Source organism: Schistocerca americana, chromosome 9 (genome assembly GCF_021461395.2).
Source record: "Schistocerca americana isolate TAMUIC-IGC-003095 chromosome 9, iqSchAmer2.1, whole genome shotgun sequence".
In the NCBI taxonomy this organism is placed as follows: domain Eukaryota; kingdom Metazoa; phylum Arthropoda; class Insecta; order Orthoptera; family Acrididae; genus Schistocerca; species Schistocerca americana.
In genome coordinates this window covers 174,849,607-174,921,695 of record NC_060127.1, presented here as the reverse complement: position 1 = coordinate 174,921,695, position 72,089 = coordinate 174,849,607, and positions in this window count along the sequence as shown.

Here is a 72,089-nt window from a genome sequence, read left to right as displayed (position 1 = left end):
GCTGAGGCACACAAGCCTCCCCACCAACGGCAAGGTCCATGGTTCATGGGGGGGACTTGGCGAGTTAAATTGACGAAAAATCTGGAGACTGATATTTTGTGCCACCCAAAATATGGTTCAATCTGGATAACTGACTTTGCATCGTATTGTCGTGATCGTGAAAATCTGGAATAGTTAAAATGCGCTAATTTGATTCGCTGGGCAGCCCGAGTTTTTAATTAAATGATACGCAGGTACTAAGCAATTACTATAATTCGTAAGAATCTCAGTGAGGTGGCCGCATCGGCGTTTAAACAGACATCGCCCCCAAGCCGATTATTCGCGTTCTTACTTTCTGACTCAGCCACATTTCATGTTGTGAGCCTGTCCGTAACGTATTAAAGAGATTATAGGTAATAAATAATAAGAAAGAAGTTAATGCTTGGACGAAAATGTGTAATGATTCCCAGTTATATGAGCGTACAAGGACAGGAGGAGGAAAGGTAATGAAGGAAGGGACAAAAGAATAATTTCAGATGAATGATAGAGATTACTTCATAAAGATATTGTAATTTCAATTTATTGTTCTAAATTTTAAAACGCTGCGGATTCATATTTACATATAATTCTCTTTTCTTTATCGTCAGTGGCATAATGCACAATGTAACATTATGTGATTGCCCCACCATTTTAAATGATCCACTAACCGAGCAGTCGCTCGGCAACAGCTACAGTTAGCAAATAACGTTGCGAGAATGTAAAAGACGAACGTCCTGTGACGTGACGTGTTTATTGTGCAAGCGTCGTCAGAGATGCTGTGAGATATTGACTTTGGAAGCCGCTGCGCGAAAAACAGACAGAAGAACACTTTAACACATTCTTTTGATGTACGAGATTTTGTCGATGATAAGTTACTTCTGTCTCTTGTAATTTGTGTAGGATACGCATCTCTTGCCACCGTATTATTATTGTTTAAAAATACACTCCTGGAAATGGAAAAAAGAACACATTGACACCGATGTGTCAGACCCACCATACTTGCTCCGGACACTGCGAGAGGGCTGTACAAGCAATGATCACACGCACGGCACAGCGGACACACCAGGAACCGCGGTGTTGACCGTCGAATGGCGCTAGCTGCGCAGCATTTGTGCACCGCCGCCGTCAGTGTCAGCCAGTTTGCCGTGGCATACGGAGCTCCATCGCAGTCTTTAACACTGGTAGCATGCCGCGACAGCGTGGACGTGAACCGTATGTGCAGTTGACGGACTTTGAGCGAGGGCGTATAGTGGGCATGCGGGAGGCCGGGTGGACGTACCGCCGAATTGCTCAATACGTGGGGCGTGAGGTCTCCACAGTACATCGATGTTGTCGCCAGTGGTCGGCGGAAGGTGCACGTGCCCGTCGACCTGGGACCGGACCGCAGCGACGCACGGATGCACGCCAAGACCGTAGGATCCTACGCAGTGCCGTAGGGGACCGCACCGCCACTTCCCAGCAAATTAGGGACACTGTTGCTCCTGGGGTATCGGCGAGGACCATTCGCAACCGTCTCCATGAAGCTGGGCTACGGTCCCGCACACCGTTAGGCCGTCTTCCGCTCACGCCCCAACATCGTGCAGCCCGCCTCCAGTGGTGTCGCGACAGGCGTGAATGGAGGGACGAATGGAGACGTGTCGTCTTCAGCGATGAGAGTCGCTTCTGCCTTGGTGCCAATGATGGTCGTATGCTTGTTTCGCGCCGTGCAGGTGAGCGCCACAATCAGGACTGCATACGACCGAGGCACACAGGGCCAACACCCGGCATCATGGTGTGGGGAGCGATCTCCTACACTGGCCGTACACCACTGGTGATCGTCGAGGGGACACTGAATAGTGCACGGTACATCCAAACCGTCATCGAACCCATCGTTCTACCATTCCTAGACCGGCAAGGGAACTTGCTGTTCCAACAGGACAATGCACGTCCGCATGTATCCCGTGCCACCCAACGTGCTCTAGAAGGTGTAAGTCAACTACCCTGGCCAGCAAGATCTCCGGATCTGTCCCCCATTGAGCATGTTTGGGACTGGATGAAGCGTCGTCTCACGCGGTCTGCACGCCCAGCACGAACGCTGGTCCATCTGAGGCTTGCCCGCATCTCGTGGTCGTGCGGTAGCGTTCTCGCTTCCCACGCCCGGGTTCCCGGGTTCGAGTCCCGGCGGGGCCAAGGATTTTCTCTGCCTCGTGATGTCTGGGTGTTGTGTGATGTCCTTAGGTTAGTTAGGTTTAAATAGTTCTAAGTTCTAGGGGACTGATGACCATAGATGTTAAGTCCCATAGTGCTCAGAGCCATTTGAACCATCCACCTGGGGCGCCAGGTGGAAATGGCATGGCAAGCCGTTCCACAGGACTACATCCAGCATCTCTACGATCGTCTCCATGGGAGAATAGCAGCCTGCATTGCTGCGAAAGGTGGATATACACTGTACTAGTGCCGACATTGTGCATGCTGTCTATGTGCCTGTGGTTCTGTCAGTGTGATCATGTGATGTATCTGACCCCAGGAATGTGTCAATAAAGTTTCCCCTTCCTGGGACAATGAATTCACGGTGTTCTTATTTCGATTTCCAGGAGTGTATTATTTCAGTGTTATGTGAAAGTGCCATAATGCATAGCAGTAGATTTATGTGAAAAGCTAGATTCTGCGTCGTGTATCTGGACTTTCAGAGCATCGTAAGTTCCCAGAATGAGATTTTCACTCTGCGGCGGAGTGTGCGCTGATATGAAACTTCCTGGCAGATTAAAACTGTGTGCCTGACCAAGACTCGAACTCGGGACCTTTGCCCGCGAAAGGCAGAGTGAAAATCTCATTCTGGAAACATCCCCCAGGCTGTGGCTAAGCCATGTCTCCGCAGTATCCTTTCTTTCAGGAGTGCTAGTTCTGCAAGGTTCGCAGGAGAGCTTCTGTAAAGTTTGGAAGGTAGGAGACGAGGTACTGGCAGAAGTAAGGCTGTGAGGACGGGGCGTGAGTCGTGCTTGGGTAGCTCAGTTGGTAGAGCACTTGCCCGCAAAAGGCAAATGTCCCGAGTTCGAGTCTCGCCCCGGCACACAGTTTTAATCTGCCAGGAAGATTCATTGTAAGTTCGTTGTCTATCGATTGCCACAAATTCAAAGTTAAATGGAACTTGTGCATGGACTATTTATTTAGTATAGAACCTATGTCTCACTACTTCATGACCATATGTATCTGATTTTCTTTTATGTTTCTGCAAAGTTTGATGGTTCACAATCACGAACTGTTTCGTCGAATTCGGGCGGAAGTTGCATACGGCGAAAATTTTCTCCGCACCTTATTCTACTGGTAAATGCATGATAAACTTCTGTCCCTTAGGAAATTCATGTTGAGCTATCCAAAAACAATTATATTTTCAATAGTCATTTACCCTCCTCTGCAAAGCAACTTCCGACTGATCAGACGATTCAACAAGAAACAGTCCCAAACAGCCGGCGTAAAATTCCTGACCAGTAAAGGTATTCAAAACCACTACAATAACTAATTATGTCAATTGGCCTAATATTATATATCATTATGTGTTTTTTTCTGCAAATATATTTCCACCGCCGATTGTAGCTGTATGTAAATGCACAAAAGTAAACATATTGCAATAATAAGTAGTTCATTATATGTAGAAAACAAGTACTTTTGCTAGCGCAGGGAAAACAAGAAAAAATACCGATATGTTATTATATAGACTTGTCCTAGGTTCATATCCTTTTTATGGTTTACTGCGTACTCTTAATGAGCCCAGGCACAGTAATTTATCATGCGTGTTTTAACATGTGCATAAAAACGTGTCGGAACTCTTAATAACGTCACAACGTACATTCTCCGTGTTAAGGAGAAATTCGCGACGCAAGAACCATCGCGATTAGTGGGTGCAGCGTAGAAAGCGACCGGCGTATTTTCCGGCGTCACGAGATGCCGACGCGTGCTGGAGAGGCGGTTCTGGACTCCAGCCGAGGCTGGAAGCAGCGTGGGCCGCGCCCGGAACAGCTGCTGGAGCGACAGGAGAAAACCAGCCGCGGTCGCATACCCCAAGCCGCCGCCCGACAGCTTGGTATATCACCTCCGAGCCTACCGCTATTCGTCCGGCAACGCAAGCATTTTCATTCCGAATAAACAATGAGTCAGCTCATAAGACATGGTGCTCATACCGCGGAAATCTTGCTTTGATAATGGCGGCGGGGAGCCTCCACGTGTATCATCAGGTATGCCGCTCATTGATGATCATACCCTTCAGACCTACCAAACTGATACGTTCATCCGCTATTCCCAATACAAACCAGACTTTTTTTTTTCATGAGCGAGTGATTTAGTGAGTCATTAGAGGTGCATCAGGGTGTGTGAGTGTCGAACCAGAAACGTCTACGTGCAGCCCTGTGTACATGGATACTGTCATCACAGAGAGGGCCAGTGGCCACAGCGTACTCATCATGAAGGATAAAAACTAAAATACACTCTATCGCTGGTCAACAATACACCGAGTTGACAAAAGTCATGGGGTTCCTCCTGAAATTGTGTCGGACCTCCTTTTGCTCGGCCTAGGGCAGTAACTCGACGTGTCATGGACTCAACAAGTCGTTGGAAGAGTGCTGCAGAAATACTGAGCCATACTGACTCTACAGCCGTCCATATTTGCGAAAGTGTTGCTCGTGCACGAACTAACCTCTCGCTTATGTCTCATAAATGTCCGATGGCAATCCTGTCGAGCGACCTGGATGGCCAAATCATTCGCTCGAATGGTCCAGAATGTTCTTCAAACCAACTGCGAACACTTGTGGCCCGGCTGGCCGCTGTGGCCGAGCGGTTCTAGGCGCTCCAGTCTGGAACCGCGCGACCGCTACGGTCGCAGGTTCGAATCCTTCCTCGGGCATGGATGTGTGTGATGTCCTTAACTTCGTTAGGTTTAAGTAGCTCTAAGTTCTAGGAGACTGATGACCTCAAATGTTAAGTCCCATAGTGCTCAGAGCCATTTGAACCATTTTTGAACTTGTGGCCCAGTGACACGGTGCATTGTCATGAAGTCCATGAATGGCTGCAAATGGTCCTCAAGTAGCCGAATGTATCTATTTTCAGTCATTGATGGTGCAGTTTGAGCAGGTGACCCAGTCCACTATATGTAAACACAGTACTATTATGGAACCACCACCAAATTGTCCAGTGCCTTTTTGACAAACAGAGTCTATAGCTTTGTAGGGATTGCGCCACGCTCGAATCCTACCGTCGGCTCTTACCAACTGAAACCGGGATCCGCCTGATCAGGCCAAGGTTTTTCAGTCATCTACGATCCAACCGATATGGCCACGAGGCTGGTAGAGGAGGTGCAGACGATTTCTGCCGTCAGCAAAGGCACTTGCGTCGCTCGTCTGCTGCCGTAGCACATATACGCCAATTTTCGCAGCACTGTCATATCGGATAAAAGCACTCCGTCTTCAGGCCACAAGTGGCCCATCGGGACCATCCGACCGCCGTGTCATCCTCAATGAGCATGTGGATAGGAGGGGCGCGTGGTCAGCACACCGCTCTCCCAGTCGTTATGATGGTTTTCTGTGACTGGAGTCGCTACTATTGGGTCGAGTAGCTCCTCAATTGGCATCATGAGGCTGAGTGCACCGCGAAAAATGGCAACAGCGCATGGCGGCCTGGGTGGTCACCCATCCAAGTGCCAGCCACTCCCGACAGCGCTTAACTTCGCTGATGTGACGGGAACCGGTGTATCCACTGCGGCAAGGCCGTTGCCTTCATATCGGATACAGTCGTCGAAAGTCCCACATTGATTTCCCGTTATTATTTCTCGCAGTCTTATTTGTGTCTTAACTCTGACAACTCTATGCAAACGCCGCTGCTCTCGGTCGTTAAGTGAAGGCCGTCAGCCACTGCATTATCCATTGTGTGAGGTAATGCCTGAAATTCGGTATTCTAGGCTCACTCTTGACACTGTGTCTCTCGGAATATTGAATTCCCCAACAATTTCCGAAACAGAGTGTTCTATGCGTCTAGCTCCAACTATCATTCCTTGTTCAAAGTAAGTAAATTCCCGTCGTGCAGCCACAAACACGTCCAAAGCTTTTCACGTGAGTCACTTGAGTACAAATGACAGCTCTGTGAATACACTACCCTCTTATACCCTGCGTACGTGATACTACTGCCATCTGTACATGTGCTTACCTCTGGCCATGACTTTTGTCACCTCAGAGAAATGTCTATGTTGTATTGTAGTATTGTATGTTAACTGGGGGCCTAGAAACTGGGGAGAGGCTCCGTCCTTGCCGCAGCCGCAGTGGTCCACAACCCCACGACGATTTTCGCCGTCCACTTCACCCCTCCGCCGCCCCACACCGAACCACTCTTTCAGGGTTACTGTACGTTTCGGACCGCGGTGGTCCCCCCCAGGGAACGTCTCACACCAGACGAGTGTAACCCCTATGTTTGTGTGGTAGACTAATGGTGGTGTACGTGTATGTGGAGAACTTGTTTGCGCAGCAATCACCGACATAGTGTAGCTGAGGTGGAATAAGGGGAACCAGCCCGCATTCGCCGAGGCAGATGGGAAACCGCCTAAAAACCATCCACAGACTGGCCGGCTCACCGGACCTCGACACAAGTCCGCCGGGTAGATTCGTGCCGGGGACCAGGCGCTCCTTCCCAACCCAGAAAGCCGTGCGTTAGAGGGGACGGTTAACCGGGCGGGCAATGTCTATGCTATATTTCATTGTGAACCGGCTTTCGGATTTATAATCCATCCTCAGAGAACTTAAGACTATAAATATTGTACAAGTAACATCGGCGAGAGTTAATAGTTGTACAAAGAAAATTTTTACAAAGATATGTGACCTTTCGCCAGTATAACACACACCAGCGGAAAAATGCTCCTATCGTCGCATATGGCGAATATGTTCCTGTTTAAAATACTGACTGAAAAGTGGGGTACCAGCTGCCTCAGTCTACCTTCCTCAGCACCTTTAAAAATTTCCCCAAAAATTTTTGTCATGCCGGCTTATTCACACTCTTCTTAATATGCAACTCACCTCTGACTCCCACAAACTCCCCTAACTGTAACTCGCTCACATCCATCGCAGCCGGCCGGAGTGGCCGAGCGGTTCTAGGCACTTCAGTCTGGAACCGCGCAACCGTTACGGTCGCAGGTTCGAATCCTGCTTCGGGCATGGACGTGTGTGACGTCCTTAGGTTAGTTAGGTTTAAGTAGTTCTAAGTTCTAGGGGACTGATGACCACAGATGTTAAGTTCCATAGTGCTCAGAGCCATCTCAGCCATTTTTGAACCATCCATCGCTGTTTGTCATTCATACCCATCCACCAGTCTCACTGGTTCATTCAGCCCAACTCATTGTCATTATCTCTTTGTATTTCTCTAACTGTCTCTCTTCTGCCTCACAGCCGCCGTCTTCTCCGTTCTGTCCTACTACTGCTGTCTCTTCTTCCTCTTGCTCTCTCTTACATCAACTATCTCATTCGTTTCTTCCCACTACTGCTGTCTCTTATCACTGTGACTGTCTCTCTTTTCCTCGTTGCCACTGTCATAGTCTGTCTCTCATCATCATTGTCTCTCACTCACATCCACTTTCTCCTTCTCTTTATTCCTCTCCCTCTGGCACTTTCTTCACTCTTTTACTAGTACTCTTCTGCCACTGTCAACTGTATTCCACTGCCATTCTACCACTCTCTTTCGCTCACATTACCACTATCTCCTTCGCTCATACTATGTCCTCCGATATAAGAATTTTTCTTCTTGTCCCCATCTTATCCCTGCCGCAGTGGGACACGTAACTCATATGAAAAGAACTTTATGGGTCAGTAAAATTTTGATAGTTTTGTTAAGTGAAAGTGAAATAACACAAAACTAATTTTACACCTCAGACTAAACTTCACATGAAAAAATTTGCTTTCACCTCAGTATTACAATATGGGGTTTTCAGAACCATTATGATGCTAATGGAGACACTTTATAGTATATTGATCCGTATACATCACTTTAGAAACTACGTTTTCACCTCATACCGAATTTTACATGTGTATTTCACATGGTCAAGTTCGGTAAATTTCAACCTCTGTATTACGGAAAATGAAGAAAAATACCAATTAAACTTTCTGAGCTGTTCGAAATCAGATTCCCAGGAATATACTGAAAAAATTTCAGCCATTTGTTGTGCATAGTCTACCATTAAAATTTGATCAATTTGTTGCGGTTACTTATTATTTAGATTTCGCCTCATACAGGATTTTATTTTCGTATTTTACGTGTAGCGTAACTTTGAACCTCTGAGCCTAGAAACGGATAAAAATATCAAAGAAATTTTCAAGGCTGTTCAAGAACTTAGGAATATATCGTAAAACGTCTATAATATCTATTCATCGAAAACAGTCGAAATTGTTACCATAGGTTCTTAGGAGTATGATCTCGAGGAACCAATAAACATTTTTTTCGGTATCATTTTCCATTACCGAGATCCAGAGGTTCAAAGTTACAGCACTTGTGCACTTAAATTATGGATGAAATATCAGGTCTGAGGGGTAAACGTATTTTTAACTGACGTAGTGGGCAAATGTCATGGGCTCTAAGGTCATTAGGAAGGTTCTGAGCTCACCATACTATGTTTATAGCTTGCATAGTCTACATTAACAACGAAGTTTTAGAACATTTACAGTAGCTGATGACCGCTGGATGGACTGATAAGAAATTAACAGAAAAGTAAACGTGTTGTGAAATGCATTTGTTGAACTCTTTGGGGTTTTCAAAACTATGCTTTTGGTGGGTCAGGAACAGAGATTTTACAATCAGTGTCCACTGGCAGCTTTGACTTTGGGCAGGGAGACACAGTGATTTCTTGCGAAGCCATTCATCAACTAAGTGTTGGTTGGTGAGCAACAGGGAGATGCACACTGGAAATCAATAGACAACCACAGAAAACAAGTGACTCAAGCAACAGAACGGAGAGGAAGACATATTTACCAATAGTGGGGCAGAGCGGAAGCTGGTGCACCCTGCAATACTTCCAGATCTCACCCAAGGTGAAGGTCAAGGTAGAGGTCGAGGGCACCCCTTGCCCTCCCCTTCACCTTTCCCGCTCCCCTTCGGCCACTTCCCCCCTTCTGTGCCAATCAGGAGAGGTATAAATGAAGGGAAGTATAATGGAGTGTTATCCTATTGGCTGGGGCAGCTGGTGCTGCCTGCGAGGATTCCAGGTTATCTTAATGGCTATAATTTATGAGACACCTTATCAAAATTACTACAATTTATGTTTTAAAGGTAGCTGTCAGATGCTTCTACTCTATATCCTTAGCTTAATTACCATTATATGAAATGCAGCATGCTGCTTGATTGCCCTTGAGGAATGGAAGGACTGGGCAAATGGGAATTGAACGCCATTTTTCACATAAATTTAAAATACCCTTTATTACAATGACCAAGTTCCTCAATAAATTTATGGAAGTTACAAATACAATGTAAAATGTCAACTGAAGTCAAACAAATAAGTTTCAATTGCCATACCACTGGCTAATCGAGATGCTTCACATGATACACTGGTCATGGAACTTAGACATTGAACATAGACATTCTAAAATACAGACGTACAATAATATTAAAGTCTGTGTGATAACAACCGGTCAAATTTGCACCTTAGATACTGCCATTAACCACAAGAATAAAACGTTCTCGGTTTTCAAGCTGTGTCAATTCGAATAAAATCCTCGAGCTTTCGACGACCATCTCCGCCATCGTCGTCAGGAGTTCGCTGACTGCCAGGGCTGCTACGTTTTCTCGCTTATACAGGCATGATGACATCATCAGCAGCCAATCAGATAGACCCAATGCGGCGGGCGGCCATAAGTCGACGCGGACAGCTAGCGGAGGTATTGCCCGTGGCAGCACCGGTGACGTCACGTCTTTCGCTTTCTTTCGATGTCCAACGCCCGTCCCCATGCCCTGCTGACTGTGTATCCCTGGTCACTGTTGAAATTGTTGTTGTTTAAATGAATCTCGTCCGCTTCCTTTACAACGCAGTCTCAATATGTAAATGCATAAGCCAACACTTTAGCATTTTCAAACTGTATTTTAAGTCCGTTTTCCAAAAAATGCTCCGCTATGACCGACTTGTCAAGCTCCCTATGTTTTATGTGGCGCTTGTACTCAATACAACGCTCCGCAGCCGTGCGAATTGTCTGTCCAATGTACATGCTGCCACATTCACAGGGTACACCATACACACCGGACACTCGTAGAGCAATGTCGTCCTTAACAGGGCGCAACATATCTCTTACCTTGGGGGCGGCACGGAACACTGGTCTTAGCCCATGCTTCTGCAGCAGACGTCCTCACTTGCTGCTAGTTGCTCCACAGTATGGCAGGAATACAGTCCGTTTGGCCTCTTCTACTGATTCACCAGGTGTCTTTCGTCCAGTGACATGACCTCGACGAGGAAACAGAAATTAGAGTTAATACAGAACACTAGATATGATAGTCACTACAATAAATACACCAACTTTACCTGAGTCGCATTATTTCTGACATTTGGTACACTTGGTCGACATTTGGGTGTTTGTATCTTTCCCACGCTCAGTGGGCCGACTCGCTTCAAAACCTGGACAAAATTTAAAAAATTTCGATACAAAAATCCATCAAAACTTCGTTGGTTTTTGATTTTTTGAGTCGCTGATTACCAATCCTTCGTCGGAATCACAAAATTCAAAATGGCACATCTAATTCAGCGGATCAAAAACCTATTAATTCAGCGGATTCGAGTAAAATTTAGCGTATAAAGCACAAGGTGTACATAAAGTCCGGAAACACTTTCAGTTATTTATTGCACAAGAACCAAACATTGCATAGATATCACACATCTGTCATTTTGAAGAGAAACTCTGAAAGTTTTTTTTTTTTTTCATGTATGCCGCCAGAGCGTAGTTTGGTAATTTGCCGATAGTCAGCGCTAGTCGCAAACATGGCGAGCTCAGGTGCGGAGCGAGGTTTCTGTGTGTTGTAGTTCCACAAAAACAATTGTGCTTCAGCTGTTCAACGGATGTTTAGAACCAAGTACGGTAAGAAGCCACCAACAAGGAAGGTCATTTACCATTGGCACAACAAATTCGTTGCGACGGGTTTTTGTCGAACTCCAACACACACAAAGCTCGCTCCGCACCTGAGCTCGCCATGTTTGCGAACTAGCGCTGACTATCGGCAAATTACCAAACTAAGGTCTGGCGGTATACAAAAAAAAAAAAAAAAAAAAAAAAAAAAAAAAAAAAAAAAACACTTTCAGTGTTTCTCTTCAAAATGACAGATGTGTGATATGTATGCAATGTTTGGTTCTTGAGCAATAAATAACTGAAAGTGTTTCCGGACTTCATGCACACCATGTATTTTGAGGTCGCTGAAAACGAATTACAGTTCCGAATTGCCGTACTGAAATGTTTCATCCAATATCATACATCTTTCAGTCTAAATCTTACTCACATTTCTCACTTGCGTCATCATTGCTATCAGAAGGGTCTCTGTCGGATTATCCGTTAAAGATGGTTCGAAAAGCAGGTCTTTCACCTCGGATGCCATTAATTTATCTTCTTCAACTGTCTTTCGCTACACCATTGAGATGAGTGGATTCGAAGATGCAACACCGACGGAATAAGTCAGGCACCGTTTTCTTACAGGAATATTTGTGCGTAAAATCTATAATACCGGTTATCCTTATTCTGCGTTTCCTGCGCATCTTTAGATAGCCGGCCAATCGGCATCGGAGGAATTATCTCGGAATATTGGGCATTACTGCACAATAATTGCCAACGGTGCGGTACTGCCACACAGATCAAAGGTGATCGTTCACTAAAAGCGCGCAAATAAGCGCGCGCATATATATTTGAACTCGTTAAATATGCTATGCAGGTAGTAGGTAGGAGAGACATTTACAAAAGTGGAGCAACGCATAGGAAATTTTGTAGCCAACGATGTAGAATAACATCGGCAGTTTCAAGTCGGTATAAGTCATTTCACCGGTCGAAAATGTTATAAACTTACCTTTTTCAGTGCTACCCACATTACTTTATGTTGACAACTGGGCAGCAGAACCTTGAACAACGAGATATGTCCATTATATTTTCGTAGTATGAACACACCGTGCAGAAGAGTTGGATGCCTTCCTGATACATCTCAATAGTATCAATCCAAAAATACAATTTAGTACGGAGACGGAGAATAACGGCCAGCTAAATTTCTTGGATGTGTGTTATCAATCGAGGGGACGGGACCTCGGTACATACAGTATACGGGAAAGCCACGGATACTGACCAGTACCTGCATAAAGATTCTAGCCACAACCCCACATAAAGAAAGAGGTATGGTTAAAACCTTGGTCGACAGGGCGCTCAAAAATTTGTGAACCGACTTATTTAAAAGATGAGCTTGAACATCTATGCTCAACATTACAGAAAAGTGGTCATTTAGACAAGGCGATAGATCGAGCACTTCGTCCTAAGTAGAGAATAAAGATCCATGAGGAACGACAACCGCCCAAAGGGAAAGTTTTCCTCTGCCATTAGTACGATCACAGAACGCATTGGGAAAGTGTTGAGCAATTACGGTGTGGAAATTACCTTCAGACCCAGCAGGAAGATACACTAATTTAGATCGGTGAAAGAATACGACATCCTTTGGCTACACCGGTTGAATGTAAAATTCCTTGTAGTTGTGGCTGGTTTATGTAAGTACCACAAAAAGAAGTGTTATGAGCAGTCTGGTTGAACACAAAAGGAATTGCCACATGGGATGTACGGGTAAATCGGCCATAGCGGAACATCTATAGCAGGAGGATGATCATGAAATAAAATTCACTAAGACGAGTGTCATATCGAAAACATCGCATTATTATGCCTGTATGTTTAAAGAGACCATTGAGATTTATAAATCCCGTAATAAGTTTATCAGAAAAAAGAAGAAGTTAAATTACATAAAATTTAGATGTTAACATTCCAACGTAAGAATGACGGTCGGTTACCTTCAGTCGGGAATGTTGGTACTGCCAGAGATAATTTCGTAGCCGACGTCACGTGATGGACTGTGGTGCCCTCTGCTCTGCACTGCCCATTTATTCGCCCCCCCCCCCCCTCACCTGTTCTGGTTGCAGTTCACCACATTACCTCTGGAGATATCTCCCGCAGTCGGGGAGGAAAGAGACTGGACTGAGTAACGACTGGGAATTTGTACGCGGGCTGATAACCGCGCAGTTGAGCGTCCCACGAACCAAACATCATGATCATCATCATTGGGAGGAAACGTTAAGAAGACTTCTATACATCGACCATGGCCTGTCAGCCTGGAAGTTTGAAGCGATGTCAGTACCGGCTGTGAATGCTTACATTGTATGATTGAACAGTAATTATTTCGGCATATTTCACACGTTATAAACGGCGAATTTGTGCAGTTACACCGCCATTTTGAAGATTCTGTAAAGAAACAAACTTTGTTTATCTTAATAAATTGTTTTCTGTCAACACACACTTTGGCAGCAAATCACTTGTAATGCATTATGTCACCAAATACTGGCGAGAATAGCTGGTGATGTACAGTGGAGTGTATTTTGGTTGAAGTTTCTCAGCATGTGATTCCTTTTTCTCCCTCGATGGACAGATGGTACCTACATCGAAAACATACTCTTAGCACACAGCTGCCGAGGACTACTCGAAAGTTAAAATGAAACTAACGGAATGCGAAAATCTGTACGCTTTAATTCCAACCTTTTTTTGCTGAAATGCGTATGAACACAACGCTGTCTTATAAATCAGTTTATCCACTACACGATAGCATTGTGATCATCATGCATTTCAAGAAATACGCTGTGGGAAAAAATTTGTACACCTAGAAAGACGACGTCGGTTTTGGTCCTCCAGTTGGGGGACAGCAGACATACGGAGCGGTAATAGCTGCCGCGGCGCCTTCTGTTCTACCCTTCAACCATAAATATAATACACTGGCCCTGACGTCATTTTCGTGGCTCCAACATGTCTGGGCTAAAGTCACGTGAATGTTGGCAAAACATGGTTGTTTCGTGTTGCGCTTATGGCTGTGCTCAGCGTTTTGTCGGGGGAAATGGCATTACATTTCACGTGTAAGTGTTTCTATGACAGTGCAGATGCGTTTATTGAAATCTGCTGACGTGATTCTTATATGTTTTTTACACTTGAAATAGAGTATCACGTAAATTAAAGTGTTGAAAGTGATGCCTGTAAAGTCAGTCTCATATTACATTTTGGAAAGTATCTGTGATAATTCGCTTACAGAAGTAAGTATAACTGTTTCTCGTTCCTACTCACAGGTTCCCTAAGGATGAAAACCTAAGGCAGCTTTGGATACAGGCCCTGAAACGGAAAAACTTTAAGCCATCTGCACATACGCCCCTTTTTGTAGATACGAGTGAGATTATAATAAGGTAAGAGCACCTATCGTCGACACATGAAGAGAATTTTTTCTACCTTCTAATACTATTAAATAAATGTAGGCTCCAAAATTATTTTCTGAAACTTCAAAGTCTCACCTTTCATCTAAAATATATATATTTTTTAAACTGATAGTTTAAACTTTTGTAAAAATAGTAGGAACTGAACCTTTGAAGTGCACCTAAAATTGATTAAAATGGACCTGCTCTTAAAGTCGACAATTTTGGCACCTATAGTTGACATAGTTCCCATATCCCATTTTCTTTTACAAGTGACTAGAGCTCAAAACGCGGCGAATCCAATGTTTAAAGTTTTGACACGAGCCCACTCTTATTGTTTAAAAGAATTTTAACGACATTTTACTTTAATTGATAGCTTATAGTAATTTCGTCCCGCTGCCCACACGAGGGGCGTTCGATGTATTTATTAGATTTTATAAATGGTACTGTGAGCAAATCCAGGTCAAATGTAGTTCTGACATAATTTTTCGCAAATAAAAAAAGTAACTTTTGTTGGAAGCGTTTGGCAGTCAATTGAGAAATGTGGGTAAATTACGATGAAAACATAGGATGGCAGACCGCTGATTTGAAATCCCGCCACGTTTTCCCAACAGTCACGGGGTTTATGTTGGAGCCACACCAGCCCTATAGCTTCTGCACAGCAAGGCCAGTCTACTAGTATCTTTGGTCGAAGGTTCTACCCTTTAATAGCAAACGCTCACAGCCAGAAGGCTCAGTGTGCTGCAGGTGTATGAAGCAAGCAGACATCCATGCCACAGAGATGCACTAGTGCTTCCTACAGCCAACTAAGAGAGTTTGAAAGGGGTCAGATTGTGGCCTACCGAGTAGTAAAATGGTCCTTTCGCAGATTTCCCACTCACGTTGATGTGGTACGTCAGTTCTGCTACGATGGTAGCCTCAGTGGTCAAGCGAAGATTATCACACCAATGGACGAGGTTCTGGACATCCAAGCAGCTCAGGACTGTCGTGTTGTAAGGGCAGCAGTGAAAGATAGTACAATTACCACAGCACAGATATGTGGGCTTGTGAGCCCAGATGTTCAACACGAACTGTTGCGAACTGTTTACTAACCGCGGGACTAAAGGCACGCACACTTCTAGCCCATCTTCCACTCGCGTCACAGCGTCGACGTAGAGGAAAGGTGCCTAATATGAGACACACTTTTGTAAACCCATTTGAAAGACCTAAAAGTAAATGCAATTGTATTTTTTATGATGGTAATAAGATCTTGTATTGTTTAATTTTATCATACAATTATCGTATTTGCAATAATAAACAATCTTTCAGAGTAGTTATTAAATCTTCACAAACAAGGCATTTCGTAGAAATGAGATCAAGGTTTCCTAATATGAGACAGTAATAATATTTTGCTGTAATTATTTTATTACATAATAATGACATATGAAAATAAAATTTTTACATGTTCATTCATTTATGTTATCCTTCACTCATTTCACACTAGTGAGGTTTATATTTACGGCATTCGGAGCAAACAAAATTGTCTTCTGTGACACCGCAATCTTCGTGAGCCCAGCGATAACATTTCGTGCACTGTGCCCATTTCTCCCCGTGTTCGCCTTCAGAAAAGCGCCCAGTACAGAACAGACTCTCTGCATCATCGTCATCACTGCTGTCTGAATCCCCACCGTCATCAAGATGGACATCGGATGCCGAGTCACCAGACGATTCTTCTGCTTTAGGTCTACGATTGGAAGATTTTCCACTCTTCTCCCCAAATAACTTTCTCGCTGCTTTCTTAGCTTCAGCCTCTGATTTCTTCTGTATAGATTCTTGCAATTGTTACACATAAAGAGTTTGTGGTGTCACCGCCAGACACCACACTTGCTAGGTGGTAGCTTTAAATCGGCCCCGGTCCATTAGTACATGTCGGACCCGCGTGTCGCCACTGTGTGATTGCAGACCGAGCGCCACCACAAGGCAGGTCTCGAGATACGGACTAGCACTCGCCCCAGTTGTACGGACGACTTTGCTAGCGACTACACTGACGAAGCCTCGCTCATTAGCCGAGCAGATAGTTAGAATGCATCGCTCGCTAGCCGAGCAGACAGTTAGAATAGCCTTCAGCTAAGTCCATGGCTACGACCTAGCAAGGCGCCATTAGCCTTACATAGTTTGATAGTTATCGTATGAAATGTCTCGTCAAGAACGATGTATACAACAAGGATTAAAAGTTAAGTAATAGCCGCTACGTACTTTTCTTGCTACCATTCATTACGTTTCCTGTTTCAGACCTCTATCTAGCCTACGTGAGATTACGCGTGCCTTTCGGCTACTTCAGTGTGGCGTAGCTGTCTTGTTACGCCACAACAAAGAGTTTGTGGTGTCACCGCCAGACACCACACTTGCTAGGTGGTAGCTTTAAATCGGCCGCGGTCCATTAGTACATGTCGGACCCGCGTGTCGTCACTGTCAGTGATCGCAGACCGAGCGCCACCACACGGCAGGTCTCGAGATACGGGATAGCACTCGCCCCAGTTGTACGGACGACGTAGCTAGCGATGCACACTGACGAAGCCTCGCTTATTTGCAGAGAAGATAGTTAGAATAGCCTTCAGCTAAGTCCATGGTTACGACCTAGCAAGGCGCCATAGCAATTGATAGTTATCGTATGAAGCATGTCTCATCAAGAACGATGTATACAAATGATTGATTAAAGTTAAGTATTCCAGCAGCTACGTACTTTTCTTTATAGCATTCATTACGTATCCTGTTTCAGACCTCACGCCATCCTGCGTGAGCTTATAGCGTGCATTTCGGCCTTCCCTAGCTATATAACAGAGTTGAAGTTAGTAATGCAGCAGAGCACGAACGCGATGTTTGACCTATTTGACTAACTCGAGGTGGTTTTGCGATGTGTGGGAGAGGTCTGATGTGTGCCGGCCTGACAGCCTGACCATCTCCATCAGTAGTTTCATTTTCGTTTTTGGCATCTCTTGCTTGAAGAGCGTTAGCATAGCGATGAATTGAAAATTCATGTTCCCTAAAGATGTTTCTGTTGCATGGGATGAGACCTGTTTTTCTAAAGGCATTCAGAAATGCTTCAATTGTTGCTGCTAGGTTGTAAGCTGCCCCAAATAACCTGGTTACTAATAATGGGGTGATAACACGACCTGGGTTACTTGCCAACCACGTTTCTATCCCTTGGGCATAGTAGGTTTTCAAAGACCCCATAAATCCGACGTCAAGTGGCTGCATTTTATGCGTAGAATGAGGTGGCAAACATACAATATGAACATTATTTTCACCTGCTTTATCTAGCACATCGAGATTCTTTGTGTGGGAATAATGCCCATCAAGAATCAAAATGACCGCGACATTTGAAGATGGTTTTACGTGACTCACAAAATGATCAAACCACTGAGTAAAAATGTGAGTTTGTATCCAGCCACTTGGATGACAAGCTGATATTGATCCTGCCGGTGCACCATCCATCAAGTTCCAGAAAACATTCCAATTTCTGATCATAAGACTTGTCAAAGTAATCCCTGTTTATCATAATTTAATCGAATTAAAATAAACGCAGTTGCCAAAATTTTACTACAATAAATGATGAAATATTCTTCTCTCATGATAGTATTGCGTAAATTACAGATAAAAAGTCGTGAGAGAACGAGTTCCCCCAATATGTGATACGTATCGAAATATGCGACACTGTCGCGTATTTGGATCCCCATACTATCGCATATTAGGAATTTCGCCATCTTACACAACGAACCACATACTTGCTAACAACGTTCGTTGGAAAATGAACCTAACTGTCAATAATTATAGGTAATACCGTAACAAATAACAACAATAAAAGAGTGCAGTAATATCCACTCACCTCTAAGCTGAAATATTGACTCAACACCGATGTCGCAAAAACTCCAAACACAAGAAATTTTGTATCAACCTCTACGTACTGTTGTAAGTAGGCTGTTTATGTTTTCTTATTGCCAACGTTACGTAGCGCTCTGTATGAAAATCACTGGCTGTGCTGTGTGCAGTCTGTGGCTAGTTTGCATTGTTGTCTGCCATTGTAGTGTTGGGCAGCTGGATGTTAACAGCGCGTAGCGTTGCGCAATTGGAGGTGAGCCGCCAGCAGTGGTGGATGTGGGGAGAGAGATGGCGGAGTTTTGAAATTTGTAACACTGGATGTCATGAACTGCCATGTGTATTATGAATTTTCAACACTATTAAGGTAAATACATTGTTTGTTCTCTATCGCCGGCCGGTGTGGCCGTGCGGTTCTAAGCGCGTCAGTTTGGAACCGCGTGACCGCTACGGTCGCAGGTTCGAATCCTGCCTCGGGCATGGATGTGTGTGATGTCCTTAGGTTAGTTAGGTTTAAGTAGTCCTAAGTTCTAGGGGACTGATGACCTCAGTAGTTAAGTCCCATAGTGCTCAGAGCCATTTGTTCTCAATCAAAATCTTTCATTTGCTAACTATGCCTATCAGTAGTTAGTGCCTTCAGTAGTTTGAATCTTTTATTTAGCTGGCGGTAGTGGCGCTCGCTGTATTGCAGTAGTTCGAGTAACGAAGATTTTTGGTGAGGTAAGTGATTTGTGAAAGGTATAGGTTAATGTTAGTCAGGGTCATTTTTTTGTAGGGATTATTGAAAGTCAGATTGCGTTGCGCTAAAAATATTGTGTGTCAGTTTAAGGTCAGACATGTATAATTGTTCAAAGGGGACGTTTCACTGTGACCGGCTCGACTATGGCGTCCTACTCGCTGTGTCGTCGTCTGGCACGCAACAGACGTGTTTAAGAACCTCTCCACCAGAGTTGGAGTGTCTCATATTAGGGAACTATCGCATAATAGGCACCTTTCCACTACAAGGTTCGACTGGTGCCGTCAGAGGATCACTTGGATGGAGGAATAGCGCGCCTTGGTCTTCAGTAATGAAAGCAGATTCTGTCTGCACGTAAGGGATGGACGTACATCTGACGAGCGCTGTCTCCTAGAGTGCATTCGTCCAAGATTCACTAGCCTCACTCCAGGCCTTATGGTCTGGGGTGTGATAAGCTACAACTCTCGTTCACTGAGTCCTGCTGCGGCTCGCGTTGGTACCGTTTGTAGGTTTCCGCCCCCTGTTGGAGGCCAGACGGTATCGTTTAGTTGGCGTGGTTGCGGCTGTTTGTCTTCGTCTCGTGTTGACTTGCACCACTCCGTTTTGCAAGCGTTGCCTGTCCACTAGTGGCAGCAGCGACGTTTATCGATATGTAGTAACTGTGGCCTTGGGAGAGCCAGTCCTGACAAAACTCTACCATCTGGTGAGCAAGATGTATGAGACAGGTGAAATTCCCTCAGACTTCAAGAAGAATATAATAATTCCAATCCCAAAGAAAGCAGGTGTTGACAGATGTGAAAATTACTGAATTATCAGTTTAATAAGTCAAAGCTGCAAAATACTAACGCGAATTCTTTACAGACGAATGAAACACTATTAGAAGCCGACCTAGGGGAAGATCAGTTTGGATTCCGTAGAAATGTTGAAACACGTGACGCAATACTGAACCTACTACTTATCTTAGAAGAAAGATTAAAGAAAGCCAAACCTACGTTTCTAGCATTTGTAGACTTAGAGAAAGCTTTTGACAATGTTGACTGGAATACTCTCTTTGAAATTCTGAAGGTGGCAGCGGTAAAATACAGGGAGCGAAAGGCTATTTACAATTTGTACAGAAAGCAGATGGCAATTACACGAGTCGAGGGGCATGAAAGGGAAGCAGCGATTGGGAAGGGCGTGAGACAGGGTTGTGGCCTCTCCCCGATATTATTCAATCTGTATGTTGAGCAAGCAGTAAAGGAAACAAAAGAAAAGTTCGGAGTAGGTACTAAAATCCATGGAGAAGAAATAAAAACTTTGAGGTTCGCCGATGACATTGTAATTCTGTCAGAGACAGCAAAGGACTTGGAAGAGCAGTTGAACGGAATGGACAGTGTCTTGAAAGGAGGGTATAAGATGAACATCAACAAAAGTAAAACGAGGATAATTGAATGTAGTCGAATTAAGTCGGGTGATGCTGAGGGAATTAGATTAGGAAATGAGACACTTAAAGTAGTAAAGGAGTTTGGCTATCTGTGGAGCAAAATAACTGATGATGGTCGAAGTAGAGAGGATATAAAATGTAGACTGGCAATGGCAAGCAAAGCTTTTCTGAAGAAGAGAAATTTGTTAACATCGAGTACTGATTTAAGTGTCAGGAAGTCGTTTCTGAAAGTATTTCTATGGAGTGTAGCCATGTATGGAAGTTAAACATGGACGATAAATAGTTTAGACAAGAAGAGAATAGAAGCTTTCGAAATGTGGTGCGACAGAAGAATGCTGAAGATTAGATGGATAGATCACATAACTAATGAGGAGGTATTGAATAGAGTTGGGGAGAAGAGGAGTTTGTGGCGGCACAACTTGACAAGAAGAAGGGACCGGTTGGTAGGACATGTTCTGAGGCATCAAGGGATCACCCATTTAGTACTGAAGGGCAGCGTGGAGGGTAAAAATCGTAGAGGGAGACCGAGAGATGAATACACCAAGCAGATTCAGAAGGATGTAGGCTGCAGTAGATACTAGGAGATGAAGAAGCTTGCACAGGATAGAGTAGCATGGAGAGTTGCATCAAACCAGTCTCAGGTCTGAAGACCACAGCAACAACAACAACAACATGCCCTATTTTTGGTGCGACGTCGTTGTTTTGCCGGGTCGTGTGAGTGTGCGAGTTCGATTGGGGACTGAGCAGAAGCCAGGTCCACGTACTGTGAGAACACGCTGGGACCGCTGGCAGCATGCATGGACTGCCGGATGGAAGGGCTGTGCTAACGAGGGTGTGCGACCTCGTCGTAAACCGGATCCAGCAAGCTTTAAGATGAGTGCATTTTAATCCAAGTAGAGAAACCTCCACCATTGTGATATCTCTCGATTCTCCGGTGACCTGGGTTCGTGTTGCTGCTTGTAGTGTCGCCGAGGCGAAGTGCAGCGAGTGGAGTGCTTGGGGAAGGCGGATCTGATTAGCTTTCCTCGACTTCTTATTACTGTTTACTGCGTTCAACTTGTAACAATTTCTTAAGTTCAACCAGCGATAATTTTTCCTGCCTGGTGGCCGCTAATGCCCCAGTTACCTGCCCTGGGGGTTAGTGTATGTAACGGCAGTGTACATTTCCTCGCCTTGCCGCTGCTGACCGGTAAGCCGTGTATTTTGACAGCTTTCTTCTATTCTGGTCGTAATGATTTCTTTGTCGTTCCGTGGGCTCTAAACAAAGTACTCTGGACGTAGTGCAGACCGGTTCGGGCTTTGGCTTATTGTTCCACCGTTGCACTTGGTTTATTGGACGTCAGGTAGCTTCAGCAAGATTATCATTAGTCATTCGTTAGACTGTCACTAGTGTGAGTTACCATCTTGTGAAGTGAATGTAATTCTTGGCTGCCTATCTCATCGCTCGCGAAAATGTTTGCTGCCGGACCTTCTCAGAGGTCTAGCCGAGCGGTCTTAGGCGCTGCAGTCATGGACTGTGCGGCTGGTCCTGGCGGAGGTTCGAGTCCTCCCTCGGGCATGGGTGTGTGTGTGTTTCCTTAGGTTAATTTAGGTTAAGTAGTGTGTCAGCTTAGGGACTGGTGACCTTAGCAGTTAAGTACCATAAGATTTCGCATACATAAGATTTCACACACATTTTTCTCAGAGGTCGATTCCCGGAGCACCGTCTTGATCAGTTGCTTGTTTTTCATTAACCTTTGCTACTGTAGTTGATGTTTTACAGCAGGTTTCAATTTTTTTTATATTATTGCCGTTCCTCGCGTGTAAGGCCTTCAGCCGTGATTGTGCTTATTTGCCTTAAAATTCTAATTTGGTATTTGTATTTTATCAGTAAGCCTTAAAACCTTATTTACTGCCATTCCTGGCGTCTGATGCCTTCTGCTGTGTCTGTCGCGACTTGCCTTTAATATTTCGATACTTGTAATTTGTAAGCTGCAGCGTGTTTTGAATAATTCTTAATTTATTGCCATTCCTGGCGTGTAAGGCTTTCTGCCCAGGTGACAGTTGCTTGCTTGTAATACATTATCTGTTGTATCTGTATTCAATGGTGATTTGCTAAATTGTAACTCACTGAAAACACTATTATTTACACTGTTGTTTATTCCTTCACTAATAACGTGTGGTATTTTATTTATTGTTACTGGTTTAAAATAAATTGTGTGTAACTGTAAAAGGCAACCAATAGTAGCTGATTACGGCCCAGTCCACAATCGTAATCGAATCCTGCCTTCCATTGACTACCACCAGGTTTCATTCACCTTTGGTGTTTCTGGAGGGAACGCTAATCACCGCTCAGTACGTGCAGAATGCTGTTAGGCCTGTTCTTTTACCGTTCTTGCAACAGGAAGGTGATGTTTTGTTGCGACAGGATAACGCTCGCCCACAACGTGCTCTGCAAGGCGTGCAGCAACTTTCCTGTGGAATTTATGACCCTGATGGCGTACCATCAGACTTTCTGAAAAATATCAACTCAATTACGACTATAGTAAGGGCAGATTGGTGCAAAAACCATGGCACAATCAACTTAACAGCTCATACATCCAACTTTCTAACAAAAATAGTAAACTGAAGAAAGGAAAATCAAATTGACGATGTGTTGGATGACTATCAGTTTGGCTTTAAGAAAGGTAAAGGCACAAGAGAGGCAGTGCTGACTTTGGGGTTAATAATGGAAGCAAGACTGAAGAAGAATCAGGATACGCTGATAGGATTTTTCGATCACGAGAAAGGGTTCGACATTGTCAAATGGTGCAACATGTTCGAAATTCTGAGAAATGTAGGAGTAAGCTGCAGTGAAGGACTGGTTATATACAACGTGTACAAGTATCTAGGGGACGGTAAGAGAGGGAGACCAAGAACGAAGTGCGCGGATTAAAAACGGTGTAAGACGGGACGTAGTCTTTCACCCTACTGCTGAATCTGTACATTGAAGACTCAGTGAAGGAAGTAAAAGAAAGTTCAGGAGCGAGATTAAAATTAAAAGTGAAAGGCTTTCAATGATTACATTTAGTGATGACATTGCTATCCTTAGTGAAAGTGAAGAAGAGTTACTGGATCTGATGAATGGAATGACCGGACTAATCAGTATATATTATGGATGAGAGTGAACCGCAGAGAAACAGAAGTAATGAGAAGTAGCAGAAAGAAGAACAGGAAGAAACTTACGAAAATCTGTGAGGACGAGTAGAAGAAATCAGGGAATTCTGGTACCTTGGAAGCAAAATAGCCCATAACGGTCGAGGCAAGTAGAACATAAAAAGCTGGCTAGCACGGGCAAAGAGAGCATTACTGGCCAAGAGAAATCTACTGATATCAAACATAGGCCCTAATTTGAGGAAGAAATGTTTGAGAATGTACGACTAGTACACAGTACACAGTAGAAGCTTATCTAAGCGTCTGAGATTCGGTGCTGCAAGAGAACGTTGAAAATTAGGTGGACTGCGAAGAAAGGCAGGAGGAGATTCTCCGCAGAATCGGGGAAGAAAGAAGCATGGGAAACACTGACATGAAGAACGGACAGGGTGATAGGACACATCTGAGATCAGGGAATACACTCCTGGAAATTGAAATAAGAACACCGTGAATTCATTGTCCCAGGAAGGGGAAACTTTATTGACACATTCCTGGGGTCAGATACATCACATGATCACACTGACAGAACCGCAGGCACATAGACACAGGCAACAGAGCATGCACAATGTCGGCACTAGTACAGTGTATATCCACCTTTCGCAGCAATGCAGGCTGCTATTCTCCCATGGAGACGATCGTAGAGATGCTGGATGTAGTCCTGTGGAACGGCTTTCCATGCCATTTCCACCTGGCGCCTCAGTTGGACCAGCGTTCGTGCTGGACGTGCAGACCACGTGAGACGACGCTTCATCCAGTCCCAAACATGCTCAATGGGGGACAGATCCGGAGATCTTGCTGGCCAGGGTAGTTGACTTACACCTTCTATAGCACGTTGGGTGGCACGGGATACATGCGGACGTGCATTGTCCTGTTGGAACAGCAAGTTCCCTTGCCGGTCTAGGAATGGTAGAACGATGGGTTCGATGACGGTTTGGATGTACCGTGCACTATTCAGTGTCCCCTCGACGATCACCAGTGGTGTACGGCCAGTGTAGGAGATCGCTCCCCACACCATGATGCCGGGTGTTGGCCCTGTGTGCCTCGGTCGTATGCAGTCCTGATTGTGGCGCTCACCTGCACGGCGCCAAACACGCATACGACCATCATTGGCACCAAGGCAGAAGCGACTCTCATCGCTGAAGACGACACGTCTCCATTCGTCCCTCCATTCACGCCTGTCGCGACACCACTGGAGACGGGCTGCACGATGTTGGGGCGTGAGCGGAAGACGGCCTAACGGTGTGCGGGACCGTAGCCCAGCTTCATGGAGACGGTTGCGAATGGTCCTCGCCGATACCCCAGGAGCAACAGTGTCCCTAATTTGCTGGGAAGTGGCGGTGCGGTCCCCTACGGCACTGCGTAGGATCCTACGGTCTTGGCGTGCATCCGTGCGTCGCTGCGGTCCGGTCCTAGGTCGACGGGCACGTGCACCTTCCGCCGACCACTGGCGACAACATCGATGTACTGTGGAGACCTCACGCCCCACGTGGTGAGCAATTCGGCGGTACGTCCACTCGGCCTCCCGCATGCCCACTATACGCCCTCGCTCAAAGTCCGTCAACTGCACATACGGTTCACGTCCACGCTGTCGCGGCACGCTACCAGTGTTAAAGACTGCGATGGAGCTCCGTATGCCACGGCAAACTGGCTGACACTGACGGCGGCGGTGCACAAATGCTGCGCAGCTAGCGCCATTCGACGGCCAACACCGCGGTTCCTGGTGTGTCCGCTGTGCCGTGCGTGTGATCATTGCTTGTACAGCCCTCTCGCAGTGTCCGGAGCAAGTATGGTGGGTCTGACACACCGGTGTCAATGTGTTCTTTTTTCCATTTCCAGGAGTGTATATTCGATGGTACTACAGGGATCTGCAGAGGGTAAAATCTAAAGAGGAAGACAGAGACTGGAAAATGTCCAGCAAATAATTGAGGACGTAGGTTGCAAGTGATACTCTCATATGAAAAGTTTAGCACAGGAGAAGGAGTTGTGGAAAGCCCCATCAAACCAGGCAGAAGACTGGTGACTCAAAAGAGAAGTGCCTGAAACACAGCTGAGGTTGCTTTTATCAAGAATTACGTAATTCTGCTCTGGAGCAGCAAATGATCGCGATTACGTTTAACCTCCACGGTGCCCGTGGAGACTTATTTAGACTTGTTTCGATATTGTAGTAGTGCACAGAATTAATTTTAATCCGTGAGAAAAAAACACGTTTCAGCTCTACAATAACTTTATTATTTGAGATATTTTCACAATGCTTTGCACACACATACAAAAACTCAAAAAGTTTTTTTAGGCATTCACAAATGTTCGATATGTGCCCCTTTAGTGATTCGGCAGACATCAAGCCGATAATCAAGTTCCTCCCACACTTGGCGCAGCATGTCCCCATCAATGACTTCGAAAGCATCGTTGGTGCGAGCTCGCAGTACTAGCACGTTTCTTGGTAGAGGAAGTTTAAACACTGAATCTTCCACATAACCCCACAGAAAGAAATCGCATGGGGTTAAGTCGGGAGAGCGTGGAGGCCATGACATGAATTGCTGATCATGATCTCCACCACGACCGATCCATCGGTTTTCCAATCTCCTGTTTAAGAAATGCCGAACATCATGATGGAAGTGCGGTGGAGCACCATCCTGTTGAAAGATGAAGTCGGCGCTGTCGGTCTCCAGTTGTGGCATGAGCCAATTTTCCAGCATGTCCAGATACACGTGTCCTGCAACGTTTTTGTCGCAGAAGAAAAAGGGGCCGTAAACTTTAAACCGTGAGATTGCACAAAACACGTTAACTTTTGGTGAATTGCGAATTTGCTGCACGAATGCGTGAGGATTCTCTACCGCCCAGATTCGCACATTGTGTCTGTTCACTTCACCATTAAGAAAAAATGTTGCTTCATCACTAAAAACAAGTTTCGCACTGAACGCATCCTCTTCCATGAGCCGTTGCAACCGCGCCGAAAATTCAAAGCGTTTGACTTTGTCAGCGGGTGTCAGGGCTTGTAGCAATTGTAAACGGTAAGGTTTCTGCTTTAGCCTTTTCCGTAAGATTTTCCAACCCATCGGCTGTGGTACGTTTAGCTCCCTGGTTGCTTTATTCGTCGACTTCCGCGGGCTACGCGTGAAACTTGCCCGCACGCGTTCAACCGTTTCTTCGCTCACTGCAGGCCGACCCGTTGATTTCCCCTTACAGAGGCATCCAGAAGCTTTAAACTGCGCATACCACCGCTGAATGGAGTTAGCAATTGGTGGACCTTTGTTGAACTTCGTCCTGAAGTGTCGTTGCACTGTTATGACTGACTGATGTGAGTGCATTTCAAGCACGACATACGCTTTCTCGTCTCCTGTCGCCATTTTGTCTCACTGCGCTCTCGAGCGCTCTGGCGGCAGAAACCTGAAGTGCGGCTTCAGCCGAACAAAACTTTATGAGTTTTTCTACGCATGTGTAGTGTGTCGTGACCATATGTCAATGAATGGAGCTACAGTGAATTTATGAAATCGCTTCAATCATTTGTAATAGCCCTGTATCAACGGGGACAGTTGAAATGGCCCGACCGGGACTCGAAGCCGGCAGCTCCTGGTAGGGCAGACGCTCATTCCGACTAAGCCATCGAGGACACATATGTTAGCGCCACTGCAGGGACTTATCTCTGGCACGCTCCCCGTGAGACCCACATTTCCAACCAACAGTCCACACACTACATTTCTCCCCTGCCCACTACACTCATTACTCGCGGCAGTCAATCTACTTATTCCCGTAAGAGTTTGAGCAATGTGAGTGCGTTCGCACTGAAGAAGATCGTTGGTTGGTAAGCCTTATTTATATGAAGATGGTATCTGTTCTTTCAGACATGATCGATCACCAATGGTATCTGTTCTTTTGGACATGTCCGAAAGAACAGATACCATCTCCATATCGTTAAGACTAAGTGGACACCGGCCGCAAGTGTGACTGCAGTCTGACGGTTCGGAAGCTCCGATGTCGTGACGAGAGAAACTTTGCACTGTAACAAATTTCGTTTAACTATTTGCAGGTGTGTTAGACACACGGATGGTGACAGCGTCTTGCGAAACGAGGGCGCCTTCGACGAACCGCAGGAACAATGCTGCCATTATTCTGCAGCGCAGCGAAAGTGAGGCAGATCGTATCGGATCCGGAACAACTAAAGCTCTGAATGCCGCCGTAACAAGGGTTTCCAAGTCGGCCACTTCTTCTTCTGTCGCGAAACATTCATCTGATAATGTGGCTCTGAACATGTGCGCCTAATCGTTACCACCGATTTCGTCCAAATTTGTGGTATACGCAGGGTTTGGTCAGAAATATTAGCGACAGAAATGAGAGCTCCAGATGGCCAAGAGTCCGGATCGGGCGATGCGTGAGCCATTTACGTTTGCGTAGTTGCCACAAATCGGTTGGAGCAGCGGGAAGAGAACCGCACGGTTATCCGAGGGTCACGAAGTCGAGATCCCATGCAGAAATTTTTTTCATTGTTTCTATTTTACTTTTGACGTTACTTGCAATGTACGTAAAACAAAAATAACGCTCATAACAGTGTGTCTATTGGTATTATTCATAAATGGCATGAAAAGGAAAGGCAAAATAAATATTAAGATTGTAAATACATTTCCGTGAAAGGATTGCACTTACAGCGTCCATTACAACTCTTAAAATAACATTCCAAGAAGGGATTGTAATTAAAAGCACTGTTAACGGCGTCAATATGCAGTGTTGGAAAAAAGGTCAGAATACCCTTTTAGAGGTTGCAATGCGCTCAAAATTTATATTTGCATCAGTGGACACGCAGTAAATGAAATGTTAAATCTTTACAGATCAATAGCACAAGCGACTCTGAGCCGTCAGGCATCGACTGATAGTGGGACGTGATGTAGCCTCCATGGGCGGCGATGCAGGAGCTGACTCTGACATCCAGTAGACCGTGCCAATGGCGTGTACTGCCCTGGGGTATGTTATTTCACGCCTGCTCGATCTGCTCAGTAAGTTCTGTAATCGTTGTTGCTTGACTACTGGCACGTACCACTTCTCGTCCCACCCATCCAATGCGTGCTTGATTGTTGTTTACGAATATGGCGTCGTAATAGTGGAACTGTCAAACTGCTGTCACATCGTAATTAATACTTGATTTTAAAATCTTAACAAACGTTTACGATCTTATTGAAGCAGTGACAGTTATCAAACAATGCACTAATGACGCAATATGGACGTCACGTCTATGTAGACGTACTTGAAAAGCGTGATTAAGCCGAAACAGTTTATAGTAACCGTAAATAACGATTACTAATTATAAGCAGCTATTTGGTGTGTCTACCCGTGGTCTAGGACTAGCCGGCACGGTAGCTCAGCGTGTTCGGTCAGAGGGTTACGTACCCTCTGTAATAAAAAAACTGAGTTCATAGATCAATAACGAACTTAAACGGTTGTCTTACGACGTCCGCCCCGAGCAGATGCAACGAACAAAAGCGAACAAAATGAGATTTAAAAAAAAAAAAAAAAAAAAAAAAAAGGGGGGTAGCGTCTTTGATTCATAATCAAAACGTCTCCGGTCCCGGGTTCGATCCCCAGCACTGGCCGCCGAAGACTTCCGGCAAAAGAAGTCAGCCTCATTCTGCCAACGGCCTTGTCAAAGGGAGCGGAGGAGCGGATAGAGGTTCAGGGCACTCTCTTGTCCTAGGGGTGGGAAATTGCCCCTAAAGGCGGAAGAATTAGCAATGATCAACGACATCAGATGCAGAAGGAAATGGAAACCACTGCATTAAAGACACGTAACGTGTATCCACAGGACATGTGGCCTGTAATTGAAGAAGTGTCATGATGATCTCTCCATTAGCAAAAGATTCCGGAATAGTACCCCATTCGGATCTCCGGGAGGGGACTGCCAATGGGGAGGTTACCATGAGAAAAAGATTGAACAATCAACGAAAGGATAACGTTCTACGAGTCGGGGCGTGGAATGTCAGAAGCTTGAACGTGGTAGGGAAACTAGAAAATCTAAAAAGGGAAATGCAAAGGCTCAATCTAGATATAGTTGGGGTCAGTGAAGTGAAGTGGAAGGAAGACAAGGATTTCTGGTCAGATGAGTATCGGGTAATATCAACAGCAGCAGAAAATGGTATAACAGGTGTAGGAATCGTTATGAATAGGAAGGTAGGGCAGAGGGTGTGTTACTGTGATTGTTCTAATCAGAATCGACAGCAGACCAACACCGACAACGATAGTTCAGGTATACATGCCGACGTCGTAAGCTGAAGCTGAACAGATAGAGAAAGTGTATGAGGATATTGAAAGGGTAATGCAGTATGTAAAGGGGGACGAAAATCTAATAGTCATGGGCGACTGGAATGCAGTAGAAGAAAAGGATACAGGAGAATATGGGCTTGGGACAAGGAATGAAAGAGGAGAAAGACTAATTGAGTTCTGTAACAAGTTTCAGCTAGTAATAGCGAATACCCTGTTAAAGAATCACAAGAGGAGGAGGTATACTTGGAAAATCCCGGGAGATACGGGAAGATTTCAATTAGATTACATCATGGTCAGACAGAGATTCCGAAATCAGATACTGGATTGTAAGGCGTACCCAGGAGCAGATATAGACTCAGATCACAATATAGTAGTGATGAAGAGTAGGCTGAAGTTCAAGACATTAGTCAGGATCACAATATAGTAGTGATGAAGAGTAGGCTGAAGTTCAAGACATTAGTCAGGAAGAATCAATACGCAAAGAAGTGGGATACGGAAGTACTAAGGAATGACGAGATACGTTTGAAGTTCTCTAACGCTATAGATACAGCAATAAGGAATAGCGCAGTAGGCAGTACAGTTGAAGAGGAATGGACATCTCTAAAAAGGGCCATCACAGAAGTTGGGAAGGAAAACATAGGTACAAAGAAGGTAGCTCCGAAGAAACCATGGGTAACAGAAGAAATACTTCAGTTGATTGATGAAAGGAGGAAGTACAAACATGTTCCGGGAAAATCAGGAATACAGAAATACAAGTCGCTGAGGAATGAAATAAATAGGAAGTGCAGGGAAGCTACGACGAAATGGCTGCAGGAAAAATGTGAAGACATCGAAAAAGATATGATTGTCGGAAGGACAGACTCAGCATACAGAAAAGTCAAAACAACCTTTCGTGGCATTGAAAGCAACGGTGGTAACATTAAGAGTGCAACGGGAATTCCACTGTTAAATGCAGAGGAGAGAGCAGATAGGTGGTAAGAATACATTGAAAGCCTCTATGAGGGTGAAGATTTGTCTGATGTGATAGAAGAAGAAACAGGAGTCGATTTAGAAGAGATAGGGGATCCAGTATTAGAATCGGAATTTGAAAGAGCTTTGGAGGACTAACGGTCAAATAAGGCAGAAGGGATACATAAAATTCCATCAGAATTTCTAAAATCGTTGGGGGAAGTGGCAACAAAACCACTATTCACCTTGGTGTGTAGAATATATGAGTCTGGCGATATACCATCTGACTTTCGGAAAAGCATCATCCACACAGTTCCAAAGACGGCAAGAGCTGACAAGTGCGAAAATTATCACACAATTAGCTTAACAGCTCATGCATTGAAGCTGCTTACAAGAATAATATACAGAAGAATGGAAAAGAAAATTGAGAATGCGCTAGGTGACGATCAGTTTGGCTTTAGGAAAAGTAAAGGGACGAGAGAGGCAATTCTGACGTTGCGGCTAATAATGGAAGCAAGGCTAAAGAAAAGTCAAGACACTTTCATAGGATTTGTCGACCTGGAAAAAGCGTTCGACAATATAAAATGGTGCAAGCTGTTCGAGATTCTGAAAAAAGTAGGGGTAAGCTATAGGGAGAGACGGGTCATATACAATATGTACAACAACCAAGAGGGAATAATAAGAATGGACGATCCAGAACGAAGTGCTCGTATTAAGAAGGGTGTAAGACAAGGCTGTAGCCTTTCGCCCCTACTCTTCAAACTGTACATCGAGGAAGCAATGATGGAAATAAAAGAAAGGTTCAGGAGTGGAATTAAAATAAAAGGTGAAAGGATATCAATGATACGATTCGCTGATGACATTGCTATCCTGAGTAAAAGTGAAGAAGAATTAAATGATCTGCTGAACAGAATAAACAGTCTAATGAGTACACAGTATGGTCTGAGAGTAAATGGGAGAAAGACGAAGGTAATGAGAAGTAGTAGAAATGAGAACAGCGAGAAACTTAACATCAGGATTGATGGTCACTAAGTCAATGAAGTTAAGGAATTCTGCTACCTAGGCAGTAAAACAACCAATGACGGACGGAGCAAGGAGGACATCAAAAGCAGACTCGCTATGGCAAAAAGGGCATTTCTGGCCAAGAGAAGTCTACTAATATCAAATACCGGACTTAATTTGAGGAAGAAATTTCTGAGGATATACGTCTGGAGTACAGCAGTGTATGGTAGTGAAACATGGACTGTGGGAAAACCGGAACAGAAGAGAATCGAAGCATTTGAGATGTGGTGCTATAGACGAATGTTGAAAATTAGGTGGACTGATAAGGTAAGGAATGAGGAGGTTCTACGCAGAATCGGAGAGGAAAGGAATATGTGGAAAACACTGATATAGGGGAAGGGACAGGATGATAGGACATCTGCTAAGACGTGAGGGAATGACTTCCACGGTACTAGAGGGAGCTGTAGAAGGCAAAAACTGTAGAGGAAGACAGAGATTGGAATACGTCAAACAAATAATTGAGGACGTAGGTTGCAAGTGCTACTCTGAGATGAAGAGGTTAGCACAGGAAAGGAATTCGTGGCGGGCCGCATCAAACCAGTCAGTAGACTGATGACAAAAAAAAAAAAAAAACTATAAGAATCATGTCGTTATCAGACATATATTACGCTGCAGCCTTGTGGGGTGGGGTGCAATAAGCTTCAACTCTTGTTTACGTTTGGTGTTTGAGGAGGGGACGCTAATTAGCGCTCAGTATGTGTAGAATTTTGTCTTTCTTGCAACATGAAGGTGATGTGTTGTTCCACCAGGATGACACTAGCCTACGCACCACCTGTGTTCAACATGTTCTGCAAGACTTGTAGCAACTTCTCTGGACAACACGAAATTCGGACTTGTTTCCAGTCGAACCCGTGTGGGATATGATGGGACGAGAAGCGATTTGTTTGACTCGTCAACCAAGAACTCTTACAGAAGTATGTCACAGATCGAGCATGCGTGGTATAAAATATCCTGGTACTGCATTCTTTATCTGTACGATCGACTGAATGCTAGAGTCAGCGCGTTCTTGGAGGCTACACCACGTACCAATATGGGCGTCTCAGCATGGATCGGTAATTGTTACCTCTGAACCGCTTGTGCTGTCGATTTGTAAACGCTATCATTTCGTGTCTCTATAAGCACTGTTGCAACAATAAATATCGAGGGAAATGGTAACCTCTTAAAGGGTGTACTAATTCTTTTGTGGCACTGTATACGAGGTATAATGATTAAATTTCACAGGTACATTCGGTGGTATATGTGAATGCTGTTTGCAAACTGTGTGGCGAATACTGTCAGTAGTAAAGAAGTAATAAATTAAAACGTCGTGCTGCTTGTCGCTGTTTCACTGCATGAACAGAGAAAACGTGTTAAGAGAAAAAGTTTTTTTTTTCGTCGCTTTGTGGGGGCCGTAGAAGTATGAAATTATGTGCAAAGTTTGTTGCAAGTGTTTAAATGCTTTCATTCTCAAATATTGGATGACTGAGGTATGGATATTTACGCGACGTGAGCTGTACTCATTTTTTCACCCCATCCCTTTGAATGGCGGGTGGTTCTCACCCACAAACCGATGATTTCCGGACAGTAAGTGACGTGTATGCCAAATTTGGTTGAAATCGGTAAAGTTGCATAGGAGGAGATATGGAACATATACATACATATGGCCCATATACGTACATCAATTTCTACAATAAAGGGTGTCCATTATTAAAGTTACAGTTTCAAAGTGCGATAGAAAGAGAACCCTGCTCAGAATGACGATTGAAGTATTAACAGCATATAACTGACGCAGACGGAAACGTCACGGATCACAAAAGATAAGAAAAAGAAAAAAAAACAACGAAAGTTTTACCAGTAGATTGGACTCTTAGTATGCTAAAGTAAAATGTGGTCGGCTACAAATGACAGATGAATCGCGTTACGTCGGCTATTGTTTGAGTTGCACATTCTACCATTCGTATTGTTCAACGTGCGAGATGCCACATGTTCGGAAGTCGACAGTCAGGTACACTATGTGATCAAAACTATCCGGACACCCCCAAAAACATACGTTTTTCATATTAGGTGCACTCTGCTGCCACCTACTGGCAGGTATTCCATATCAGCAACCTCAGTAATCATTAGACATCGTGAGAGAGCAGAATGGGGCTCTCCACGGAACTCACGGACTTCGAACGTGGTCAGGTGATTGGATGTCACTTGTGTCATACATCTATACGCGAGATTTCCACACTCCTAAACATACCTAGGCTCACTGTTTCCGATATGATACTGAAGTGGAAACGTGAAGGGACACGTACAGCACAAAACCTTACCGGACGACCTCGTCTGTCGGCTAACAGAGACCGCCAACACCTGAAGAGAGTCGTGATGCGTAATAGGCAGACATATATCCAGACCATCACACAGGAATTCCAAACTTCACCAGGATCCACTGCAAGTACTATCACAGTTAGGTGGGAGGTGAGAAAACTTGGATTCCATGGTCGAGCGGCTACTCATAAGCCACACATCAAACCGGTAAATGCCAAGCGACACCTCGCTTGTAAGGAGCGTAAACATTGGACGACTGAACAGTGGAAAAACGTTGTGTGGAGTGACGATTCACGGTACACAATGTGGCGATCCGATGGCAGGGTGTGGGTATGGCGAATGCCAGGTGAACGCCACCTGCCAGCGTGTGTAGTCCCAACAGTAAAATTTGGAGGCGATGGTATTACGGTGTGGTCGTGCTTTCAATGAAGGGGCTTGCACCCCTTGTTCTTTCTCGAGGCACTGTCAGAGCACACAACTACATTGATGTTCTAAGCACCTTCTTGCTTTCCACTGTTGAAGAGCAATTCGGGGATGGCGATTGCATCTTTCAACACGATCGAGCACCTGTTCGTAATGCACGGCCTGTGGCGGAGTGGTTACACGACAATAACATCCCTGTAATGGACTGGCCTGCGCAGAGTGCTGACCTGAATCCTATAGAACACCTTTGGGATGTTTTGGAACGCTGTCTTCGTGCCAGGACTCACCGACAGGCATCGATACCTCTCCTCAGTTCGGCACTCCGTGAAGAATGGGCTGCCATTCCCCAAGAAACCTTCCAGCTATTGACTGAATGTGTGCCTGCGAGAGTGGAAGCTTTCATCAAGGCTAAAGGTGGGCCAAAACCATATTGAATTTCAGCATTACCAATGGAGGGTGCCACGCACTTGTAAGTCATTTTCAGCCAGGTGGCCGGGTACTTTGGATCACATAGTGTAAGTCAAACTGCCACTGCACGGCCATACCACATTCGATGGGGAAAATCGGTTTTCAGTTCTCCTGGGGCCAAAAACCGCATAGAAAACAAAATCACACCGGGTTATAATTGTCGTGAGACTGACGCAGAACATGCTCAATATGCTGTCCACCGTTCCCTGCCGAAATCAAGCACCAGCATGTTCCACAACAGATAGGAATGTCCCGCGGTCACGTTCCAAGTGTCTTGGGCAAAGCGTGGCTTCAGTTCAGCTACGTTCGCATTTAGAGCACTGAACACTTTTCAGATAGCCCCACAGCCAGATGTCACACTGATTTAGATCAGGAGATTTGGACGGTCAGGCTGTGGGGAAGTAACAGTTGATAATTCTAGCTCCCGGCGGAGGTTGGAGTCCTCCCTCGGGCATGGGTGTGTGTGTTTGTCCTTAGGGTAATTTAGCTTAAGTAGTGTGTAAGCTTAGGGGCTGATGACCTTAGCAGTTAAGTCCCGTAAGATTTCACACACATTTGAACATTTTTTTGATAATTCTAGCTCTTCCGAAATGCCTCTGCAGCAGCCGTCTCACTGGGTATGCAATGTGCGGAGGAGCGCCATCTTGCGTAAAAATGATCCTACCCACACATCGGCGTTGTAGAAGAGATGGAATGACGTTGGTACACAAAAGACTCTTGTAGCGTTTACCAATGATGGTACAGGTACCAGAACTCAGAGTACCCATCTCCTCGAAACAATACGATAAACGATGCCATCAGGCCGCACCATACATTCGCTTTTGCAGAATGAAGTGGTACCGGCTGATGTGCTCGCGGGATTTCCGTTGTCCATATTCTGCAGTTCTGCGTATTGACATGTGCCTTGAGATGGAATTGACCTTCGTCTGTCCACAAAATTTTCCATAGCCGTTCATGGTCCGCTTCCCGTCGAGGAAGAAACACCAGAGCGAATGTTTGTTTGCTGGCGGGTCATCAAGAAGTAATTCCTAAAATTGGGTGATCTTGTGTGGATGGCAACGCAGCATGTTTCATAGGATTTCGTGCACCGTGCTCGCAGTCATGACCAACGTTCGGGCAATTCCCCCTTACGTTTGCACACCGCTGGTCGGACCCTTCTGTAATGCTGTGGCGACATCTTTGATAGACATCGGATCAACTTCTTTCTCTTTCTGTCACACTGAATTTCAAAAGAACCAGTCTCTTCGAATTTTGCAATCGTTTTCTCCAGACCCTTAGCAGACATCGGACCACTGCCTTTTTTTTTTTTTGTACCCTTCAATGTCTGGAACTTCTGCAGGGCTACTGGCGCACAGTCACCTCTCTTGTAGCAGAGATTTACCAGCATCGCGTGACCCTTATTGTAGACAGTCATGTAGGGCATCTCGGACGAAAAATTAGGAAGAGCCGTGTGCATATTCTACATCTACTTCTAAATAATTACTCTGCAATTCACACTTAAATGCCTGGTAGAGGATTCATCTAACCATTTTAATACCACTTCTCAACCATTCCACTCTCGAATGGCGCGTGGGAAAAAGGAACACCTAAATCTTTCCGTTCGAGCTCCGATTTCTCTTATTTTATTATGATGATAATTTCTCCCTAAGTAAGTGGGTGTCAACAAAATATTTCCGCATTCGGAAGATAAAGTTGGTGATTGAAATTTCGTAAATAGATCTCGCCGCAAAGAAGACCGCCTTTGTTTCAGTGACTGCCACCCCAACTCCCGTATCATATCAGTGACACTCTCACCCCGATTGCGCGATAACACGAAACGAGCTGCCCTTCTTTGCACTTTTTCGATGTCCTCCGTCAATCCGCCTCGTAAGAATCCCACACCGCGCAGCAATAGTCCAGCAGAGGACAGACATGTGTAATGTAGGCTGTCTCTGTAGTGGGTTTGTCGCATCTTCTAAGTGCTCTGCCAACAAAGCGGAGTCTTTGTTTCGCCTCCCCACAATATTATCTATGTGGTCTTTCCGGTTTAAGTTGCTCGTAATTGTAATTCCTAGGTATTTAGTTGGATTGACTGCCCTTAGATTTGTGCGATTTGTCGTATACCCAAAATTTATCGGATTTATTTTAGTACCCATGTGGATGAGCGCGCACTTTTCTTTGTTTAGTGCTAATTGCCACTTTTCGCACCATACAGAAATTCTCTCTGGATCATTTTATAATTGGAATTGATAGTCTAATGATTTTTCTAGACGGTAAATTACAGCGTCATCTGCAAATAATCTAAGGGGGCTGCTCAGATTATCACCTAAATCGTTTATGTAAATCAGGAACGGCAGAGGGCCTATGACACTACCTCGCGGAACGCCAGATATCACTTTTGTTCTACTCGATGATTTACCGTCTATCACTACGAACTGTGGCCTCTCTGAGAGGAAACCACGAATCCAGTCACACAACTGAGACGATACTCCATATGCACGCAATTTGATCAATAGTCGCTTGTGAGGAACGGTATCAAAAGCCTTCTGGAAATCTAGGAATGTGGAATCGATCTGAGATCCCTTATCGACAGCACTCACTACTTCATGGGAATAAAGAGCTGGCTGCGTTGCACAAGAACAATATTTTCTGACGCTTACTGTGCCATCTGTTGTCTTGGAAGACGGGAATGCGCACAGCATAGTCATCGTGAAAATGCTGATGATAATGTTGAACTGAACAGTCAGGATCATCTTCACGGTAACGCGAATAAGTGTGTCCAAGCCATGGCACGAAAAGGACACCCAAAATATCAAAGACAAACGAAAGTTTTTTTTTTCATTATGGATGTGCAACAATTTGATGAACAAAGGTGTTCGGAAACAACAGCAAGCTGTCGCCGTTTTTGATGCCCTCAATTGAAGTTACGATTTAAATAATTTCTGATACCTCGGCACAGTCATTGGTTCCTTGTTACGATTTTCAGGATTCCATACCTCAGTCGTTAAAAACAAATCTTCAGAGAATGACTTTCCTGCCCGTTTGTTGTCGGCCTGTCTTGTCTATCTATCTGACTGTTAAGAACCATTTTTCTCAGAAACGGGTGGACGTATCAAGGAGAAATTTATACCACATACTAATGTCTACCAAGAGGTAGTGAAACATTAGGTAGAACATTTGAGTGTACTGTTGGACGCTCCAGATCCCCCTATTCACGAGATCATAATCCACCCAGAAGCAGATGATGAGACCATAGTCCGCACCCCACCCCCCTCCCCTCTCCAGAGAGAAGCAGACAAAGCAATAATCCGAGTGAAGAACAATAAAGCACCAGGGACTGATAATATAACATCAGAACTATTTAAAGCAGGAGGAGTTGAGTTAAATCGCATAATATACAATATTATGTGGCTTATCGGGGGAAGTGAAGAATTGCCAGAAGAATGAAATGTAGGGAGAGTGTGTTTGATACACAAGAAAGAAGATATATTTAAATGCGGCAGCTGCAGAGGCATAACACTCCTAACATGGCATATAAAGCATTGTCAAATATCTTGTTTAGTAGACTCTCACCCATAGCAAAAAACATAATTGGAAGTTATCAATCTGCATTCTGATCAGGAAAGTTAACTATGAACCAGATATTTACTTCCCGCAAATAGTAGGAAAGACCAATAAGTTTAATGTTGATGTGCACTATATTTTCATTTATTTCAAATCTGATATGACACAATAAATCGGGATAAACTTAATGAGGCAGTGCGGGAATTTCTGGTGCCTGAGAAACTGGTGCGTTTGATAGATGTCATCCTAAGGCAACCCCAGTGTACTGCGCGAGTGCAGTCTAAGCTATCACGCCAGTTTCCCACATGAACTGGACTAAGACAAGCAGATGGGCTTTCCTTCTTACTCTTCAATTTGGCACTTGAGAAACTGGTGCTTGAATTGGGTATCTACACAAGAAGTACTATCTACTGTAAGTCCATACAATTGTTGGGGTATGCAGATGGTTTGGACCTAATGCGTGAAACGTTTAGAGATCTACAAAGTACCTTCTCAGCTGTAAAACTGAAGGCAGAGAAGATGGACCTCAAAATTAAAGAAGGAAACACCAAGTATATGTATAATGGTACAAATGAACCTTTACAGCCCACAGTAACTTATTGAATGACTTTTGAGCGAGTGGCATGTTTCATTTTTCTGGGCGCAAATATAGAAGCAAATGTCAGCACTTCGAGTGGAATTATGGCCCGCACAAGTGCTTGTAATCGATGGAATGCTGCGACATTTTAAATCCAAGCTTCTATCACGAGATACTAAGTACCGACTGTATAAAGTTCTGATAAGCTCAGTACTTATGTTTGGGTCAGAAACATGGACGATTGCAAATCAGGGTGAAAATGGATTGAGATCACACCAAAGAGGTATATTGAGGAGACTCTTTGGACGTGTGTATGGAAATTGGAGGGGGAGAAGACGAAGTAGTGTTGAATTCTATGACTGCCATGGGGAGGATGAGGTGGTAAGGTTCATAAAATTGGGTAGACTGAGATGGGCTGGACATGTTATACGACTAGATGAGACAGATCCTGCGAGAAATGCCTTGTGAAGCCGAAGGAAGAAGAGCAACAGGAGAACTATGGTTGAGAGGAAGTAATGAGGTTGGAGAAGACGCTGCCCGATTTGATTGCCGTAACTGGAGGTCTACAGCGAAGTCCAGAGAGGAGTGGCGGAAAATTATCGAGGAGGCCAAAAGATGTAGTGCCAAAGGAAGACGAATACTAACGTCTATGGCCCCTTGGCGGTGCACAAAATACAGGATGGGGCAAATCAAAGTGGTCCGGAGAACAGGGTACAAAGAAACATAGCAGAGGAAAGGAAATACAGTACTAATCCGTCTGCAGCGGATGCTGAAAGTGGTTACCTTTCATCTATTGGCACTTCTGGGGCCTGGTCAGCAAGTTGCTGAAGGCATTGCTGCAGTCTCGTCAAAAAAGTTCCGCCGCAATTCTTGAAGACTGTGAGGGTTGTTGCGATTCACCTTAGACTTGACGGCTCCCCACGCAAAGTAATCGCACAGTGACAGATCACGTGACCCAAGCGGCCAGCTAGGTCCGCGACCAGACTCACCTCTGCTAACAGCTCTGTCAGGCTTCAAGATTGTGTAAATGTGCTCCAAGGTTAGGCCGGCTCTATGGATAGTTGCTCCTTCCTGTTGGATGTAACTGTCTGTCTTTTCCTCCACCATCAATGCTCGCGCAAATGGTTTCAAAATTATGGTAATGTAACGGTGAAAGAATATGGGACCAATAGTGCAGCTTGCAGACACTCTCCACCAAAGCACAACCTCCTGATTAGGCACTGCTGTTTCGTAGAAGCTGTCCAGGACATGTGATTCTTTGGATTGACATAGCCACTCAGGTGAAACAAGGCTTCATAAGACACAAAAGAATAGATCCATGTCCAAGCCATTCACTTTTAAAGCTTCAAAGTCAGTGTGACCTGGTGGTCAAGGGAAGTCAGGATTCGGTTACTACTGTGGACTAGGCCGTAATCAGTTACTATTGGCTGCCTTTTACAGTGGCACACAATTTATTTTAAATCAGTAATTCCAGACACAACAAGAAATTTAAAAAGTACCACATGTTATTAATGAAAGAATAAACAAGTGTAGATAATAGTGTTTTCAGTGAGTTACAATTTAACAAATCACCATTAAATTCAGATACAACAGATAATGTTTTAAAAGCAAGTCACTATGATCTGGGCAGAAGACCTTACACGCCAGGAATGGCAATAAATTAAAAATTGTTTAAAACTCGCCGCAACTTAAAAATTACAGGTATTGAAATATTAAAGGCCACAGACACAGCAAAAGCCATCAGACGCTAGGAATGGCAGCTAATAAGGTTTTAAGGCTTACTACTAAAATACAAATACCATATAGGATTTTAAAGCAAATGACCACGATCACGGCTGAATGCCTTACACGCTAGGAACGGCAATAATATAACAAATTTGACACCTGCGGCAAAACAACAAATCCAATAACAAAGGTTAATTGAAAAACAAGCAACTGATCCAGACGGTGCTCCAGGAATCAACCTCTGAGAAGGTCCGGCAGCAAACAGTTTCGCGAACGATGAGATAGACAGCCAAGAGTTTCATTCACTTCACAAGATGGTCACTCAGACTAGTGGCAGTCAAACGAATGACTAATGATAATCTTGCTGAAGCTACCTAACGTCCAATAAACCAAATGCAACGATGGCACATACGCCAAAGCCGGAACCGGCGGTCTGCACTACGTCCCCAGAAAACTGTGTTTAGAGCTCCCGAAACGAGAAGGGAACCAAAACCAGATTTCCGTCCGATTCCACAAACCCGAAAATCTGAACAAACAAGTCACAGTACAGAACACCAGACAAACTAACAGTAACTAAAACCCCACTAGATCTGCGTCCGAGGCAAAACCGAAATGTAACCAACTAGAATCAGCAACCACACGTCAATGCGGAAACAATCGCAAAGCGCACCAAAACCAAGTACCAAATGAGAGGGATCAAATTCATTAGGCAAACAAACGCACACTGAACTCACTGTGGCAATTCTGACATTGGTTGGCAGAATGAAACAAATCTGTTCACTGCTTTACTAATTCACAGTTGCGTAACCACACCATCTAATCTCTGAGGCAAATGCTTTTAACGCAGTAGGCTCTTCAAGTACTAAGCGGTACGCAGACCCACCAAAATGCACATGACGGCTCGATGATAATCTGTCACAACATCACATACGTCCTACGGGGCCCACACGAGTGACTGACTCCGCTCTACTTGGATTGAAATGCCGTCATCTTAAAGCTTGCTGGACCCGGTTTACGACGAGGTCGTGCACCCTCATGACCGCAGCGATTCCACCCGGCAGTCGATGCGTGCCGCCAGCAGTCCCAGTATGTTCTTGCAGTGCACGGACCTGGCTCCTCCTGAGTCCTCAACCGAGGACCCAGAAGAACAAGGCGTCGCCCCAAAGATAGGTCCACTGTTACTACGAGGTGCATTCAAGTTCTAAGGCCTCCGATTTTTTTTCTCCGGACTGGAAAGAGATAGAAACATGCGCATTGTTTTAAAATGAGGCCGCGTTCATTGTCAATACGTCACAGAGATGGCAGCACCGTACGGCATATGGAATTTAATCGCCAGCGGCGAGAATGAGAACTGTTTTAAATACTTAAAATGGCGACGTTTTCCTTACTTGAACAGCGTGCAATCATTCGTTTTCTGAATTTGCCTGGTGTGAAACCAATTGAAATTCATCGACAGTTGAAGGAGACATGTGGTGATGGAGTTATGGATGTGTCGAAAGTGCGTTCGTGGGTGCAACAGTTTAATGAAGGCAGAACATCGTGTGGCAACAAACCGAAACAACCTCAGGCTCGCAGAAGCCAGTTTGACGACACGATCGAGAAAGTGGAGAGAATTGTTTTGGGGGATCGCCGAATGACTGTTGAACAGATCGCCTCCAAAGTTGGCATTTCTGTGGGTTCTGTGCACACAATCCTGCATGACGACCTGAAAATGCGAAAAGTGTCATCCAGGTGGGTGCCACGAATGCTGACGGACGACCACACGGCTGCCCGTGTGGCATGTTGCCGAGCAATGTTGACGCGCAACGGCAGCATGAATGGGACTTTCTTTTCGTCGGTTGTGACAATGGATGAGACGTGGATGCCATTTTTCAATCCAGAAACAAAGCGCCAGTCAGCTAAATGGAAGCACACAGATTCACCGCCACCAAAAAAATAAATTTCGGTTAACCGCCAGTGCTGAAAAAATGATGGTGTCCGTGTTCTGGGACAGCGAGGGCGTAATCCTTACCCATGGCGTTCCAAAGGGCACTACGGTAACAGGTGCATCCTACGAAAATGTTTTGAAGAACAAATTCCTTCCTGCACTGCAACAAAAACGTCTGGGAAGGGCTGCGCGTGTGCTGTTTCACCAAGACAACGCACCCGCACATCGAGCTAACGTTACGCAACAGCTTTTTCGTGATAACAACTTTGAAGTGATTCCTCATGCTCCCTACTCACCTGACCTGGCTCCTAGTAACTTTTGGCTTTTTCCAACAATGAAAGACACTCTCCGTGGCCGCACATTCACCAGCCGTGCTGCTACTGCCTCAGCGATTTTCCAGTGGTCAAAACAGACTCCTAAAGAAGCCTTCGCCGCTGCCATGGAATCATGGCGTCAGCGTTGTGAAAAATGTGTACGTCTGCAGGGCGATTACGTCGAGAAGTAACGCCAGTTTAATCGATTTCAGGTGAGTAGTTAATTAGAAAAAAAATCGGAGGCCTTAGAACTTGAATGCACCTCGTACATATCGATAACCGCCGCTGCTGCCACTAGCAGACAGGCAACACTTGCGAAACCAAGTGCCGCCAGTCAACACGAGAATAAGACGAACAATGGCAACCATGTCAACCAAACGATACAGTCTGGCCTCCAACAGAGCACGGAAACCTAAGGTTACTTCCTGTTTGACAAAAAATTCGTAAATGATTAATTTGTAATTATATCATACGGAATTATTATTGTTTGTTTTGTCGAGTGTTAGCCAGCTGTCCGTCTGTTTTCTGTCCGGCTGTTAAGAACCCTTTTTCTCTGGAACGAGTAGGCGTATCAGGTTTTAATTTATGTCATATTGTGAGGTCTACGGTCCCTTGGCGGTATTAATCATTTAAGCTTCTAGGTCAGTGCAATCAAAATGTTCAGCCATTTATGTCAAATATTTGATACTCGCAAATTCACTCATCAAGACCTTTAAGGTACTTCCTGTTGTCTCAGAATCAGGAAATTTGGCAACTAGAAAGATCTCACAGTACAAGTACAGGAGAAAATCAGACAACTATTGTATTGTAACTAGGCCTATATAACAAAAAAATATTTTTTGTTACTAGAACTTAAGTTGCATTCATCAGCTGTCAAAAGTTTAATGGAAAATATTACACATGCAAATATAAAACGTAAGTTGTTGTCAAGTTGTAGTAAGTATATAAAAACATTTTATTAAATCTTATCTCTCTACACATATACCCGGAAGTTCGCCGTTCGCTTCTGTTCGTATGTCTGGGCTAGTCTGAGGAGCTACTGTAGAGAATTTGGTACGCTTACTTGGAATGCCCGGAACTGACATCTTGCCGGTATTGATATCGATAACTGGCAAAAACTGCCAGATTCTCGGTGCCCGGGATGGGAGAGCTACTTATACGCGAGGGTCGTTCCATAGCACACGGCAACTGTACCTTGCGATAACGTGGGACTTACACGGTGTGCACTGAAACAGTTATATGTTATTCGACACTTTCTTTGAGTTGTCTAGGCTGTACGCCTCGTTGGATAGGAAGGAGTTGAAGTTTGTGGCATTTAACTCATATGACCATATCTCATTTTCTGTAACGCTGAGACATGTTGTGTGCTGTTCAACTATGTTTTGTACTTTTTTGTAACAGATGTCTGAAGATGAGCGAATTCCCGAAACGCGTAACATGGTCTAATAAAACAGTCAATTGAACATCTCTCGACTTAATTGCGGTTGTACAGCATTGGTTGCCAATTATTACGATAAAGCAGTGTATGTCTAAACGCCAACATACAACGGGAAAGGTTGAAATGAAATATACACATTGGAACTCTATGTAAATTTACTGATCACCAGTACAAACTGAATAAAAATGAATCAAATTCAATTACTGTCCGTGAAAATAGTCTCCTAGTGCATCCGGAGGTAAAATAGTCCCCAATTCGGAACTCCGGGCGGGGACTACTCAAGAGGACGCCGTTATCAGGAGAAAGAAAACACCGAGGAACTACGGATCGGAGCGTGGAATGTCAGATCCCTTAATCGGGCAGGTAGTTTAGAAAATTTAAAAATGGAAATGGATAGGTTAAAGTTAGATATAGTGGGAATTAGTAAAGTTCGGTGGCAGGAGGAATAAGACTTTTGGTCAGGTGAATATAGGGTTATAAATACAAAATCAAACAGGGGTAATGCAGGAGTAGGCTTAATAATGAATTTAAAAAATAGGGATGCGGGTAAGCTATTACAAACGGCGTAGTGAACGCATTATTGTGGCCAAGATAGGCACGAAGCCCACGCCTACTACAGTAGTACAAGTTTATATGCCAACTAGCTCTGCAGATGATAAAGAAAATATTGAAACGTATGATGAGAGTACCCGTAGTCTAGGAGTAGCGTCTTTGATCCGTAATCAAAACGTCTTCGGTTCCGGATTCGATCCCCGCCACTCCCTAAATTTTTATAAATAATCAGCATTGGCGGCCGAAGACTTCCGGCATAAGAAGTCAGCCTCATTCTGCCAACGGCCTTGTCAAAGAGGGCGGAGGAGCTGATAGAGGTTCAGGGCACTCTCTTGTCCTAGGGGTGTGAAAATGCCCCTAAAGGCGGAAGAATGATCAACGACATGAGGATGCAGAAGGCAATGGAAACCACTGCATTAAAGACACGTAACGTGTATCCACAGGACATGTGGCCTGTAATTGAAGAAGTTTCATGATGATCTCTCCATTGGCAAAAGATTCCGGAATAGTCCCCCATTCGGATCTCTGGGAGGGGACTGCCAAGGGGGAGTTTACCATGAGAAAAAGATTGAATAATCAACGAAAGGATAACGTTCTACGAGTCGGGGCGTGGAATGTCAGAAGCTTGAACGTGGTAGGGAAACTAGAAAATCTGAAAAGGGAAATGGAAAGGCTCAATCTAGATATAGTAGGGGTCAGTGAAGTGAAGTGGAAGGAAGACAACGATTTATGGTCAGATGAGTATCGGGTAATATCAACAGCAGCAGAAAATGGTATAACAGGTGTAGGATTCGTAATGAATAGGAAGGTAGGGCAGAGGGTGTGTTACTATGAACAGTTCAGTGACCGGGTTGTTCTAATCAGAATCGACAGCAGACCAACACCGACAACGATAGTTCGGGTACACATGCCGACGTCGCAAGCTGAATATGAACAGATAGAGGATGTGTATGGGGATATTGAAAGGGTAATGCAGTCTGTAAAGGGGGGCGAAAATCTAATAGTCATGGGCGACTGGAATGCAGTTGTAGGTGAAGGAGTAGAAGAAAAGGTTACAGGAGAATATGGGCTTGGGACAAGGAATGAAAGAGGAGAAACACTAATTGAGTTCTGTAACAAGTTTCAGCTAGTAATAGCGATTACCCTGTTCAAGAATCACAAGAGGAGGAGGTATACTTGGAAAATCCCGGGAGATACGGGAAGATTTCAATTAGATTACATCATGGTCAGACAGAGATTCCGAAATCAGATACTGGATTGTAAGGCGTACCCAGGAGCAGATATAGACTCAGATCACAATGTAGTAGTGATGAATAGTCGGCTGAAGTTCAAGACATTAGTCAGGAAGAATCAATACGCAAAGAAGTGGGATACGGAAGTACTAAGGAATGACGAGATACGTTTGAAGTTCTCTAACGCTACAGATACAGCAATAAGGAATAGCGCAATAGGCAGTACAGTTGACGAGGACTGGACATCTCTAAAAAGGGCCATCACAGAAGTTGGGAAGGAAAACATAGGTACAAAGAAGGTAGCTGCGAAGAAACCATTGGTAACAGAAGAAATACTTCAGTTGATTGATGAAAGGAGGAAGTACAAACATGTTCCGGGAAAATCAGGAATACAGAAATACAAGTCGCTGAGGAATGAAATAAATAGGAAGTGCAGGGAAGCTAAGACGAAATGGCTGCAGGAAAAATTTGAAGACATCGAAAAAGATATGATTGTCGGAAGGACAGACTCAGCATACAGGAAAGTCAAAACAACCTTTGGTGACATTAAAAGCAACGGTGGTAACATTAAGAGTGCAACGGGAATTCCACTGTTAAATACAGAGGAAAGAGCAGATAGGTGGAAAGAATACATTGCAAGCCTCTATGAGGGTGAAGATTTGTCTGATGTGATAGAAGAAGAAACAGGAGTCGATTTAGAAGAGATAGGGGATCCAGTATTAGAATCGGAATTTAAAAGAGCTTTGGAGGACTTACGGTCAAATAAGGCAGAAGGGATAGATAACATTACATCAGAATTTCTAAAATCATTGGGGGAAGTGGCAACAAAACGACTATTCACGTTGGTGTGTAGAATATATGAGTCTGGCGATATACCATCTGACTTTCGGAAAAGCATCATCCAGACAATTCCGAAGGCGGCAAGAGCTGACAAGTGCGAGAATTATCGCACAATCAGCTTAACAACTCATACATCGAAGCTGCTTACAAGAATAATATACAGAAGAATGGAAAAGAAAATTGAGAATGCGCTGGTGACGATCAGTTTGGCTTTAGGAAAAGTAAAGGGACGAGAGAGGCAATTCTGACGTTACGGCTAATAATGGAAGCAAAGCAGAAGAAAAATCAAGACACTCTCATAGGATTTGTCGTCCTGCAAAAAGCGTTCGACAATATAAAATGGTGCAAGCTATTCGAGATTCTGAAAAAAGTAGGGGTAAGCGATAGGGAGAGACGGGTCATATACAATATGTACAACAACCAAGAGGCAATAATAAGAGTGGACGATCAACAACGAAGTGCTTGTATTAAGAAGGGTGTAAGACAAGGCTGTAGCCTTTCGCCCCTACTCTTCAGTCTGTACTTCGAGGAAGCAATGATGGAAATATAAGAAAGGTTCAGGAGTGGAATTATAATACAAAGTGAAAGGATAGCAATGATACGATTCGCTGATGACATTGCTATCCTGAGTAAAAGTGAAGAAGAATTAAATGATCTGCTGATCGGAATGAACAGTCTGATGAGTACACAGTACGGTTTGAGAGTAAATCGGAGAAAGACGAAGGTAATGAGAAGTAGTAGAAATGAGAACAGCGAGAAACTTAACTTCAGGATTGATGGTCACGAAGTCAATGAAGTTAAGGAATTCTGCTACCTAGGCAGTAAAATAACCAATGACGGACGGAGCAAGGAGGACATCAAAAGCAGACAAACTATAGCAAAAAAGGCATTTCTGGCGAAGAGAAGTCTACTAATATCAAATACTGGCCTTAATTTGAGGAAGAAATTTCTGAGGATATACGTCTGGAGTACAGCATTGTATGGTAGTGAAACATGGACTGTGGGAAACCGGAACAGAAGAGAATCGAAGCATTTGAGATGTGGTGCTATAGACGAATGTTGAAAATTTGGTGGACTGATAAGGTAAGGAATGAGGAGGTTCTACGCAGAATCGGAGAGGAAAGGAATATGTGGAAATCACTGATAAGGAGAAGGGACAGGATGATAGGACATCTGCTAAGTCATGAGGGAATGACTTCCATGGTACTAGAGGGAGCTGTAGAAGGCAAAAGCTGTAGAGGAAGACAGAGATTGGAATACGTCAAGCAAATAATCGAGGACGTAGGTTGCAAGTGCTACTCTGAAATGAAGAGGTTAGCACAGGAAAGGAATTCGGGGCGGGCCGCATCAAACCAGTCAGTGGACTGATGACAAAAAAAAAAAAAAAAAAAAAAACCCGCCTGGTAGAGTTTTGCACAGAGCCTAACTTAATCATAGCTAACACTTGAAGGTTTCAGATAGATTATATAATAGCAAAATAGAGATTCAGGAACCAGGTTTTAAATTGTGTTTCCAGGGGCAGATGTGGACTCTGACCACAATCTACTGGTTATGAACTGTAGATTAAAATTGAAGAAACTGCAAAAAGGTGGGAATTTAAGGAGATGGGACCTGGATAAACTGAAAGATCCAGAGGTTGCTTAGAGTTTCAGGGAGAGCATAAGGGAACAATTGACAGGAATGGGGGAAAGAAATACAGTAGAAGACGAATGGGTAGGTTTGAGGAATGAAATAGTGAAGACAGCAGAGGATCAGGTAGGTAAAAAGACGAGGGCTAGTAGAAATCCTTGGGTAACAGGAGAGATACTGAATTTAATTGATGAAAGGAGAAAATACAAAATTGCAGTAAGTGAAGCAGGCAAAAAGCAATACAAACGTCTCAAAAATGAGATAGACATGAAGTGCAAAATGGCTAAGCAGGGATGGCTAGAGGACAAATGTAAGGATGCAGAGGCTTATCTCATAATGGGTAAGGTAGATACTGCCTACAGGAAAATTAAAGAGACCTTTGCAGCTAAGAGAACCACTTACATCAATATCAAGAACCCAGATGGAAACCCAGTTCTAAGCAAAGCAGGGAAAGCAGAAAGGTGGAAGGAGTGTATAGAGGGTCTATACAAGTGCGATGTACTAGAGGACAATATTATGGAAGTGGAAGAGGAGGTAGATGAAATGGGAGATACGATACTGCATGAAGAGTTGACAGAGCACAAGGCCCCAGGAGTAGACAACATGCCATTAGAACTACTGACAGCCTTGGGAGGGCCAGTCCTGACAAAACTCTACCATCTGGTGAGCAAGATGTATGAGACAGGCGAAATACCCGCAGACTTCAAGAAGAATATAATAATTCCAATCCGAAAGAAAGCAGGTGTTGACAGATGTGAAAATTACCATACTATCAGTCTAATAAGTCACAGCTGCAAAATACTAACGCGAATTCTTTACAGACGAATGGAAAAACTGGTAGAAGCCGGCCTCGGGGAAGATCAGTTTGGATTCCGTAGAAATGTTGGAACACGTGAGGCAATACTGACCCTACGACTTATCTTAGAAGAAAGATTAAGGAAAGGCAAACCTACGTTTCTAGCATTTGTAGACTTAGACAAAGCTTTTGACAATGTTGACTGAATTACTCTGTATCAAATTCTGAAGGTGGCAGCGGTAAAATACAGGGAGCGAAAGGCTATTTACAATTTGTACAGAAAGCAGATGGCAGTTATAAGAGTCGAGGGACATGAAAGGGAAGCAGCGGTTGGGAAGGGAGTGAGACAGGGTTGTAGCCTCTCCCCTATGCTATTCAATCTGTATATTGAGTAAGCAGTAATGGAAACAATAGAAAATTTTGGAGTAGGTATTAAAATCCATGGAGAAGAAATAAAAACTTTGAGGTTCGCCGATGACATTGTAATTCTGTTAGAGACAGCAAAGGAGCAAAAGAGCAGTTGAACGGAATGGACAGTGTCTTGAAAGGAGGGTATAAGATGAACATCAACAAAAGCAAAACGAGGATAATGGAATGTAGTCGAATTAAGTCGGGTGATGCTGAGGGAATTAGATTAGGAAATGAGGCACTTAAAGTAGTAAAGGGGTTTTGCTATTTGGGGAGCAAAATAACTGATGATGGTCGAAGTAGAGGGGATATAAAATGTAGACTGACAATGGCAAGGAAAGCGTTTCTGAAGAAGAGAGTATTGATTTAAGTGTCAGGAAGTCGTTTCTGAAAGTATTTGTATGGAGTGTAGCCATGTATGGAAGTGAAACATGGACTTTAAATAGACAAGAAGAGAATAGAAGCTTTCGAATTGTGGTACTACAGAAGAATGCTGAAGATTAGATGGGTAGATCACTTAACTAATGAGGAGGTATTGAATAGAATTGGGGAGAAGAGGAGTTTGTGGCACAACTTGACTAGAAGAAGGGATCGGTTGGTAGGACATGTTCTGAGGCATCACGGGATCACCATTTTAGTATTGGATCAGCGTGGAGGGTAAAAATCGTAGAGGAAGACCAAGAGATGAATACACTAAGCAGATTCAGAAGGATGTAGGTTTCAGTAGGTACTGGGAGATGAAGAGGCTTGCACAGGATAGAGCAGCATGGAGAGCTGCATCAAACCAGTCTCAGGTCTGAAGACCACAACAACAACAGTGCATCGACACAGCGTTGCCAACGATGGGGAAGGCGCTGAACGCCATTGGCATTGCCATCAATGTGTGCTATTTTTCACCGAAATGCCGTTAGGATATCCGCCCCGTTTGCAAAGTTCCGCCCAAGCATTGGTTTCGCCAGTTGTGGAATGAGGTCGAAATAGCATAGACTATGGTCTGGGGATTACAAGGGTGGGGGAGGATTTCCCATCCTCCCAACAGAGTACACCATTATTGATGACGCCTGCAGTGTGTGTGCTGTAACGTTATCATGGAGTGTGATTGCATTATCCAGCAGTGGCGGATCGGACGTTCCTGCAGAAGTGTGCATCGCAGATGGTACAGCAGAAAGTTGTGGCAGTATTGGGCACTGGTAGTGTGACCGTCCCTACCACGGTGTCACTCCAGAATACCGTGTGTGTTATACGCGTGAGTGAGTAAGATCTTCGTACATGTTGCCATGTTACCCATATATGCTCATAGTTCCGCATTACACTGCCGAATAGAGGTCCCCAGCGGTGCGATCGACTTCTTGAAATAATCCATATGGTGATGTAGGTTAAAATCCCATGTATCACACATTGCTGCCAATCACTCTGGTGGGCTCTCGTTTTCGAGCACTGACGAAAAACGTTATTTCGGAATTTTGTGCGATACTCAGTAGCGTTAAAAAAGGCTTACACCCATTTCTTAGATTCTTACCAAAATGAATTGTTACACAATCATTCACATAAAACAACGTAACATACATTGTATAGTTTGGTTGTGTGGTCCCCCGGCAAGGCACGACTTCCCAGGTGTTAACGGGCATCTCACGGAGTCAATTATTCAAAAACAGTCTTAATCGCATTTATTATTATTGTACCGCCAAACGGTTTCAACCCGACCTGGGGGTCATCTTCTGGGCGTTTACACCATCCGTCGACTGCTGGTGGTGTCACTCCTGTCTACATAGTGATAGTTTTCTGCCGTTATGTAGAAGGAGTGACAACACCAGCAGTCGACCAATGGTGTAATCGCCCAGAAGATGACCCCTACGTCGGGTTGAAACCGGCTGACGGTATAATAATAATAAATGCGATTAGGACTGTTTCGAATAATTGATTATCATACTAATCGCTGCTTCATCTCCACAACCATGCTGTCCAAAAGTCTCACGCAGTCCCTCCCGATTTTCAGATAGGTGCGTCAAGGCTGCCCCCTGTCGACCTTACCCTACGCTCTGGCACTGGAGCCGCTCCTCTGTGGTCTCCGTCAACGCCTCACCGTACTCGCCCTACGTGACGTCACATTTCGCAGTACAGCATATCCAGATGTCCTGGGTCTCTAGTTCCGCAATCGCGACGATGTAACCAACGCACTAAAATAGATTGCCACGCACGGTGTGGCTTCCGGCAGCTGTCTCAACGTCACCAAATCGGTCGCCATGGCCATAGGAGACGGGTTGACCCCAGCGTGTGTCGGCGCCCTACAGTGTAGTGGCACTATCAGATGTCTCGGAATGGAGTTTCACGTCGATATACGGCGCACTGCGGCCCTTAACTACCGCCGCTTATTGCAGAAAATTCGGATCCAGATCTCCAACCTTCGTCTGCTAACCCTCGACATTCTTCAAAGAACACAATTCGTCAATGTTTACCTCGCATCGCACCTTCCACACATACAGCAAGTGTAAACATCACGGTAAAAAATCGCTGGCCGATGTGACCGAGCGGTTCTAGGCGCTTCAATCCGAAACCGCGCTGCTGCTCCGGTCGCAGGTTCGAATGCTGCCTCGGGCATGGAAGTGTGTGATGTCCTTAGGTTAGTTAAGTTTAAGTAGTTCTGATGACCTCAGATTTAAGTCCCATACTGCTTAGAGCCATTTGAACCATTTTGGTAACAATTCCAATACCGTTACTGATGGTTCGATGTCTATTAGCGGCATTCGGAGCTTACGTCACTACAGGCATGCTCTTCAGAGTCAGTTATGAGTCGCTGACCCTTCCCCCAAAAAAGGGAGGTCGTCCATGTCCACGACAGAGCTGTGGCCCTGTTTATCCGATCGCACATCAAGTTGTGGCGCCACCACTCAGAAAGTTGTTTGCTGCTAGAGTCCCTCTTTTTTTTTTTTTTTTTTTTCAAAAGAGGTGGAGCCCCTCCACGCCCACACCGGCATGATGGCCAACACAAAAGGTCTACTGCCATCTCTGCATAAGGATTGGTATTCACTAAAGTGAGGTGTCGCAGGATGTGGGTACTGCGATGTTTACGTACGTCTGGTTGGGGTTAACCATTAATACGCGCTCATCTGGAGTTAGATTGGGTCGAAATCGAACGAAGGGTAGCGGTTTGAAGGGCAGAGGAAAGAAAGTGCCAAGGCAAGAGCCAAGGGAAAAAAACCTCTGCGCTAGTTAGGTCGGGTGGTAAGAGCAGTAGCGGTTGTCTTGCTGCCTGCAATAGGTCGCGCAAGGGTAGGCTTTGTTAGTAGTGGGTATCATGCATGTCGATACCTGGACGCTGTGCGGTTGTGCTGCTCGGCGGCTGGCGCTGGGTGCTGGTGCAGAGTCCTCGTTCAGCGTCAGCAACCTGCAACAGTTAGGATTGTTATCGGTCTTGTGGCAGACAGGTCATATACCAGAGGCACAATGTGAGGGAATGTTGGCAGATTGCTTGTGCGTCTGTGGGCGAGCTCGTCGGTGTCCCTGCTGTGGGATGTTGGTCGGCTCTAATAGCAGCTGGTAGTTGCCAGTCAGTGTTGCTGATATGCAGGGGCTTGCCGACGTTTGTCGCTTGTTTGCGTATGTTAGTTCACCATAGGTGGCTATGCCATAGCTAGCAGTGTCTTTGGCCGCTTGTGCTTCCACCTGTGGTTGTGATCGTAGTTTCCCAGAGTGAGGATGAAAGGATTGTTCGAGTGTCTCGAGTTCCTGTATAGTCGTGTGCCGTGTTTTTTTGAATACTTCCTTGAGGGTATCAAGGCGGTATTCATGGTGAAGATCCACGGTGCGTGTGTAGCGTGGAGCGTTGCTAATGATTCGTTGCACCTTGTTCTGTATGATCTGCAGGCGGCGCAGTCGTGTAGGAGCTGCATATCCCCAGACGGGAGCTGCGTACGTCATCAGAGGTCTAATCAGTGTCATGTATAAGGACCTCGACACCCATTCTAGAGTCCTTAGCTCCGTCCTCCCTTATAACCCCACTGACGACGCAAGACGTACCCCCACCCTTCTACTACTTCTGACACTTCTACATTGAACACAGTTATGTCTGTATCGCAGTACCACTGACGAAACAGGCGAAAGCGTGGGTCATACATCGCGACATACAAGAGAGCCTCCCACAAAACATGGAGGAGGCCAAAAAACCCTCAGGTTAGTCGGAAGGTGGTGTGGAGGACGATACACGCGGTTACATTGGATACAGACGTCCTATCCACACGGTACATCACAATAAACATCTACATCTACATCTACTTACATACTCCAGAATCCACCATACGGTGCGTGGCGGAGGGTACCTCGTACCACAACTAACATCTTCTCTCCCTGTTCCACTCCCAAACAGAACGAGGGAAAACTGCCTGTATGCCTCTGTACGAGCCCTAATCTCTCTTATCTTATCTTTGTGGTCTTTCCGCGAAATATAAGTTGGCGGCAGTAAAACTGTACTGCAGTCAGTCTCAAATGCTGGTTCTCTAAATATCCTCAGTAGCGATTCACGAAAAGAACGCCGCCTTTCCTCCAGAGACTCCCACCCGAGTTCCTGAAGCATTTCCGTAACACTCGCATGACGTTCAAACCTACCAGTAACAAGAATGGCTTCTATGTCCTCCCTCAATCCGACCTGATAGGGATCCCAAACGCTCGAGCAGTACTCAAAAACAGGTCGTATTAGCAGTCTCCTTTACAGCTGAAACACATCTTCTCAAAATTCTACCAATGAACCGGAGACGACTATCCGCCATCACGGTAAACAATCGCTGGCCGTTGTGGCCGAGCGGTTCTAGGCGCTTCAGCCCGGAACCGCGCTGCTGCTACGGTCGCAGGTTCGAATCCTGTCTCAAGCATGGAAATGTGTGATGTCCTTATGTTAGTGAGGTTTAATTAGTTCTAAGTTCTACGGGACTGATAACCTCAGAAGTTAAATCCCATAGTGCTCTGAGCCATTGGAACCATTTGATGACGCCTCCACAAGATAAATATGGCGGACTCGTTCTATGTGCAGTCTGCGGAGTACTGGACACGGACGAGGAACATCTCACAGGTGGTGCGACACACACTTGGTGCGACAAATTTTGTCTTATTTCCTACGGCTGACTCCGGAACACACCACACATCAGCTTCTGTTGTTTCCTGATGAACAGTATTTCCCGCGCACCAAAACCAACGCAGTCACTTGGGTGCTTGGGCATGCGGTACAATACTGATTTCACGATGGACCTAAAAATATATTGGGCTTTTGGAACTACCTACAAGAACATCATTGCAAGATTGTACGGAACCCAAAATTTGGACAGTATTTTTATAATTACTTACGGAGTGCCCTACGTGACCCTCCACGCAGCTGGATCATCAATCGGTAGGAGAAGATACCCATTGACTGTGCTGACAAGAACACGTCCGAGTATCGGTGGAATAACATATGACATGCGTGAAGACGTACCTGGTTGATGAAGCGTAAGGAGTGTAGCGACATTTCCTTCTGCATCGTGTACGAAGCACATTTTTTGTTTCTCCATGTATCTTACCCCAATGTAGGGAAGTACGGAGATATTTGTTTTGTTTACTCAGAGCACTATTCAGTGCTAGGTATATTTATTTTCGGTTTGGTATAAAGTAAATACAAATTACAAATATATTACAAAATCAATAAATAAATAAACAAAAATAAAAAATTTTAATATTAAAGAAATTCCCACAGCTGTTTTTTCCCTCACCAGCGCTGATAGGCGATGGGGACACTGTTGCCAGGCCTCGGGTTACCACCCCTGCCCACGGTGCCCTCCCTTCCACCCCTCCCCTCCGTGAAAAAAAATGGTAAGGCGAGCGCTAGCAATATGCGAGGAAAAAAAAAACAAAAACAAAGAAAACTGTTAGGCGACTGCTCGCGATAACCGGGAAATAAAATAAAATAAAATAAAAAGGTAGAGTAACCGTATCACATGTAAGACCTTGGAGGTTCGGATCTCCGCAGGTGCACAATTTTTTTTTAATTTTTAAATTTTTATCGAAGTTACCTCAATCATTATTTTTATTCATGTAAATGGTTTAACAGTAACTTTTTATTTTTATTCCTTTGTCAGATTATTTTAATCACAGTATCCAGTTTTTGGTTTCGTTCCCTTTTTCTTTATACAATTCTTTTTCCAGTCGGAATATTTTGTGAGTATGTATTTCATTACATTTATCTATTATAATGGTCAATTATTTGAAAATTCCGATCTATGAGTTAAAAAGGAAAGACGAAATAATCTATCTACATTTGTGCAATAGTGTGAAAAACGCATTTTTGGTACAAGATGTGCGTTTTTTTTGTTTTTTTTTTGCGCTGTAATCATCGTACAAGTATTTAAAACATAACCTAAATACCTATTGCGCTATGCGAAAAAATAACACAGATGAAAATTGAAATGAAAGACGGATTCATACATAAAACTAAATTTAAGCAAAATGAGAAATAGATACAGTATAATGAACGCGCTAACGTAACCGTAAAAACCGGTTGATAAAACAAAAGAGGTTAAATCGAAATTAATAAATAAAATTAATTAAAAACATATGAACAAAGATTGCCAGTGCTGAAATAATTATAAGAAGAAAAATAAGATCAAGTGAAGATGTTGATGTTATGATTAAAATTATGTGACAAAAGAATGAAATCAAAAAATTGCATTTAAACCAGTTAATTGAATAAAAATGATGATCGAAGTTACTTTGATAAAGAATTTAAAAAATTTACTTCACCTGAACCTCTTGTACATTAATGTGTTAAGTACCCATTATACCATGCAACCAGAGTCAGTAATGTTACATTTTTAATGCCAGTGAGTGGCACACAAAATTCCGATTTTTTTTCTTTTTTTTTTTTCTTCATCAGTTACTTGTAGCCGCTCGAGATTAGCCGAGCGGTCTAAGGCTCTGCAGTCATGGACTGTGAGGCTGGTCGCAGCGGTGGTTCGAGTCCTCCCTCGGGCATGGGTGTGTATTTTTGTCCTTAGGATAATTTAGGTTAAGTAGTGTGTAAGCTAAGGGACTGATGACCTTAGTAATTAAGTCCCATAAGATTTCACACACATTTGAACGTTTTTAGTTACTTGTAAACGATGGTCCACCAGAATGAATCGTTGCAGTCTGTGATACTTTGAATGTAAAGCTACATCACCGTGTAGATAGTTTCTAAAAGTCGATAGCATCGCTGGGGACGTCTCCTTGAGACTAGCAATTTCCACGTGTACTCGCTGGTCCACTCTGCTTACATCCATCTTGTACCACGGGCAAGCCCACACCGAATATTTCAGGCGCTGGTACCGAGCCATCCTCGCATGCGGTCGCAATCTGTCAGTTGATTTCAGTGCTGTTTGCCACAAGCTTTCGAGTGTATATACTGCGATTACGGTGACAGAACATGTTCGCACTATATACCATAGTTGCCAAAACCTACGAAATGATCCTCGTACATAATTAAGTTAATAAGGAACCTTTATTGAGCGAGTCCTGCTCACACTTGGACAACTTTTTCCCTCTTGCCACTGCTGCACAGTGACGCTCACAGTGCTGCAAACAATCGCTAAAAATTGTGTACCATCAGATTAGAATTCCCTAAGCTACTTGAAAGCGGCCAAGGTGGAATAAAATCTGAACCATCACAAAAGGCGACTGGCTGCAGTTATTCCTGAGATCCTTCATAGCAAAACCTCTGGCCTGAACTGAATTTTCCACACACTGCGGGTTGAAAGCTCCATCGGGCTGTCAGTGCACTTCACTCGTTACACCGTTTACAAACATGCGAAGTAAAGACACATCCGACGACACGTAATTAGTCAGCTCCTGTTCAGCATCTGTGTCGTCTGACGCACTGAAGGCTTGCAGCCTTATACGGCACTGTGAGCAATGGCCTTTTGCGAGGTATCCGACTCCAAACGCCCATTGCATGCAAATGCCTTGGTAACATTAGCGCGGAAACAGGTTTCGATATGTCCTTATTCATTGAACCCAGGAGCTTGAGCCATGCGGAGTGACCGCGCGGTATGAGGCGCCATGTCACGGATTGCGTGGCCCCTCCCGCTGGAGGTTCGAGTCCTCCCTCGGGCATGGGTGTGTGTGTGTGTTGTTCTTAGCATAAGTTAGTTTAAGGGTGTGTAAGTCTAGGGACCGATGACCTCAGCAGTTTGGTCCCTTAGGAATTCACACACATTTTGAGCAGTAACTTGAAACCGACTATCACTGAAAAGGAATGTCACTAATTTTTGGGCCCTGTCGGTTAACTTCTTTTCACGACTGTTAAAGAAAGGAAAAGAAATTGAAGATGTGATATATGACGATCAGTTTGACTTCAGGATAGGTAAAGGCACCAGAGAGGCAATAATGACGCTGAGGTTGATAATGGAAGCAATACTAAAGAAAAATCAAAACACGTTCATAGGATTTGTCGACCTAGAAAAAGCTTTCGACAATGTAAAATGATGCAAGATGTTCGAAATACTGAGAAAAACAGGAGTAAGCTATAGGGACAGATGGGTAATACACCATATGTGCAAGACCTAAGAGGGAATAATATGACTGGACGACCAAGATTAAAAGGGGTGTAAGACAGGGTTATACTCTTTCACCCCTACTGTTCAATCTCTACGTCGAAGAAGCAATGATGGAAATAAAAGAAAGGTTCAGGAGGGGAAGTAAAATACAAGGTGAAAGCGTATCAATGATAAGATTCGCTGATAACATTCCTATACTGAGTGGAAGTGAAGAAGAATTACATAATCTGCTGAACGGAATGAACAGTCGAATGGCTACAGAATATAGATTGAGAGTAAATCGAAGAAAGAGAAAAGTAATGAGAAGCAACAGAAATGAGAACAGCGAGAAACTTAACATCAGCATTGACGGTCACGAAGTAGATGAAGTTAAGGAATTCTGCTATCTAGGCAACAAAATCACCAACGACAGACGGAAGAAGGAGGACATCAAAAGCAGTCTTGCACTGGGAAAAGGGGCATTCCCGTCCAAACATAGGCCTTAATTTGAGGAAGAAATTTCTGAGGATGTACATTTTGAGCACAGCATTTATGCTAGTGACACATGGTCTGTGGTGAAACCTGAACAGAAGAGAATCGATTAATTCGAAATGTGGTGTTACAGCTGAGTGTTGAAAATTAGGTGGACTGATTGAATAAGGAATGAGGAGGTTATGAACAGAATTGGAGAGGAAAGGGTGAGGGAGGACAAGCTACTCTCTCGCTTATTTTTCATAAACGGAAAATTTTTAAAGATTTTGTTACAGCCTGATGCACCTTGAGCAAGATTCTAGAAATTTAATGGCCTGAGCAGATGTTGATGGAGCGCTAAAAGCATGAGGTATTTGTATGGTTCTCGACTTGTGGAAACTTCATGTCGGGACTTGAAAGCAATTGGCGGCGAGCCCATCCCTTTTTAAATCTTGCCAGACACATCCACAGCCGTACAGGGCAGACAGAGCAGCCCCTTGTTGAGACAGGTCTCCAGTAGAACAATGCCGAGCTATCTGCCATCTGCCATGGCACTAACCCAAGCCTGGGCTGGGGGCAACAGTCTGAAGGAAAGAACACACACAGTGGAGTCATAAACCAGGCATTGTGTGCAGAGCCACGCGTAATAAAAATTCGCCGGCCGGTGTGGCCGTGCGGTTCTAGGCGCTTCAGTCTGGAATTGCGTGACCGCTACGGTCGCAGGTTCGAATCCTGCCTCGGGCATGGATGTGTGTGATGTCCTTACGTTAGTTAGGTTTAAGTAGTTCTAAGTTGTAGGAAACTGATGACCATAGATGTTAAGGCCCATAGTGCTCAGAGCCACTTGAACCACTTTTGAATAAAAATTCACAAGTTTTCATGTTTTCCGATATTGCAAATAGGCCTGTCAACCACTTCCATCGGTCGCCTTGGTTGTATAAAAAATTCCAGCGTATGAGAAACGTTTAGAGATAAAATCTTTATTACACCTCATAGCTAGGACTAACAAGCTCCAAGGCACAGGGGATTTAGATAAAGATCTTTAAGATTGTATCTGTTCACTTGTTGCCATGGGAAGCGACACGACTTCAGAGAAAATCATCTTACCCCTCTGCAAAAACTTAAGAAAGCCAGTAATTGGCAGTTTCTTTTTTATCGGAGATGCAGGTTTCTTATTTGTTGCCATGGTTTGATATGAGTTTGTGCTTTTGTGTGGGAGGGGAGATCTAGCGCCTCTAGAGCCCAGTGATTGGCTCAAGATGGGGTGAAGGCAGTGTCGTTTGTGCACTTTGCAGGAAAACGGATTTTTTTTCTAGAGAGGTGCAAAGCACTCTGGTGTGGAACTTTGGTGTGGAAGCACTTCTGGTCGAAGCTCTGGCATGTTTGGTTGGTACTTGGGACCTGCCCTGAGACTGACTTCACTTGCGAGTAGTTTAGACTGGGGAGCCTGTGGTGAAGTTCTTTCTATACCGACAGTGTGACTTCGAACGGCTACTCATTTGTTGAGGACACACTTACTCGTTTTTGGTTTACCCATCTTGACATTTGATATCCTTGTGTGCTCTGTCGTATGAGTGAGCCAGATTGGTCTTTGGTACAACCAGCAAACTGGTCTGTCGCACGCTGAAATCTACTGTGATTTCGGGGCTATGGTAGACCGTGAGATTTTTGCATTTCTTTCATGGCCGTGATCGATTCTCAAGTGTCGCCTCCACGTCTCACCTCCACCACACATATTTCTCCAGCTGCGTGTCCCAGCACCACACGAAGCAAACAGGGTGACGTACAGCCGCTCTGCCATTGTCAGGGTGTACAGATCTCAATCGCCACTTGCTCTCAGCTGCACCTATGTAGAGAAACTGCAGTAGATATGATCAATCAAAGTCTGCTCAGCGTCAGATCTGTACTGGCAGCAAACCTATTTTGTGGGTTATAGTACGAGGGTGATGCTGAGATAATTAGATTAGGAAATGAGACACTTAAAGTAGTAAAGGAGTTTTGCTATTTGGGGAGCAAAGTAACTGATGATGGTCGAAGTAGAGAGAATATAAAATGTAGACTGGCAATGGCAAGGAAAGCGTTTCTGATGAAGAGAAATCTGTTAACATCCAGTATTGATTTAAGTGTCAGGAAGTCTTTCTGAAGTATTTGTATGGAGTGTAGCCATTTATGGAAGTGAAACATGGACGATAAATAGTTTAGACAAGAAGAGAATAGAAGCTTTCGAAATGTGGTGCTACAGAAGAATGCTGAAGATTAGATGGGTAGATCACATAACTAATGAGGAGGTATTGAAAAGAATTGGGGAGAAGAGGAGTTTGTGGCACAACTTGACAAGAAGAAGGGATCGGTTGGTAGGACATGTTCTGAGGCATCAAGGGATCACCAATTTAGTATTGGAGGGCAGAGTGGAGGGTAAAAATCGTAGAGGGAGACCAAGAGACGAATACACTAAGCAGATTCAGAAGGATGTAGGTTGCAGTAAGTACTGGGAGATGAAGAAGCTTGCACAGGATAGAGTAACATGTAGAGCTGCATCAAACCAGTCTCAGGACTGAAGACCACAACAACAACAACAACAGTACGAGGGAAAGTCAATCATTATCCGCAATTTAGTTATATTTTTGTTTATTTTGGTCATACTGTTGTTCTACGTTGATGACGCCTGCTTTGATTATTTGCTGCTATATCTTTGCAATTTTCAAGCATGTAGGTTAGTTTCGTTATCGCAGCCGTGCCGTTAATCATGGCTTTTCCGCTGTCTATTTGCACCAAAGAAGAGCAACGTTCAGTGATCCGTTTTCTGTGTGCCAGGGGCCAAAATTTATCGAACACTTTCGGTATAGTAGGGGAACAGTGTTTTGCCATAACGGAGTGTCTACAAATGGTTTGAAAAATTCCGAAATGTTCGCACAAGTGTTGCACATGATGAAGGAGCCCGACGACCATTTACACCACAAATGAAGAAACCATTGAGCGTTCATGTGAAATTATTCTGTTAGACAGACGATTAAATATTGACGAAGTGGCACATAGTGTTGTTGCATGACAATGCCCCTGCACATACTGCTGCCCACACTGCTGAAACGCTCCAAAAACTCGAAGTACTGGATCATCCTCTATATAGTCCCAATCTTGCCTCTTCTGACCATCACTTGCTTGGTCCACTCAAACAGGTGTAGCCGTCACTGCCTAATGTAGATGTCGTTGTGCAATGGAGGAATGTTGGACGTGGGTGGAAACTGTCAAGATGTGCCACACTTTAACTCGGCTGTGATCCTCAAGTGTTTTATTATTCCCAGCTACAGTGCCGCATTCGTCCTTGTCCATGTCACAGGGTCTCGCGATGCTGAGGACACCGCTTCACTGTCTGGATAACAGCTTGTCATGGAAGGGCTACCTCAGCAACCCGTGCGTGCCGGCCGTGTTCAGCTGCAACGTTTTGATGATATCAGGATGCGCCGTCAGCCGACTCAGCGGCCTCCATCCCCATTGCCCCAGCACCGCTCGCTGGGGAGCCGCAAGGCGGCCTGCTGCGTGCTTCTTCATTGTTGTGGCTAAGATTGTGGCGACAACAAGCGCGTGTGATCCAACAACCAAATCTGCGGCCATCGCCTCAGGAAGCATCTAGCGTGTGTTGAGAGCCAACGAGATGGCCCACAGTAGCGAGCCGTCGAGTGACCCGCCGCTGGCTGGATACGGACCCCGCGTTGGCCTCAGAGGGTCGAACCAGTGACCTGCCATGATCTGGAATGCTGGTGCCCCATCTGCTGCTGCGTGACACGCCCCACCATCCAGGAGAGCTGCCACACTTGAACCTCCTTCGTTAGGAAACCAGCACCTATTTATACGCACCTGGGCGCCTCTGTTTTGCTAAGGCACCGCTCTGAGTCACGTGATCATAACACTTAGGTTGCGCCTGTGGGACCCTTCTGCCTGTAACTTGTCCCATGCAAACCGCTGTGTTTACTCTTTACAGCGGTTCTACGGCCCTGTGGCCTACATTCTACTTCGCAACCGGTGGTAACTGTAACTTACAAGGGAACATCCCCATCGCACCCCCCTCAGTTTTAGTTATAAGTTGGCACAATGGATAGGCGTTGAAACACTGTACATATATCAATCGAGAAAACAGGAAGAAGTTGTGTGGAACTATAAAAAAATAAGCAAAATATACAAACTGAGTAGTCCATGCGTAAGATAAGTAACATCAAGGACACTCTGAGCTCAGGAGCGCCGTGGTCTCGTGGTTAACGTGAGCAGCTTCAGAACGAGAGGTCCTTGGTTAAAGTCTCCCATCGAGCGAAAAGTTTAAATTTTTATTTTCAGACAATTATTTTGCGAAGCAGCACAGGTACACAGAGCAGAATTGTTTACGTGATCGTGTGTCAATTATTGAAGTTCAGGCACTCACACATAATCAACTTCGCTCTCCAAAATTCCAGGACATGTCCAGATTTGCTTGGACATATGCAGGATTTGACGGTCTACACACGGAAAAATTTGAAAACGTTAAAAACATATGTTTTGACAGAGCACAGGGAAAACTGTGCGACTGTTAAACTGTTGCATTCATTTGTTGCAGTTTATGCGACAAACTCTTATGTTTTCTTCAATTTCTTGGGAGTGATTATCGCATCCACAAGAAAACCTAAATCGGGCAAGGTACAAGAATCTTTTTACCCATTCGCCAAGTGTACAAGTTAGGTGGGCCGACAGCATATTCCTGTGAACACATGCCGTCACCAGTGTCGTATAGAATATATCAGATGTGTTTTCCTGTGGAGGAATCGGTTGACCTATGACCTTGCGATCAAATGTTTTCGGTTCCCATTGGAGAGGGACGTCCTTTCGTCTACGAATCGCACGGTTTTGCGATTACAGTGCACAGAGACGTCAATGAACGAACGGACAGATCATAACTTAACGAAAATAAAGAATTAAAATATTTACTGGAGGGAAGACTTGAACCAAGGACCTCTCGTTCCGCAGCTGCTCACACTAAACACGGGACCACGGCGCTCCTAACCTCACATTCTCCTTGCTGTTGCATATCGTGCGCAAGGACTACTCAGTTTGTATATTTTACTATTTTTTTTCATAGTTCCACACAACTTCATCCTGTTTTCTCGATTGATCTGTGTTCAGTTTTTCAAGGCCTATCCACTGTGCCAATTTATAACTAAATCTGAAGGGGGTGCGATGGGGAGGTTCCCTTGTTAGTGTCAACGGGCCCACACCTGGCTGTAACTTGTGTGCTAAGAAATATTGCACCAAATCTAACTTTTTCCTATCTTGTATGGTGGTGCCGCTACACAGGCATTAAGAGGCTGTTGATTTGCCTCGGATGAAGCAGTGAAAGAAGCGGTGCATTCCTGGCTCTCAGCTCAATGGGGAATCTTCTTTCAGGAGCGCATCAGGAACCTCGTACTCCCATGGACCAAGCGCGCTGAAACGCAAAGAGACTATGTCGAAAAATGATGATCTAGTAAGTTTACTATTTGATTACAATAATATTTTATAACTACCTTATTGATAATAATTGACTTGCCTTCATATGTTAAGTTACGAATTTATCCTACAGTAATCCATTTGAGGCGCTGAGAAACATAAGGGCCCAAAACACATTACTGTCGATTGTGAACTCATAATATTTATTCACGGTTCCATCTGAGTCCATAGACGTATCATGGCACTGCACAGCTGTAGGCCCGCATTGTGTACATGAAATCTTTCACGCAGGAGGATCGTACAAACATACCGCCGTTTAAGTCTCGTACAGATTCCCGTGTGGAGGACATAGTGATAGACATCCCTGGGGTTGTGAAGCAGCTGAATGGGTTGAAAATAAATAAATCGCCAGGTCCTGATGGGATTCCAATTCGGTTTTACAGAGAGTACTCTACTGCATTGGCTCCTTACTTAGCCTGCATTTATCGCGAATCTCTTGCCCAACCGCAGTGGTTAGACACTGGACTCGCATTCGGGAGGACGACGGTTCAATCCCGCGTCCGGCCATCCTGATTTAGGTTTTCCGTGATTTCCCTAAATCACTTCAGGCAAATGCCGGGATGGTTCCTCTGAAAGGGCACGGCCGACTTCCTTCCCAATCCTTCCCTAATCCGATGAGACCGATGACCACGCTGTCTGGTCTCCTTCCCCAAAACCAACCAACCAACATCAGTACATTCTTGCCCAACGTAAAGTCCCGAGCGACTGGAAAAAAGCGCAGGTGGCGCCTGTATACAGGGTGGTCCCGAATTCATGGTACAAACTTTAATGGTAGGTACAGGACATTGTAACAAGGATTTATTGTATAGGAATGTATAGTCGCAGGTGACGCGGTGAGGCGTAAACAGGGGAAAGAGAAATGGAGTGATCGGTTGGTGTCACTGCCGGTAGAGGGCAGTAGATGAACATGATGTATCGCAGTAGGGACAAGCGCCATTCACAATTGTGCTGCCGTAGACGATGGGTGACTTTACGTATGCAGAAAAAGCAGACATGCATTACATGTACGGCCGTGCAAATGGTAACGCCAGAGCTGCGTTACGAATGTATCGCGCGGAGTATCCTAATCGACGAATGCCGGATCATAGAATTTTTCAACGGTTACATCGTCAACTTTGTGAAACAGGTACGTTCGACGTCAACAGACATGACGCTGGTCGATTAAGAGCTGTACGCACTCCAAGACTGGAAGAACGCATCTTGAACATAGTGGCTGATAGACCCGACTCAAGCACAAGAACTGTTGCGCGTGACGTACATGTGAGTCATCAGACTGTATGCAGAGTGTTAAATGAAAATCGCTTACACCCCTTCCATTTTCAAAAAGTACAAGCATTGAATCCGGCAGATTATCCTCTTCGCGTGAACTTCTGCCAGTGGTTGTTGCAGCAATGTGCGTTGCAGCCGGATTTCGTAGGTCATGTGCTATTTACAGATGAAGCGACATTTTCACGCGAGGGTGTCTTTAATGCGCACAATTCCCATGTGTGGGCAACAGATAATCCACATGCAACGCGTCCACATGCGTATCAACAACGTTTCGGTATTAATGTGTGGGCTGGTATTGTGAACGACTTTTTGATTGGGCCATACTTACTACCCACGCGACTCTGTGGCGAAAGCTATCTTATTTTTCTGCAAGAAGTGTTACCAGAACTGCTGCAAGATGTTCCGCTCGCCATTCGTAACCGCATGTGGTTTCAGCACGATGGAGCGCCAGCACACTTCAGCACTGCTGTACGGAATTACCTGAATGCCACGTTTGGTGCTAGATGGATTGGGCGTGGTGGACCAGTCCCTTGGCCACCCCGATCTCCTGATTTCTCTTGCCTCGATTACTTTTTATGGGGACATCTTAAGAGTCTTGTTTATGAGACTCCAGTTGACTCAGATGAGGATCTCGTTGCTCGCATATCTGTAGCTGCTGCAGGTGTGCGTGAAATACCAGGCATCTTTGAACGTGTACGCCAATCGCTGCACCGACGCTGTCAAGCATGTATCGCTCATGGTGGACGCAATTTTGAACACTTACTGTAAACATGACACTTGTCAACAACGATTTCAATAAAATCTTTCGTTTTCCTTTCGGCCGTTATTTCCCCTGTTTACGCCTCACCGCGTCACCTGGGACTATACATTCCTATACAATATATCCTTGTTACAATGTCCTGCACCTACCATTAAAGTTTGTACCATGAATTCGGGACCACCCTGTATAAGAAGGGTAGAAGGACGGATCCTCAAAATTACAGACTAATATCCTTAACATCGGTTTGTTGCAGGATTCTCGAACATATTCTCAGTTCGAATATAAGGAATTTCCTTGAGACAGAGAAGTTGCTGTCCATGCATCAGCACGGCTTTAGAAAGCATCGTTCCTGCGAAACGCAACTCGCTCTTTTTTCACATGATATCTTGCGAACCATGGATAGCCGGCCGGGGTGGGCGAGCGGTTCTAGCCGCTACAGTCTGGAACTACGCGGCCGCTACGATCGCAGGTTCGAATCCTGTCTCGGGCATGGTTGTGTGTGATGTCCTTAGGTTAGTTAGGTTTAAGTAGTTCTAACTTCTAGGGGACTGATGACCTCAGAAGTTAAGTCCCATAGTGCTCAGAGCCATTTGAACCATTTGGAACCATGAATGAAGGGTGTCAGACGGATGCCATATTCCTTGACTTCTGGAAAGGGTTTGACTCGGTGCCCCACTGCAGACTCCTAACTAAGGTACGAGCATATGGGATTGGTTCCCAAGTATGTGAGTGGCTCGAAGACTTCTTAAGTAATAGAACCAAGTACGTTGTCCTCGATGGTGAGTGTTCATCGAAGGTGAGGGTATCTTCTGGAGTGCCCCAGGGAAGTGTGGTAGGTCCGCTGTTGTTTTCTATCTACATAAATGATCTTTTGGATAGGGTGGATAGCAATGTGCGACTGTTTACTGATGATGCTGTGGTGTACCAGAAGGTGTCGTCGTTGAGTGACTATGGGAGGATACAAGATGACTTGGACAGGATTTGTGACAGCTAACTCTAAATGTAGATAAATGTAAATTAATGCAGATGAATACGAGAAACAAACCCGTAATGTTTGAATACTCCATTATTAGTGTAGCGCTTGACACAGTCAGGTCGATTAAATATTTGGGCGTAACGTTGCAGAGCGATATGAAGTGGGACAAGCATGTAATGGCAGTTGTGGGGAAGGCGGATAGTCGTCCTCGGTTCATAAGACACTAATACGAACTATTCTCGAGTACTGCTCGAACGTTTGGTCGGATTGAGGGAGGACATAGAAGCAATTCAGAGGCGGGTTGCTAGATTTGTTGCTGGTAGGTTTGATCATCACGCGAGTGTTACGGAAATGCTTCAGGAACTCGGGTGGGAGTCTCTGGAGGAAAGGAGGCGTTCTTTTCGTGAATCGCTACTGAGTAAATTTAGAGAACCAGCATTTGAGGCTGACTGCAGTACAATTTTACTGCCGCCAACTTACATTTCGCGGAAAGTCCACAAAAATAAGATAAGAGAGATTAGGGCTCGTACAGAGGCATATAGGCAGTCATTTTTCCCTCGTTCGGTTTGGGAGTGGAACAGGGAGAGAAGGTGCTAGTTGTGGTACAAGGTACCCTCCGCCACGCACCGTATGGTGGATTGCGGAGTATGTATGTCGATGTAAATGTAGATGAAAATTCCGGAAAAGCTGTGTCGCTGGTTTCTCTGATATTCTCTTAAATGTGATATCGACGACGGCGTACTTTAGGCCCTTATGGATCTCAGCGCCTCATTTGTATTCTAGTCAAGTGACCATGTTGGGAGACGTTACTACTTGAGTTTAATCAGTTCCACAAGTGGCACCTTGCATTTGGAGTTGATTGTTTACTGTGCGGGAATCGCCTTTCGTATGAATTGTAAACATGAACTGTGTGGAATCTATTTTAAATACCAACAAGAGAGTAAATCTCTGAGGCAGTGTCGTGATTCGAGCTTGGGCAGCTCAGTCTCTACAGCGCTTGCCCGCGAAAGGCAGAGGTCCCGAGTTCAAATCGCGGTCTGGTACGCAGCTTTAATCTGTCAGGAAGTTTCATATCGGTGCACATTCCGCTACAGAGTGAAAATCTCATCCTGGGAACAGAGAAGTAAGTTACCAGCAAAAGTTAGCCTCAAACGAACAAGGTCCTCAAACACCGGGATACAGATTAGCTAGCTGTTTTCCAAGGAGTTCCTTGCAGGGTGGCGGAGTGGCCATGTACGCAAAAAACAGTATTCCATTTGAGTCCATAGACGTATCACGGCACGGCACTGAACAGTTATTTGAATGTTGTGCAGGGGCAGTTGAATTTGTTAAAACTGAACTTCTAATTGTTGTTGTTTACAGGTCCCCTAACTCTGACTTGAGTGCATTTCTGCTCAAGCTAAAAATGTGTGTGTGTGAAATCTTATGGGACTTAACTACTAAGGTCATCAGTCCCTAAGCTTACACACTACTTAACCTAAATTATCCTAAGGACAAACACTCACACCCATGCCCGAGGGAGGACTACAGCCTCCGCCGGGACCAGCCGCACAGTCCATGACTGCAGCGCCCTAGACCGCTCGGCTAATCCCGCGCGGCTTGCTCAAGCTAGAGAGGGTTCTTGATTCACTTTGTAGGAAGTATCAGAAATTAGTTATAAGTGGTGACTTCAATAAAAATATTGTATATGTTGGTGCAACAAAAAGGATGTAGGTAGATCTCCTAAATTCGTATGATCTGATGCAGACTGTGTTTTTTCCAGCTAGGATGCAGGGAAACAGTAGCACGGCCACAGACAATATTTTTATTCATACTTCATTACTAGATGGGCATTCCGTTAGAAAAACGGTGCATGGCCTTTTAGACCACGATGCACAAATTTTAACCTTAAAAGAATTTTGTACCGAAATGCCTCATGTAATTACAAACTATGTAGGAAAGTTAATCCAACAGCAACAGAGAGTTTTTTAAACTTGATCAAGGAACAAGAGTGGTAGGATGTTTATAGTGCCGGTAACATGGATGATAAATATAGTGTTTTCCTTAATGCATTTCTCATGCTCTTTGAGAGTTGCTTTCCATTAGAACGTTCTAAACGTGGTACTAGCAGTAATAGGCAGCCCGGTGACTGACTAGTGGAACAAGGATATCATGTAGAACAAAGCGGGAATTAAATCAAAATGTTAGAAGTTGTCACAATCAAGCTACAGTAGCCTGTTACAAAAGGTATTGTGAGGTGCTTAAAATATTATTAGGAAGACAAGGAGTATGTGGTATACAAATAGAATAGCTAATTCACAGGATAAAATTAAAACCATGTGGTCAGTTATTAAGAAACTGTATGGTCGGGAGCATAAGATCGACGATATAAAGTCAGTTCGTACTAAAAATATTTCTGTTACTGATAAATCAGATATATGTACACTATTTAACAATCATTTTCTGGGCATTGCTGGTGAACTGAATAAAAATTTAGTTGCTACAGAGAATCATATAACTTTCTTGTCAAATTCCTGTCTGAAATATTCCTCTGTGATACAGACAAGGGGGAGACTGAGTCAATAAGTAAATCACTAAAGACTAAGGATTCCCATGGTTATGATGGAGTACCTAGCAGAATATTGAAGTACTGCGCTGCACATGTTAGCCCTGTATTCAGTCACATTTGTATTTTTTCCTTTAAGAATGGTCAGTTTCCTGAATGATTAAAGTACTCAGTAGTAAAGCCGCTTTATAATAAGGGAGAAATGAATAATGTAGGCAATTTTAGACCTATTTCTATATCATCAGTGTTTGCTAAATGTATTACGTAAGGATAATTGAGCAGTTTATATCACACGATTTGTTATGAAATGTACAGTTCGGCTTTAGAAGTCGTTTAACAACTGAAAATGCTATATTCAGATTTCTGTGTATGGGTACAACAAAAGGTTTCGAACGCTTGGCATATTTTTTGATTTATCTAAGGCATTTGACCGTGTTGATCTCACAGTATTGCTCCAGAAGTTGGACCATTACGGAATAAGGAGAGTAGCTCACAATTGGTTCACCTCTTACTTTAGCAACAGGCAGCAAAATGTCATTACTCACAATGTTGATAACGGCTGTGATGTGGGATCTGAGTGGGGTACTGTCAAGTGGGGGGTGCCCCAGGGATTAGTTTTGGGGCCACTCCTGTTCCTTATGTACACTCCTGGAAATTGAAATTAGAACACCATGAATTCATTGTACCAGGAAGGGGAAACTTTATTGACACATTCCTGGGGTCAGATACATCACATGATCACACTGACAGAACCACAGGCACATAGACACAGGCAACAGAGCATGCACAATGTCGGCACTAGTACAGTGTATATCCACCTTTCGCAGCAATGCAGGCTGCTATTCTCCCATGGAGACGATCGTAGAGATGCTGGATGTAGTCCTGTGGAACGGCTTGCCATGCCATTTCCACCTGGCGCCTCAGTTGGACCAGCGTTCGTGCTGGACGTGCAGACCGCGTGAGACGACGCTTCAGCCAGTCCCAAACATGCTCAATGGGGGACAGATCCGGAGATCTTGCTGGCCAGGGTAGTTGACTTACACCTTCTAGAGCACGTTGGGTGGCACAGGATACATGCGGACGTGCATTGTCCTGTTGGAACAGCAAATTCCCTTGCCGGTCTAGGAATGGTAGAACGATGGGTTCGATGACGGTTTGGATGTACCGTGCACTATTCAGTGTCCCCTCGACGATCACCAGTGGTGTACGGCCAGTGTAGGAGATCGCTCCCCACACCATGATGCCGGGTGTTGGCCCTGTGTGCCTCGGTCGTATGCAGTCCTGATTGTGGCGCTCACCTGCACGGCGCCAAACACGCATACGACCATCATTGGCACCAAGGCAGAAGCGACTCTCATCGCTGAAGACGACACGTCTCCATTCGTCCCTCCATTCACGCCTGTCGCGACACCACTGGAGGCGGGCTGCACGATGTTGGGGCGTGAGCGGAAGACGGCCTAACGGTGTGCGGGACCGTAGCCCAGCTTCATGGAGACGGTTGCGAATGGTCCTCGCCGATACCCCAGGAGCAACAGTGTCCCTAATTTGCTGGGAAGTGGCGGTGCGGTCCCCTACGGCACTGCGTAGGATCCTACGGTCTTGGCGTGCATCCGTGCATCGCTACGGTCCGGTCCCAGGTCGACGGGCACGCGCACCTTCCGCCGACCACTGGCGACAACATCGATGTACTGTGGAGACCTCACGCCCCACGTGTTGAGCAATTCGGCGTTACGTCCACCCGGCCTCCCGCATGCCCACTATACGCCCTCGCTCAAAGTCCGTCAACTGCACATACGGTTCACGTCCACGCTGTCGCGGCATGCTACCAGTGTTAAAGACTGCGATGGAGCTCCGTATGCCACGGCAAACTGGCTGACACTGACGGCGGCGGTGCACAAATGCTGCGCAGCTAGCGCCATTCAACGGCCAACACCGCGGTTCCTGGTGTGTCCGC